Here is a 72089-nt window from a genome sequence, read left to right on the forward strand (position 1 = left end):
TTCTTGGTGTAGCAATTTTAATGGCCAGTAGTGTATTTCTGCTCATGAGACGACGGATGCTGTAAGCAGTTTCATCGGTGTTTAATTTATTGTAAATCTTTGGAGGCAACAAATGCTTCAACAGTTGATGGACATAAGGTACTCTGTCCTGCTGGTGTAAAAGGTGAGAGGGTCCTATCGATGTACATAGATGCCAGCTCCATAGGTGTGAGGGCGGGGAAAGCGCTTAATGTATTTTATCCAAACCTAATGCGTGTTACATGTACGGCTCATACATTGCAATGAGTGGCAGGGACAGACATCATTTCCCAGAAGTAGATGCACTGATATCGCAAGGAGGCAGGTTTTCTTGAAATGTTCTTATCATTTACATCCCTACAAGCAGTAGCTACCTTATGTACCTCTGCCTGTGGAGCCAGTGACACAGTAAGAAGGTGGGCAGCATGGACTGCAGTTGTGATTTTCTACAGTAAGCGCTTCACAGCTGTGAAGACAGTGACGGAGAAATTTTCTTCTGATACTGCAGTGTCTGTCAGTGAATCCTTGCCAATATTGAACTGTTATAAAGAGCTCAGTTCAGTTTCATAGATTGCAAGATCGAAGATGCAGTCTGGAAAGCCAGTGTTGTACCAGCTGAAGTGGGTGGTGTAGTTTCCAGCAAACTGCAACATATGCTGAATAAAACCCCTGATTTTTTTTGCTAGTCAAGTTTCTTTAGTGACGAAGTTGTAGAACCCCCTGAGAATATTATTTCTAGCATAATCGCTCTATATAAATATGCACCCTTGATTTCTTGAGCAACTGAGCGATCTTCCTCCGTATGAAAACATATTGTCAGAGACATTACTATGCATGGCAACAGAACATTTGGAGAAGAATATTATAGAATGAGATTTTCACTCAGCAGCGGAGTGTGCGCTGATGTGAAACTTACTGGCAGTTTTAATCTGCCAGGAAGTTTCAAGAATATTATAATTAATTTTGCATCCCGTTCCAGTGTAACTTAAATGCTTCAAGAGGCGACACTTCAGTATTTTGTAGCAGAAGTGAAATGGGTTAAGAATTAACATACTTATTTGACTAGCCTACCTGCGAACTTGTATTTTGTGGCAAATGAAACAAAATGAAAATTTAGCCTTTACATATAATTTCTTCAATACATGTTTGTTTACATATTTCACAAATTTTCAAAAACACATTTACTACATATTACTTAATTTGATACTTCAAAGGTGGTCTGATGAATCTGGTAAATTCCCATGAAAAAATAGAACATTGTTGTTGCACCTTAATGGTTGATAAGCTTGATATTTCCAAGGATCGTATAAAGAATTTCAACAATGTACAGTGCACAGTTCGTTGTTGGCAGCCATATGAATTGGTCAGTGAGTCGACTGTGACTGAAAATGGAGAAAACCGAGTTTTATGCTGTTTTAAACATTTTCATTTGAAGGGTTGGACTGCTGTACAAATCAAAATAGAACTGGCTAAAGTTCGCACGACCTCTACACCATCATCGAAGACCATTTACTTTTGGATTTATGAACTTAAACGTGGTCGGACGAGCACCAAAGACGAAAGACGCTGTTCAATTGAGGTCACCACAAAGGAAATCACGGACAAAATGCATGATATGGTAATACAAGACCGCCGGATAAAAGTTCGTGAGATTGCTGAGACTGTAGGTATCTCCACTGAGCAACTGCGTAATATCCTGCACGGAGGACTGGCTGTGAAGAAGCTGTGTGCGAGGTGGGTGCAGCGATTGGGCACAGTCCACTAAAAGCGTATCCAGTACATTATTTCAACACAATGTCTGACTATTTTTAATACCAGTAAGTAAGATTTTTTTCGCCGATTGGTCACTGTTATTGAAAGCGGGATCCACCATTTCACACCAGAGTCAAAATGGCAGTCAAAGCAATGGACAAAGGGTGGTGCAAGCGCACTAAAGAAGGCAAAGACAATTTTGTCAGGTGGTGAGGTGATGGGATTCTCAGGAAACAACACTCATAGACCATTTGGAAGAAGGCTGAACCATAACTGGACCCTATTATGCTTCATTGTTGGATCGTTTGAAACTTGCGCTTGCTGAAAAAATATCAAGGTTGGCACCCAAAGCCGGCCGGTGTGGCCGAGCGGTTCTAAGCGCTTCACTCTGGAACCGCGCGACCGCTACGGTCGCAGGTTCGAATCCTGCCTCGGGCATGGATGAGTGTGATGTCCTTAGGTTAGTTAGACTGAAGTAGCTCTAAGTTCTAGGGGACTGATGACCTCAGATGTTAAGTCCCATAGTGCTCAGAGCCATTTGAACGATTTTGGCACGCAAAAAAGTGGTCTTTCACGAGGATAATGCTCCATCCCACACATCAGCGATGACAATGACGAAAGGGCATTAGCTGGGCTTTCAGTTGGTTGCTCATCGACCCTGCTCACCAGACTTAGCTCCAAGCGATTTCCTACTGGCCCCTAACTTGAAACTTTAGCTTGCTGGGAAGAAATTATCGTCAACGAGTATTTTGCAGAGTTTGACAGAAAATGTGGTGTCACCACCAGACACCACACTTGCTAGGTGGTAGCCTTTAAATCGGCCGCGATCCGTTAGTATACGTCGGACCCGCGTGTCGCCACTATCAGTGATTGCAGACCGAGCGCCGCCACACGGCAGGTCTAGTCTAGAGAGACTCCCTAGCACTCGCCCCAGTTGTACAGCTGACTTTGCTGGCGATGGTTCACTGCCTACATACGCTCTAATTTGCAGAGACGACAGTTTAGTATAGCCTTCAGCTACGTCATTTGCTACGACCTAGCAAAGCGCCATATTCAGTTACTTTGAATGTATTCTGAACTGATAATATTGTGAATCATGTACCGTCAAGAGCGACGTTCATCATAATGGATTAAAGTTAAGTATCAAACTAATTACGTCCGCTTTCTGAACTCTCATTCCTTGTCATGTTCCAGACCTCACGTTAGTATAGTTCTTCCCTCCTCACGCCAGCCTGCGTGAGCTAAAACGCATGCATTTCGGCCTCCCTTAGTAACACGGTGTTGGCTCTTCTGCCAACACAACAGAACCTATTTTTCCGATGGGATGAGAAAGCTGGAGGATCGATGGACCAAGTGTAATACCCCTCAAAGGAGAAGGAAGATAAGTCGGTTACGAAGCAAACATTTTTTCTTGCCTTTTTACCAGGCTAATCAAACCACTCTCGAACATAAAATCCGGGCTCTACTTATTACCCACTTCTATCTCCAAGATGTCGAATTTGTGGCAAGAGAACGTAGCAGCAGAGTGAAGCATATTGAGTTGTCTGCTCGTACAGCACAGTGCAGCGGTGCATCGCCACTTTTGTCTGTGGCCAGCACATCACAGCCAGCATCTATGAGAAGCGCCACGCAAGCCAAATTCCTGGCAGACACGGCGTAGTGCAGCGCGGTTTTCCCTTGCTCGTCTCTGGTGCCCGAGTATGCGCGCGATGCCAGCAACAACTTGATACATTCCGCCGCACCGTCAATTGGCCCATCCTTGCTGAGAGAAATCGCCTTGTCTGACATGGCTGCATAGTGGAGTGCCGTTGCGCCCTTCTTGTCTCGTACATCCACACTCGATCCAGCGCGTATGAGGAACAAAATGCATTGTGGGTTAGGTGCACGCGCTGCATAGTGAAGGGCTGTCAGGCCGCCTGCGTCCTGGATGCGAATGTCTGCGCCGGCGCGGACGAGGAGTGAAGCGCAGTCGGTATTACCGGCACGTGCAGCATAGTGCAAAGGTGTTGCGCCATCCTTGTCTGGCGCATTCACGTGTACGATATCTCTGATAAGCAGCCGGGCATCTTTTGCGCTGCCCCGAGACGCAGCATAGTGCAAAGCTGTTACCCCGTGCTCATTGCGGCTGTGCGCACGTGCGCCGGACTGAACCAGTAGCTCGATGACGGCCGTGGCGTTTTCCTCCGCCGCATAGTGCAGAGGGGTGGCGCCAGCTATGTCGCGCACGTTCACATCTGCTCCTGCACTGACCAGCACCGAAGCGCACTCTGCCCCACCATTATGTGCCGCATAGTGTAACGCCGTCTTACCGTGTGTGTCGCGTACCTTCAGAGACGCACCAACATCGATAAGTAACTTGGCGACGCCTGCGGAATTCGCTTTTACCGCGTAATGGAGGGGTGTTTTACCGAAGTTGTCTTGCTCGTTCAAAGCTGCACCGCTACTAACGAGCAACCAAACGCATTTTGCGCTGCCCTTATCCGCAGCATAGTGCAAGGCCGTCATTCCGTCTTCGTCGCGAAGATGCAGTCGCGCCCCGGCCTCGAGCAGTATGTTGACCACATCCGCGACCTTTCCTCCCCCTGCGTAGTGAAGAGGAGTTGCACCGAACCTGTCCTGCCTGTGTACGCTCGCACCTTTGCGAACGAGCAACCGAGCGCATTTGACGCTTCCCTGGAGCGCAGCGTAGTGCAGCGGTGACATTCCATCGTTGTCGCGCGCCTTGAGGTCTGCACCAGCTTGAGTGAGCACTCTGGCGACTTCGTCAGCATCTGCTTCCGCCGCAGTGTGCAGTGGTGTCGCGCCGGTGTGGTCCCGAACGTCCAGCTCTGCACCACCACTTACCAGCAGCCGAGCACATACCCCGCTGCCCTGGCGCGCGGCACAGTGCAGAGCTGTCCGTCCACCGTCATCTCGGGCCTCCAGAGATACGCCAGCCTCAATGAGTAGCTTCACCGTGTTCGAGGCTCCAGCTTTCGCTCCGTAATGCAGAGCACTCTCTCCATTTTCGTCCTGGACTTCGAGATTTATACCAGCACGAATGAGCTTCCTGGCTTTCTCTTCGTCTCCATTCTGTATTGCACTGTGCAGCTCTGTCCTTCTTCTCCAAGGCTTGCTCTTGTGATCTTTGGAATCCTCAGAGGCCTCATCGTCCACATACGCACTTCTTCTTTCTGGGACACTGTAGATATTCCAGAGCATATTCAGCACCTGAAAAACACCATATCTCAAAAGACACATACTACATAAACCACATATCTTTTCCATGTACACAAATTATACACTACTTGACAAACAATGAAGAGTCCGCCAGAAAAATGTATACACTCTGTTGTGTACATAGTTCCGCGTAGTCAGCGCGTACAGAACTTTCCCACTAGAGTGCACCCCGCTAAGCACAACAGCTCAGGCGCAGTGCTCGTCTGTCTCCGCTCTACGAGATGGCACTGCCGTAGAGACGGACCAAATTCTGCTTCCACCAATCCGCGTATTAATATGTAATGCAGCCAATGAGATTGCTGCTAACATAGAACCTTTTCTCCTCGCGGATAACACTCGCACAGTGATACATGAACACGCAAGGTATTATAACGAGTGTACAGACCTCTGATTAGTCAGTCTGCATTTGTCTGCACCAGTCTGTACCAGTCTGCATTAGTTTGTACCAGTCTGTATGAGTTCTACATTTGTCTGTACCAGTCTATAGTCAAGCTTCAGTCTGTGCCTAATAAGATTACCATATTCCTGTACCTAGCCATGAAGATAAACGTATAGACACTTTTGGCAAGTATCAGAGATATATGTGAGAATAAGATAAATGTACCAATACTAACAGAACTTCAGACTGTCAATTGTAAATAGCATCCAGAACCAAGTTAAGTAATTTTTATGTTTGTTATTATTTTTAATAAATGTGTGTGAAAATTAATGAAGTTCTGTTTAAAGTTGGTCACCGTCAATCTGCTACTCTTAGCATGCAAGTGCCATTTCTATCGTCTGACCTAACGGCAGGACATAAACACGCCACGATAAGACCACGAGACATATTGCTGACACTCGCCTATTTCGTCAGAGCGACCAGTCAAATAATCTGATGGTGTGTGTTTGAGGGTCTTACAGTACGCACACCACACACTCTTTGCAGGTTCTATCTAGATGTCGATTTTGTCATTCGATTTGAGTTACAGGTGTGTTGTAGTATGGTCTTTGCCTCAACAGATGTAAGTACCTCAGTATTGAGAAAACAAGGTGGCTGGAGCACACTTGATATTCGAGCAACGAAAATGTACTGTGAAGTGGTTTTTCAAGTTTGATAGCACCGTTGAAGTGCAACGTCAGTGGAGGCGTGAGTTTGAAATGGAACTGCCAACCTGGCTAAGAATTAAACGCGTCATTGACAAGTTTGAATTGCATGGAACGATTTGTGATATTCACAAAGGAAGATCAGGAAGGCAGCGTACAGCTACAAGTTCTGCTTTGTCGGCTCTCCTGTTGGAAACGATCGTTAATTCTCCACAGAAGCCTGCTGTGCAATGTGCACGTGAATAAAGTGGAAAGTTTGCATTCCACGATTACTGCACGCGATTAATGATGATCCTGATCGCTGAATGCAATTTAGCGAATGGTATCAGCAAATGTTAAATGATGACAAACAATTTGTGATGAAGGTAATGTGGAGTGACGAGGCACAATTTAAACTTAATGGAACTGTAAATTGGCATAACAGTGTGGACTGGGCACCAGAAAATCCGCAGGAGCAGGATAATTGTGTATGTTCTGGCTCACTACCTCAATTTTATAAAAAATAACAAATTGCTCATTAGCACTCGCACTTTTTATTTTTCACAAAATTTATCTAATTGTCCAGAACTTACAAACTCATTTTACTATCCCTTTCACCTAATAATAATAGCTATAATAAAAAAATCATTTATTTTACATACATTTCCCATAGGTGAACGTAATAACATAAATAAATGAATTAGTTAACAAAGTACATTATTTTAAAAAATCGCATTGTGAACATAAGTAAATAATTAAAATGTATTAGGTAACAGAAGTAAATTTTTTACATTGTGAACTCTATATTATGAAATTCATTATTTCTATTTTTAAGTTTCTTCATTCCTTTATATTTCAGTTTCATTTGCCCTTTTCTAATTATTTCAAGTTCCCAGGGATCAATTAATTTGTAATATCTATTTGGTAAAATTACTTTAAAATCATTATTAAGCTCCATACAAATTTTTCTCCATGTCTAGTATTTAAATTTTCACAGTCAGTAACAATGTATAAAATATTTATCTCTAGTTCAGTTATTCTTTTAATCTCTTTCCTAACACTAACATAATTGAGTTTATTGATCATAGCCTCCATTTATATAGAAAAAGTTTTTTTAGATTTATATATAATAATTTTTTTATTGAATAATGACTGTATGGTAATTTATCTACTTTACTTTCCAATAGATATATTTTATTATCATGAGGACTTCATGCTTTTTTGTTTACTTGAATCGTATATATTTCATGTTTTTCACTTTTAATTAAATTGATTTTTCTATATTTTTTTTGTTAAACAAACAATTTTTATAATCATCTAAACTTATTTTGTTTTTAACAACACATTTTTAATTACTTTTGATTTCTTTTCTATTTTGTCACCAATTTTATAAGCATACATCTTGGAACTTTACCCATACTAATTTTGCATGTTCATACTCTTCATAACTTATGTCACAATCATTTAATTAACTATAAAATTTATCTTTTGTTGGAAATTGTGTTTCTTCAAATTTTTTTTCCAAGTATCCATGTAATCATATGGATAAACACCTTTTCTAATTACTCAATTATATAATTCTGGAGAAAAATACTATCTAATAATTTTTAATTGATTTTTCTTTAAATTTGATGAAAGTTTATCGAGATAAGAAGCCATAAATCTAAATGTACAACAAATCACATTTTTAATTTTTTGTATATTTACTAAAAGTACGGTATTAATTTTCATTGTTTGGCATGAATTCTATTTCTTTATTATCATAAACAAGTTCATTTAGAAAAAGATGTGAATCATAACCAGATAAATTATATAAATAGATAGATACAAAATTATGTTGTTGTAGTTTTAAATTACAACTATTACATAATGAAGTAATATATTTTACAGTTAAATGATCATGAAGACGAACTTTTCATTCTTTTTTTGTATGATGACATTTACATAGTGTACAAACTGTAGATTTATGATACATTTTATATTCATCAAGTGTAAGTGGTTTCATTTCTTCAATTTCAGAATATATTTTTCCAATTTCTTCAACTTCTTGTTTTATACGTTCTATAAATTTTTTATGACAATTTGGTCCTCTATAAACAACAGAATATTTATATTTTCCATATATATATTTAATATAATAACAAAATCCACTTGGTTCATGTCTTTGATAAACAATTTAAAAGATGGGTTACTCATGAACTTTTACCATCAATTAGAAGACATGGAGAACATAAAATTAAAACTTTTTATAAGGATCGAATAAAACATAATGATAATTGTATAGAACAACCAAAAAAATTAAATAAAATAAACACTGAAATAATTCAATTGAAAGTTGTTCAAATTCAAAATTTGGTAGTAACACTTCATACTTCTTCAGATATAATAGGTGAAAAAATGAAGAAATAAAGAGTTTATTACCATATGCAGTTCCTAAAAAACTAATAAAAAATTAAGACCAACATTCATTCTTTTAAAATTATTTGATGATGAATGTGAATATAACTATTATGTCATTAGAACACAAGGAAAAAATTTATAGAAACAACTACATAAAATCGAAGATAGACATCGAAATTGTGAAGAAATGTTAAGATTGAACCATAATCCTAATTCAATAAATCTGTATCAAAGAATGAAAGAAAATTTTAGGATTGTCTGTCATCTGGAGTATTTTAATATTTTGAATAACTATACACAAGAACAGTTGATTAATAATATAATTAGTCTTCATCAAACTGAACTATTATAAAATTACCTAATCATTATTTACCCAACTATTGTGTGCATTAACAATACCTAACCATTTAACATAAAGTTTATTATCTTTTTTATTTTAAACTTTTCAACTAAGTACACATCTGGATATTTTGTTTTCTGTAGTTTTTGATAGTAAAAATTATCTTTCATATCTTTTAATTTATATGTAATTGGATTAGAATAAATAACACCTTCAATTTCAAGTATTTCTGTTGACCAATTAGCTGTATATCCTTTTTCAAAAAGACTTTTAAGTTTACTAATTCTAACTCTATCACCTTTTTTAAATTTAGCTTGCTCATTAGATACACTGTTACTTATTTTTTAAATTTTTTCATTTACTTCTATTGGATTCATTTTTATTGTAGAATGTTTTGCATTTTTATATTTATCAATTAGATCTTTAACTAAATTTAACCATTTATAATTCCTTGTAAAGCAAATTTCTTCCACATCTTTTCTTTAACTGTTCTGTTAAATCGTTCAACAACAGACGCTTTTAATTCTCAAAAAGTTGAATAATGTTTAACGTTATATTTCTTCATTAAAATCTTTGTTATAGTATTCTTTACCATTATCCATTTTTAATTATTTGGTTTTCTATCTACAAAAATTTTTTCTAATGCATCAACTACATTCTTACTTGTTTTTTCTTTAATAGGAACAGCAAATGCATATTTTGTAAAAAACATCAATAGTGTCAATAAATATTTATAACTTTTATTTATTTTTGAAGTTCCTTTTAAATTACCTAAATCCATTTATACTAGATCAGCTTACATAAATCATCTATATTAAAAGAAACACCATTTATTTGTTTAAAATTCTTTGTAATTGGTTTATGTAGTTCATTAATTATATTTTCACAAATATTATTATTATTATTATTCAAACCCTCACCATTCACAAATTTTTTTAAGTTACTTACTTCTTTTACTTTTACATATTGTACAAAGACCATCAATTCTTTGTCTTCCATTTTTAGTTGTTACTCTGTGTTAATTATGTGTATCAGTAAACTTTTATGCTTCAAACAATAAATACGAGAGTCATATGAAGTATGATTTTCCATTTATATAGACAAAAAAATTATTAAAATTTAAATTATTTCACCAAATACAATTATATTTACATCTACAGGAACAGTTTAAACAGAAACTTACAATTTTACAGTTATAAACTTTGATTTGTGTACCATTATTGATTGATTATTATTATTTGACATAGGTTTTTCAGCTACACTTACTGTTATATCAAAATCATCAAAGTTTAAATCAGTTTTATGTATTTACCAACAGTAATCATCCTTTTAAGTATGAAATCATATCAAAACAGTACATTTTATGTTCACCACCTCTCAGAAAAGTAAATTCCATTATTTGTTTACCATATACATTTTCTTTAAGATTACTTCATTGTTTTAAGTACGGAGTTAAATCTACTATTGAAAAATTATCTGAAAAAGCTTTTTCTACTTCGTTTTTGGTAAAATAATTATTGAATTCTGTTAAAAATGCTTGTGTATTCAGTTTTATAATGTATTCTATTTCTAAGTATTGTTTGTTAACTACATTTTTGTCTTCAATTGGATCATTTACATTAGCAGCTGTTCTATTTTTAAAACCAATATATCCTTTAGTTATTTTAAAAATAACATTAAATTCTTTTTGAAATTGTTTAATTGGATTAGTTACCTTTGGATCTATTGATGATTGTAGTTGTTTAAAAATATTTAAATTCTTCAATTTTTTTAATTCTTTCTAAATTTAATGTAGTTGTATTAAATAATTGTTCATTTTGTTTAAATAAATGGATCTTCCAAAAATGCCCATTTATTAAATCCTAAATATTGTTAAAATTATTATTATCATAAAGCAATTTTAAAACAAATATACATACATGACCACATATTAATTCATCAAAATTTTGAATGCTTTCAGTATTGTAGTATAATTCACTTTTTCCTAAATAGTTAACTCATTGCTTTGGTAAACAGTTTCCACATTGTGGAACTTCCGTCTCGTAATCAAGCTGCTACAATTAGTCACCTTAGTCTCTACGTGTTGGCGTATAATGTCTGTCCACTTGCTCCAGCTGCTGGTTAGGACATCTGGGTCGCTACACTTTTTTTCAACTTTCCATTCCTTCACACTCTTTCGTAGTTCTTCGCAGACTGTTTGGCAGCTTTGGGAAGGCACAAGCAGGCGTTCGAGTTCCACGCAGATGTCCTCACGTATTCTTTTGACGTCCTTTTGCCCACAGAACAAGAAGAAATGCTTCATAAAATCTTGGGCGTTTTCGGCTTCCTGCTGTTCGTCTTTGACTTTCTCCTTAACCCTCTCGTTGTCTGGGTTCAGTTGGTACACCACACCGCCCGTCTGTAGCAGCTCTGCCTCCACGACTGAACTCGCCTCACCGCCCGTCTCTAACAGGTCTGCCTCCCCCACGACTGAGCTCGCCTCTGGCTCCCTAAAAAAACACCTCGCGTTTTCATGCAGGGAGGCGTTAGTTGAGAGCACTAGCGCATATTGGCTGCCGTTCAGACTCCCCTTAATCTCTTTAAAAGATTCATAGTACTTCTCAATGTTGAAGCCCTTTTCTGCGTAAGTAGGTGAAAAGAAATGGGCTTCTTTGAGCTCTTGAAAATCCGGCGACATCTTGTGTTTCAACTGCACGAGTAACGTGTACCTGCCAACAGTTCCATCATTTCTGGCACATTTCCACTCAACGACGACGTCGTCGAATTTGCCTGCAGCGTCGTACTCGGAACGAAGTTCAAAGCTGGGCAGCTCCTTGCTGAGGCAGCGGAGGAAGACAAGAGAAATGGCCATGTGTTCGTAGGAGAAGCCTTCATTGGGATCGCTGTCTCCATCGTTTGGTGTGTTCCTGCAAAGGACAAAGAGAACTCAATCTTTCAGTAATTCTACTACAGTCGGCGACACTAAATGCAATTACCTTACAATTTATCATTCATATACACTGGGGACACAAAAGGGATATGGACATACACAGATGGCGGTAGGACTGCGTACAGAAGCTATAAAAGGGCTGTGCATTGACGGGGTCGTCATCTATATTCAGGTTGTTCATGTGCCTCGCCGCAGTGTATACACCGGTTCCCGTCAAATCACCGAAGTTAAGCGGTGCCGGGCGTGGCCGGCACTTGGATGGGTGACCATCCGGGTCGCCATGCGCTGTTGCCATTTTTCGGGGTGCACTCAGCCTCGTGATGCCAATTGAGGAGCTACTCGACCGAGTAGTAGCGGCTCCGCTCATAGAAAACCATCGTAAGGACCGGGAGAGCGGTGTGCTGACCACATGCCCCTCCTATCCGCATCCTCAGCTGAGGATGACACGGCGGTCGGATGGTCCCGATGGGCCACTCGTGGCCTCAAGACGGAGAGTGCTTCACGTGTAAAAGGTTCCCGCCGTGACTGTGGCCGCATGATGGGAATTAACAGACTTTGAATGTGAAGTGATTGGTTGGTTGGTTTGGGGAAGGAGACGAGACAGCGTGGTCACCGGTCTCATCGGATTAGGGAAGGAAGTCGGCCGTGCCCTTTCAGGGGAACCATCCCGGCATTTGCCTGGAGTGATTTAGGGAAATCACGGAAAACCTAAATCAGGATGGCCGGACGCGGGATTGAACCGTCGTCCTCCCGAATGCGAGTCCAGTGGCTAACCACTGCGCCACCTCGCTCGGTTGTGAAGTGGTCGTTGCAGCTAGACGCATGGGACATTCCATTTCTGAAAGCGTTGGGGAATTCAGCATTCCGAGTTGCACAGTGTCGAAAGTGCGGCGAGGATGCCAAATTTCAGGCATTACGTCCCACCTCGGCCACCTCCCTTGCTGACGGTCTTCAAGTTAACGACCGAGAGCAGCGGTGTTTGCATAGAGCTGTCACTGCTAACAGATAAGCAAAACTGCGTCGAATAACCGCAGGAGTGAACGTGGGACATACGATGAAAGTATCTGCTAGGACACTACGGCGAAACTTGGTGTTAATGGCCTATGGCAGCAGACAACCGAAGCGAGTGCCATTGATAACAGCACGACGTCGCCCGCAATGGCTCTCCTGGGGTCTAGACCATATCGGTTGGACCATAGGCGATTGGAAACTCATGACATGGCCAGATGAGTCCCGATTTCAGTTGGTAAGAGGTGACGACGCAGACCGCATGGAGCTGTGGACCCAAGGCATTGTGGAAGCCAGCTATGGCTCCATAATGGTGTGAACTGTGTGTACTTTGAATGGACTGTGTCCTCTGGTTCAACTGAACCGTTCATTCACTGGACATGGCTATATTCGGCTACTTCGACATCATTTTCAGCCACTCGTGAACTTCATATTCCCAAACAACGACGTAATTTTTAATGAAGACAATGTGCCATGTCCCCGGGCCACAATCGTTTGTGACTGGTTTGAACATTCTGGAACATTCGAGCACATGATTTGGCGACCCAGTTCACCCGACATGACTCCCATCGAACATTTATGGGACATGGTGCTGTGGTGTACTGTGTACTCTCGAAGTAGAGAGACTTTAGGAAGATACAAGACGACTTAGACAAAATTCCAATTGGTGTGATGAATGGCAGCTAGCCCTAAATGTGGAGAAATGTAAATTAATGCGGATGACTAGGAAGAACAAACCTGTAATGTTCGGATACAGTATTACTGGTGCCCAGCTTCACACAGCCAAGTCGTTTAAATATCTGGGACTAACGCTGCAAAGCGATATTAGGTGCAGCTTGTGAATACTGTAGTAGGGAAGACAAATGGTCGACTTCGGTTTATTGGGAGAATTTTAGGAAATGGTGGCTCACGTGTAAATGTAGTGCGCTTGTGCGTACTGCTCGATTGTTTTGAATGTGTATCAGGTCGGATTCAGATGATACAGTTGCTGGAAGGTTCAAAGAAAACTTGAGTTTGATTTCAAACACGTACCCGACTCATACGATTATAGTTGGTGGTGACTTTAATTTACCCTCGATATGCATATAAACGGACTATCGGCACGTGCTGCGCAACTCTACTGTAGACCCTGACGAAAGGGCAGGAACTGTGTCTAGTAAATTAGATTAATAAGCAGAGAGTCAAAAACCTAACTAAGGAATCACTCAGGTGAAACTAAATAATTCGGCCCTGATTAGCATAGCACTCCGCCTTCAGGCCACAAGTGGCCCATCGGGACCATCCGACCGCCGTGTCATCCTCAGAAGAGGATGCAGATAGGAGGGGCGTGTGGTCAGCACACCACTCTCCCGGTCGTTATGATGGTTTTCTGTGACCAGAGCCGCTACTATTCGGACGAGTATCTCCTCAATTGGCATCACGAGGCTGAGTGCACCCCGAAAAATGGCAACAGTGCATGGCGGCCCGCATGGTCACCCATCCAAGTGCCGGCCACGCCCGACAGCGCTTAACTTCGGTGATCTGACGGGCACCGGTGTATCCACTGCGGCAAGGCCATTGCCCCCCTGACTAGGAACTTGGAATATGTCACAAAATCGAAGCTACTCGGAGGACGCCTGCAAGATTTACTACCAGTAGCTCGAAAAAAAAAAGTGTTACAGAGATGCTTCAAGAACTCAAATGGGCAACGCTAGAGGGAAGGCGGCGTTCTATCCAGGAAACACTATTCCGAAATCATTTTAATATTGAATCAACTGCGGGTTCTTGGAGAAAAAACGGAAAGTAGCTAAACAAACACTGTTTTCAGCTTGTTTCACAATTTTATTATTAATGTTATTGCACAACCTAGGTTTCAGGTTATAAGCCCATTTTTAAGTACATTACTGATTGCCCAAAGATGATAATGCTCATATAAACACACTGAAAAGTCAAAGATAATCATCTCAACTTCTTAAAGTATCGATGCATAGCTTAATGTAAAATTACGTCAATGATCATTTTTTAACAGATTACAAACATTATTACACATTCAGCAATTACACTACAATGGCCGGACTAAAGTTATGCGTCAGCCAAGAACTTTTTAACTATGATGGACTGGGGCCCAAAGTTTTGCTTCTACCCTGGAAGTGTGATCTCATCTAAAAGAGGTGAATAATTGAATTGGGTTTGCTCATTTAATAATAGGTGTGGGGATATCCACATCTGTCTTTTAATTTCTAAAATTTGTAAGTGGTTGACTTTCGACCCCTTTTCCTCTGTGTGTAAGACTTGTACATATATTGTGTATTTGTCGTTATTGTTCAAGCAATGTTATGCAAAGGCTGAATGACGCTTCTTCTTGAGAAAATTTAGAGAACCAACATTTAAAGCTGACTGCTGAACCATTCTGTTCCCGCCAACATACATTACGCGTAAGGGCCACGATGATAAGATACGAGAAATTAGGGCACATACGGAGGCATGTAGACAGTAGTTTTTTCCTCGCACTGTTTGCGAATGGAACACGACATGTACACGATTTCCTCCGCCATGCACCTTATGGTGGCTTGCGGAGTATCTATGTAGATGTAGACACGATCGATAGGTCAATTTGTGAACTGAATCGTTTAGCGACACCTCTTCCAGTTTATGGACGGCTACAGAGGCAGTGGAAGTAACCTATTTTGTTATTTTTACGAGTTTCTAACCAGGAGCGATTTTTATATCATCTGTGTGCTTTAATAGTTTAGTTTCTTTAGTTTCTGCGTGTTTATTTAATATCTAATAGCCACAGTTCTCGCGTTTTCGTTTGCGTCGGAAAGTAAAGTGATTTTGCGACATATTACAAGTTCCTAATCAGGGGCGAATTATTTAGTTTCACCTAAGTGGTTCGATAGGTTTTTGAATATCTGCGTATCACTAGACACAGTTCTTGCGTTTTCGTCAGGGTCTACAGTACAGTTGCGCAGCACGTGCCGATAGTCCGTGTATCTGCATACTCTAGTTTTCCACGGAGCTCAGTATGGGCAAGGACTGCGATTGTTGTGTGCGGATGCGAGCCGGATTGGTGACACTTTGCTCTCTGCTTCAGGCTGTAATGGCTTCGGTTGCACAGCTTGAGGCTGCAGTGGATGGGCATCACTGTCGTGGGCTGGCCTTGGGGATCCAATGGACGTGCAGCACATCCGAGTCCTCCGATTGGTCCTCACGGGTAGCCCGGTAGCCATCCCAGTTACCGCTCACACCAAGGCTGACCCTTCACCTGTGGTCGAGTGGGAGATCGCCCCGGGGCAAAGCAGGCGGCAGAAGACTTCCCAAGTGGCTACACGTAAGGTCTCCCCGGTTTGTCTGACAAACAAGTTCCAGGTGCCGTCTGTGGCTGACACTGTCGCTGAGCTGGATGCTCTCGCCTGTCCTGTTTCAGAGGAAACCACCCAGCCTGCAAGATCCGGGCAATCACAGAGGGTGAGACTATTGGTAGTTGGGAGCTCCAACGTTAGGTGCGTTATGGTGCCCCTTAGGGACTTGGCTGACAAGGAGGGTAAGAAAAGCAATGTGCACTCCGTGTGCATACCGGGTGGAGTCATTCCAGATGTGGAAAGGGTCCTCCCAGATGCCATGAAGAGCACAGGGTGCAGCCAACTGCAGGTGGTTGCCCACGTCGGTACCAATGATATGTGTTACTTTGGATCATAAGAAATTCTCTCTGGTTTCGAGCGGCTAACAGAAGTAGTAAAGGCTGCCAGTCTTGCTTGCGAGATGAAAGCAGAGCTGACCATTTCCAGAATAGTGGACAGGAACGACTGCGGACCTCTGGTACAGAGCCGAGTGGAGGGTCTGAATCAGAGGCTCAGACGGTTCTGCGACTGTGTAGGCTGCGGATTCCTCGACTTCCGCCAAAGGGTGGTTGGGTTTCGGGTTCTGCTGTATCCGTCAGTTGTCCATTATAAGCAGGAGGCGGCTACATGGGTAGCAGGGGCTGTGTGGCGTGGACTGAATGATTTTTTAGGTTAGAGGGCCTCGAGAAAACGCAAGAAGGGCTTCAGTCACAAAGGCAGCAGGCCAAACACAGGAAGGACGTAGATACAGGAACCATCGCTATAACAGTTGTGTGTCGTCGTAGCTGTGTTGCGAAAGAAACAGAGCTCCAAGCGCTAATTGAAAGCACTGATGCTCAAATCGTTATAGGCACTGAAAGCTGGTTTAAGCCAGAGATACTCTCAACCGAAATTTTTGCGAAGAACCTAACAATGTTTCGAAAAGATAGGCTAAACACTGTTAGCGGTGGCGTGTTTGTTGCTGTTAGAAGTAGTTCATCTTGTCGCGAAATTGAAGTAGATAGTTGTTATTGCCAACCGGAATAAAATAATAATTCGATCCTTTTACCGACCTCCCAATTCAGATGATATACTTCTGTATTTTTCAGCTGCACTTGATAAGTGCCTAAGGCCGAAATTGTAATCGTGAAATAAAGCAAGTATTAGAGTCACTGGCGTAAATATGATGTCTTTTATAAAGTTCTACATGACTGTGAATGCCAAGTATAAGAAGTTAAGTTGCTGAAAGCTTCAAACAAAACTTGAGTTTGATTTCAAACACGTACCCGACTCATACAATTACAGTTGATGGTGACGTTAATTTACCCTCGGTATGTTGGCAAAAATACATGTTTAATTCAGGAGGTACGCATGAAACATCATACAAATTTGTTCCAAGCGCATTCTGTGAAAATTATTTCGAGCAATTAGTTCCTGAACCCACTCGAATAGTAAAAGGTTGTGAAAACACACTTGACCTCTTAGCAACAAATAATCCTGAGCTAATACCATCATCAAAACGGGCACAGGGATTAGTGAACACAGGGTTGTCTAAGCGAGATTGAATACTATAACCCACAAATTCTCCATAAATAAACGAGTAATATACCTAGTCAAAAAAGCAGATAAAAATTCACTTGACGCCTTCCTGAGGGACAAACTTCACTTCTTCAAAATTAATAATATAAGTGTAGACCAGATGTGGCTTGAATTCAAAGAAATAGTGTGGTGTCACCGCCAGACACCACACTTGCTAGGTGGTAGCCTTTAAATCGGCCGCGGTCCGTTAGTATACGTCGGACCCGCGTGTCGCCACTGTCAGTGACTGCAGACCGAGCGCCACCACACGGCAGGTCTAGAGAGACTTCCTAGCACTCGCCCCAGTTGTACAGCCGACGTTAATAGCAATGGTTCACTGACAAATACGCTCTCATTTGCCGAGACGATAGTTAGCATAGCCTTCAGCTACGTCATTTGCTACGACCTAGCAAGGCGCCATTATCAACAGATATTTAACTTGTGATGCCTGTACTGTCAGACCAATGTTCACCAATTATGGATAAAAGTTAAGTATTACATCAACTACGTACTTTGTTTGCTATTATTAATTCCCTTAACTGTTCCAGACCTCACGCCAATCTGCGTGAGCTTAAAAGCGTGCATTTCGGCCTCCTCTAGCAACACTTCAAATAGTATCCGCAGCAATTGAGAGATTTATACCAAATAAATTAACAAACGACGGAGCTGATCCTCCTTGGTACACAAAACAGGTTAGAACACTGTTGCAGAAACAACGAAACAAACAAGTCTTCTGGTCCAGACTGTATACCAATTAGGTTCCTTTTAGAGTATGCTGATGCATCAGCGCCATACTTAACAATCACATACAACCGTTCGCTAGACGAAAGATCCGTACCCAAAGACTGGAAAGTTGTACAGGTCACACCAATATTCAATAAAGGTAGTAGGAGTAATCCACTTAATTACAGGCCCATACATATGCAGCAGGATTTTAGAACTGTTGTGTACATAGTTCCACATAGTCAGCGCGTACACAACTTCCCCACTGGAGTGCGCCCCGCTAAGCACAACAGCGCAGGCGCAGCGCTCGTCCGTCTCCGCACTACAAGATGGCGCTGCCATAGAGACGGACCAAATTCTGCTTCCGCTGATTTGCATATTAATATGTAACGCAGCCAATGAGATTGCTGCCTACGTAGAACCTTTTCTCCTCGCGGATCATACTCACGCAGTGATACATGAACGCGCGAGGTATTATAATGAGTGTACAGACCTCCGATCAGTCAGTCTGCATTTTTCTGCACCAGTCTGTACAAGTCTGCATTAGTCTGTACCAATCTGTACGAGTTCTACATTTGTCTGTACCAGTCTATAGTCAAGTTTCAGTCTGCGCCGAATAATATTACCAAATTCCTGTACATAGCCATGAAGATAAATGTATAGACACTTTTGTCAAGTATCAGAAATATATGTGAGAATAAGATTAATGTACCAATACCAAAGGAACTTCAGATTGTCAATTGTAAATAGTATCCAGAACCAAGTTAAGTAATTTTTATGCTTGTTATTATTTTAATAAATGTGTGTGAAAATCAATCAAGTTCTGTTTAAAGTTGGTCACTGTCAATCTGCTACTCTAAGCGTGCAAGTGGCATTTCTATCGTCTGACCTAACGGCAGAAGATAAACACGCCACAATAAGACCATGAGACATATTGCTGACTCTGGCCTACTTTGTTAGAGCGACAAGTCAAATAACCTGATGGTGTGTGTACCGAAGATCTTACAGTATGCACACCACAAGAACATATCGTGTTGACCCCAGACCATAAGGCCTGGATTGGGGCCAGTGTGTGCACTCTATGAGACAAAGCTCACCAGGTCTACGTCGTAAGCGCAAACGTCCATCACTCGTGTGTAGGCAGAATCTGGTTTCGTCGCTGAAGACCACGGTGCGGCATTCCAAGCGATCTTCTCACGGCACGTCGATGATGTGATGTGAGTGGAAGACGGGCGGGGGGGGGAGGGGAGGGGGGTGCGTGCCCGCACTCCCACTGCTAATAACCGGTTTGCAACCATTCGTGTCGACACATCTTGGCTCACAGGCCCTCTTACCTGCGCTGTACGATCTGCCACTGCTGCCCTTACAGCACGACGATGCTCGCGGGCACCTGTGCTGCATGGACGCCCAGAACCTCGTCCACGGATGTGAGGATGTTTACGTGACCACTGGTACCAGCATCGCTGCTCAACTGACTCAGCATGTCCAATTTCTACATCTACATCCATACTCCGCAAGCCACCTGACGGTGTGTGGCGGAGGGTACCCTGAGTTCCTCTATCGGTTCTCCCTTCTATTCCAGTCTCGTATTGTTCGTGGAAAGAAGGATTGTCGGTATGCCTCCCTGTTGGCTCTGATTTTATCCTCATGGTCTCTTCGCGAGGAGGAAGCAATATACTGCTTGACTCTTCGGTGAAGGTATGTTCTCGAAACTTTAACAAAAGCCCATACCGAGCTACTGAGCGTCTCTCCTGCAGAGTCTTCCACTGGAGTTTATCTGTCATCTCCGTAACGCTTTCGCGATTACTAAATGATCCTATAACGAAGCTCGCTGCTCTCCGTTGGATCTTCTCTATCTCTTCTATCAACCCTATCTGGTACGGATCCCACACTGCTGAGCAGTATTCAAGCAGTGGGCGAACAAGCGTACTGTAACCTACTTCCTTTGTTTTCGGATTGCATTTCCTGAGGACTCTTCCAATGAATCTCAGTATGGCATCTGCTTTACCGACGATCAACTTTATATGATCATTCCATTTTAAATCACTCCTAATGCGTACTCCCAGATAATTTATGGAATTAACTGCTTTCAGTTGCTGACCTGCTATTTTGTAACTAAATGATAAGGGATCTATCTTTCTATGTATTCGCAGCGCATTACACTTGTCTACATTGAGATTCAATTGCCATTCCCTGCACCATGCGTCAATTCGCTGCAGATCCTCCTGTATTTCAGTACAATTTTCCATTGTTAGGACCTCTCGATTCACCATAGCATCATCTGCAAAAAGCCTCAGTGAACTTCCGATGTCATTCACAAGGTCATTTATGTATATTGTGAATACCAACGGTCCTATGACACTCCCCTGCGGCACACCTGAAATCACTCTCACTTCGGAAGACTTCTCTCCATTGAGAATGACATGCTGCGTTCTGTTATCTAGGAACTCTTCAATCCAATCACACAATTGGTATGATAGTTCATATGCTCTTACTTTGTTCATTAAACGACTGTGGGGAACTGTATCGAACGCCTTGCGGAAGTCAAGAAACACGGCATCTACCTGTGAACCCGTGTCTATGGTCCTCTGAGTCTCGTGGACGAAGAGCGCGAGCTGGGTTTCACACGACCGTCTTTTTCGAAACCCATGCCGATTCCTACAGAGTAGATTTCTTGTCTCCACAAAAGTCATTATGCTCGAACATAATACGTGTTCCAAAATTCTACAACTGATCGACGTTAGAGATATAGGTCTATAGTTCTGCACATTTGTTCGACGTCCCTTCTTGAAAACGGGGATGACCTGTGCCCTTTTCCAATCCTTTGGAACGCTACGCTCTTCTAGAGACGTACGGTACACCGCTGCAAGAAGGGGGGCAAGTTCCTTTGTGCAGAAAATCTCCGAAGGTACCACCCCATTACTCGAAAGTCCGCCCCCATAACTGAATGACCAGCGTGACAGACTGCCATCCTTAGGGGCCCGGGACGGCAAGCTGATTTACCAAAGTCTTTATTAGCAAGTTCAAACATATGGTAGGTACGATAGGCAATTACATCTCTAACTTTCAAGTCCAGGTACACTAGACACTCCACTACCACCTCTCACTATGGCAACAGTGAACCATCCATATCCATGTGAGAATGTGTCGTTAATATCCAAGCTAAAATTAAGAGAACATCCAAGAAATACTGAAGGTCCATCAATGAGGGCCTTGGCTGCAACACTCTTAACTGGGATGCGATTCTTCTTGTCTCCTGATGTTGTAGTTAGTTCAATGTTCTCTATGTTTTTGTAAACTGTCGTTTTTCATAAATAAAGATCTGCAGCGTCAGCCACTAACCGGACAAGGGTACATCTCGAACCGCGGGCTCAAGGATGCCGCCGCCGCCAACGTGCCTTACAGGAGATATCGACGTCGTCGTCGCACAACAGTTTACAAGAATATAGAAAACATTGAACTGACTACAACATCAGGAGACAAGAAAAACCGCATTCCAGTCAAGAGTGTTGCCGCCCACGCCCTTATCGATGGACCTTCTGTATTTCTTGGATGTTCTCTTAATTTTAGCTTGGATATTAACGACACATTCTCGCATGGAAATGGATGGTTCACTGTTGCCATAGTGAGAGGTGGTAGTGGAGTGTCTAGTGTACCTGGACTTGAAAGTTTTAATGATAGAGATGTAATTGCCTATCGTACCTACCATATGTTTGAAATTGCTAATAAAGACTTTGGTAAATCTGCGTATGACTCTACTTCTCCACTTGTATTGTATACACGTAACAAAAGAAAACTCAATGTGGCGTCATTACATTACATTATTACATTATTAAAGATCTGCACCAAGGTGACTGGACCTGCCCCGTAAGGCGCCTCCCAGCCAATAACGCCAAACGCTCATTTCCATTTCCATTACTCGAAAAGCCACATGTTACCCCTTTCAAACTCACTCAATTGGCTGTAAGAAGCACGAGTGCGTCTCCATGGAATGGTCGCCTGCTTGCTTCACACGTTTTCACCACACTGAGTCTTCTGGCTGTGAGCATTCTCTGTTAAAGGTGTAAGTAGGTTTTTATGTTGGTAACGCCACGTAGCGCTCTGTATGAAAACCACTGACTGCGCTCTGTGCAGTCTGTGGATGATTGGACTCTTTGTTGGAATATTCGCTTGTGTAGCGTTGGGCAGCTGGATGTGAACAGCGCGTAGCGTTGTGCAGTTGGAGGTGAGCCATCAGTGGTGGATGTGGGGAGAGAGAGATGTCAGAGTTTTGAGAGGTTACTATAAGCGGACGATCTGGGCGTGTGTCCGCCAGAAAAAGGAAATTTGTAAAGATGGAGGTCATGAATTGACAGATACATATATGATGACTTTTGAACACCATTAAGGTAAATACATTGTTCTCTATCAAAATCTTTCGTTTGCTAACTATGCTTATCAATAGTTAGTGCCTTGAGTAGTTAGAATCTTTTATTAAGCCGGCAGTATTGGCGCTCGCTGTATTGCAGTAGTTCGAGTAACGAAGATTTTTGTGAGGTGAGTGGTTCGTGAAAGGTATATAGGTTACTGTTAGTCAGGGCCATTCTTTTGTAGGGATTATTGAAAGTGAGGCTGCTTTGCTCTAAAAATATTGTGTGTCAGTTTAGTGATGATTAGAATAAGTAAAGAGAAAACTGTTGGAGTGCGTTGAGTTTTGCTCATCTGTTTGAAAATCAAATAACGAGAGAGTTTTACTAGCACAGTCATTCATAATTTTTCTAAGGGGACGTTTCAAAGGGTAGACACAGATGGCTTTGGTAGCTATGGCACTACGCTATCTGGTCCCGGTCCAGCACACAGCTTTAACCTGCCAGGAAGTTTCATATCAGTGCACACTCCGCTGCAGAGTGCAATTCTCCCTCTGGGAACAGAAAAGCAAATTAGTGGGAAGAGTTAGCAGCAAGGCAATTAGCGCCTCCGAGAACAGATCCTTTGATTGAGAGAGTGACGAAATCAAAGAATCACACAAGCGAACATTTAACAAAAAGTGCACAGTCAACACCGGTTGCTGTGTGGGTGCAGCGTAAAAAATCTGATTTTCAGCCGAGAAGTAAACTCGTGAACTAATACATCTGTTAGGGATCTTGTAAATTTGTACGAAAAAAAACGGAAAAGCACGAAAAGTCCCACTTGCGCCAAAATGGGAAATGCAGAGCCGCAGAAGTTTACACATTATTTTGTTGTTGCTCTAAACTGTACTTCATTATGTACAATACAACAAAATTTCACAAAAACAATTCTTTCTTTTGTCAGATATATTATGCATCGTATTATTAATTTTTACTGTTGCTATTATTAATGGCAGTGGCTGTAGTTGTATAAACTTGTTCATAACTATAGCTGTTATCCAGCAGATGCTATTCAAAATGGTTCAAATGGATCTGAGCACTATGGGACTTAACATCTGACGTCATCAGTCCCCTAGAACTTAGAACTACTTAAACCTAAGTAACCTAAGAACATCACACACATCCATGCCCGAGGCAGGATTCGAACCTGCGACCGTAGCGGTCTCGCGGTTCCAGACTGTAGCGCCTATAACCGCTCGGCCACCCCGGCCGGCGCAGATGCTATTAATTTCATATCCTCAGATTTATCTGAATCCAGAAATTTGTGAACTTCCAGAATATATACTTACGAGCCCCCAGTGGTCTCACGTCTTATTGAAAATATCCCAGTGTCGTTTATTTGAAAAGAAAGAAATGTATCAAAATTAATTCAGTGTCAGTACGTTCCTGTACTGCAATAAAATTGCAATAAACTGAACACTCTTAACTGCTTACAAGCGTTGACATACGTCAACGGGGACAGATGATAATGTGTGCCCCAACCGGGACTCGAACCTGGGATCTCCTGTTTACTCGGCAGACGCTCTATCCAACTTTATTTTTTTTTATTTTTTATTTTTTTAATTTGTTTTTAATCTGCGCCACCGAGGACACAGAGGATAGTGTGACTGCAGGGATTTATCTCTGGCACGCCTCTTGCGAAACCCACATCCTCAACGTATTGTCCCGCACTACATTCGTAGTGCCCCCGCCCATTACACTCCCGTAAGAGTTCGGGCTCTGTTTGTGCATTCGCACAGAAGAAGAAGATGGTCAAGTGGCCGGTGAGCCTTAACTATATATATACAAAGATGGTATCTGTTCTTTCGGACAGGCGCAAGTAATGAGTATAAGGGCGGGGACACTACGAATGTAGTGCGGGACAATACGTTGAGAATGTGGGTTTCGCGGGAGGCGTGCCAGAGATAAATCCCTGCAGTCGCGCTATCCTCTGTGTCCTCGGTGGCTCAGATTGATAGAGCGTCTGCCATGTAAGCAGGAGACCCCGGGTTCGGGTCCCGGTCGGGGCACACATTTTCATCTGTCCATGTTGACTTATGTCAACGCCTGTAAGCAGCTAATGGGGTTCATTTCATTGTAACAATAACCTAAATTGGAACGATCACATAGATAATATTGTTGGTAGAGCAAACCGAAGACTGCGATTCATTGGCAGAACACTTAGAATGTGCAACAGATCTACTAAACAGACTGCTTACACTACGCTTGTCCGCCCTATTCTGGAGTATTGCTGAGCGGTGTGGAATCCGCATCAGGTGGGGGACTGACGGATGACATCGAAAAAGTACAAAGAAGGGCAGCTCTGTTTGTATTATCGCAAAACAGGGGAGATAGTGTCGCAGACATGATACGTGAATTGGAGTGGCAATCATTAAATGGTTCAAATGGCTCTGAGCACAATGGGAGGTCATCAGTCCCCTAGAACTTAGAACTACTTAAACCTAACCAACCTAAGGACATCACACACATCCATGCCCGAGGCAGGATTCAAACCTGCGACCGTAGCAGTCGCGCGGTTCCAGACTGTAGCGCCTATAACCGCTCGGTCACCTCGGCCGGCGCAGATGCTATTAATTTCACATTCTCAAATTTATCTGAATCTAAAAATTTGTGAACTTCCAGAATACATACTCACGAGCCCCCACTGGTCTCACGTCTTATTGAAAATATCCCAGTGTCGTTTATTTTAAAGGAAAGAAATGTATCAAAATTAATTTCAGTGTCAGTACGTTCCAGTATTACAATAAAATTACAATAAACTGAACACTCTTAACTGCTTACAGGCGTTGACATACGTCAACGGGGACAGATAATAATGTGTGCCTCGACCGGGACTCGAACCCGGGATCTCCTGCTTACTCGGCAGACGCTCTATCCAACTTTCGTTTTTTTTATTTTTTATTTTTTTTATTTGTTTTTAATCTGAGCCACCGAGGACACCGAGGATAGTGTGACTGCAGGGATTTATCTTTGGCACGCCTCCTGCGAAACCCACATTCTCAATGTATTGTCCCGCACTACATTCGTAGTGCCCCCGCCCATTACATTCATTACTCGCGGCGCGTTGCCGATTCCCGTAAGAGTTCGGGCACTGTTTGGCATCCGCACAGATGAAGAAGGTGGTCAAGTGGCCGGTGAGCCTTCACTGTATATATACTAAGATGGTATCTGTTCTTCCGGAGATGTCCGAAAGAACAGATACCATCTTAGTATATATATATATATATATATATATATATATATATATATATATATATATATATATATATATTTATTGTAAGTAGGCTGTTTAGGTTTTTTTATTGGTAACGCCACCTCTGTATAAAAATCACTGCCTGTGCTGTGTGCAGTCTGTGTCTAGTTTGCATTGTTGTCTGCCATTGTAGTGTTAGGCAGCTGGCTGTGAACAGCGCGTAGCGTTGCGCAGTTGGAGGTGAGCCGCCAGCAGTGGTGGATGTGGGGAGAGAGATGGCGGAGTTTTGTAATTTGTCATGAACTGCTATATATATTATGACTATTAAGGCAAATACATTGTTTGTGCTCTATTAAAATCTTTCATTTGCTAACTATCCCTATCACTAGTTAGTGCCTTCCATAGTTTGAATCTTTTATTTAGCTGGCAGTAGTGGTGCTCGCTGTATTGCAGTAGTTCGAGTTACCAAGATTTTTGTGAGGTAAGCGATTTGTGAAATGCATAAGTTAATGTTAGTCAGGGCCATTCTTTTGTAGGGATTTCTGAAAGTCAGATTGCGTTGCGCTAAAACTATTGTATGCCAGTTTAAGCACAGTCTTGTATAATTGTTCAAAAGGGGACGTTTCATATGCTGACCCTTAGCCTAGGATACCTCACTGGAATCTTCTGATTTTTTTCTTGTAGTTTGCGTAATTAGTGTAGCTTTTGTTTATTGCTAGCGCGTAATTATAGAGATAATTTCCTTTGTAGTTGTAGTTTTTCATTGTTGTACACAGTTGTGGCATGCATTTAGATTTGCACCAAGTATTTCGCAGCTGCGCTTGCAATTAACTAGATATTATTTTCAGTGCTATGTTAATGTGTTCTCTTATTTTTGCTCTTCAAATTGTGTTTTTCTGTGTTGTCGTGTGAAATATTGTGACAATAATGGCGTGTGAAAAACGTTATACTAGGCTCCAAAGTAAACTGAGAAATAACAGTGAAGACGAAGGCAGTGTGTTAACGCCACCATGTAATGAATTATCAAATATTCAAAGTAGTAATTTGGTAACTGTGCATAGGGAAATGGAGCGGGCGTCAAATAATGGTGTAGACAGTGAAACAGGTAGTGAACAGGGAAGCATTATCGATCGATCGGTCAGCAACAGCTCGCCTCAGGAATCGGGAATGACAGAACACAATATTGCAAATACTGTAGACTCAGGTTTTGGGTTCTCACAGTTTTCTCAAATGAGTCAAGACACATTTTCCGCTTGTCAAAATGTGAATGTTTCCGGTGCAAATTCACTGCCGAAAAGCACTGAGGAACATGTTTCAGACACCAATGCATTGTTATTACAATTAATACAACAAATGGGACAAACACAGCAAAAGCTTCAAAAGTTAGACACGATGGAACAAAATCAGAGACAAACACAGCAACAGCTTCAAAAGTTAGACACCACGCATGAACAAACACGTGAAGATTTAACTACTGAGTTACATAACATCGAATCGAAATGTCAAAAAGTCCGTAATGACGTAAAAACACAAATTTGTGAGCATTTCCAACCTATTTTTTCGCGGCATGAAAATGCATTACAGAATCACGAAGCAGCCATAAAAGAACTGCAAACTATTGTTCATCAAAATCATGAGACCCTGCAAGCTAAAATTGACTCAGTTGCATCTACCGATTCGGTTACGCAACTTGCAAAAACTCAGGAAAACTTAAAGGACACAGTAGAAAGACACATGGAGGAAATTAGTACATTATCAGAGAAAGTAGTTGAACTTTCGGATCAGGTCACTAACTTATCTACAAAGGTAGATGATGATCTGAATGACACAAAACCTGTAGCCTTCACTGACACAGAAGAGTATGAACAAATTAAGAAATTCAAACAAAATCAGAATCAAATTAATACGCAATACAAAAGAGAAATCCGGGAAGTACAAGATCAGTTGGCACAAGTAATACAAAAATTTCATATTTCAGAGGACACTCGCGCTCCAACACGGGAAGAGGAACTTAGAAATATGGAAAAGCCACAAAATAATAACACAGGGCATTTCGGAAGTTATGAAAGAAATTGGCAATGTGCACCGAATTTTGAGATGGAACCGCCGACACGGCCTAACAATGACCGATATGCGACTCGCCGACATGATGATTTTGACCATAAGCTGTTCATTACTACACGTAAATTCAAAACATTTAAGAATTCTGGCAACGACATTCATCCACAAGCATGGCTCCATCAATTCTCTCATTGGTTTCCTCCCAACTGGTCATTGGAGCACAGGTTAGAATTTATGTGTGGCTACTTGGAGAATGAACCAGCTGTAAGAATGCGATCGGTCATTCACGATTGCCACAGTGAAGGAGATTTTTATCATGCCTTCCTCTCAGCATATTGGTCTCAAGCTACACAAGACCGAGTAAAACATAGCATCATAATGATGAAACATTTCGAACAATCTGAATTTTCCAGTCTTGTGAAATATTTTGAAGACATGTTGCACAAGAATCAGTACCTGTCAAACCCATACAGCCCCTCAGAACTCATCCGCATTTGCTTAATCAAATTACCTGAACATTTACGACATATTATTTTAGCAGGACGTTGCAAAGAAGACATTGAGGCTTTTCAGGGACTGTTACAAGAACTGGAAATTGACACTGACAATCGGGGAATGCGGAAACAGGAGCACAACAATTACAGATCACATCCGTCACAATTCCGCGATGACAGAAATAATATACGACAAGGCTATTCTTTCAACGTAAATCGTGACCGAAACAGACACCACCCGTATGACAACCGTTGGCAGAGTAGTAATAATTACAGGGAAAGATCACCTCTCCGCGGTAGTGACTATCACAGAGACAATCAGAGCAACAGACAATTTGGGAACCAAAATAATTATTATCAAGGGAGACAGAATAACTTTAGACGCAACGGTCCAGCGCGCAGTTACGATTCAGGGAGAAATTCTCCACCACGTGACCGACAAGAAAGAAACTATGGCATCTACCGACGTGACGACAGACGATATGATCATAACGACAGACCTGAATTGCATCAGAACTGGCGGGATTCAAACAGAGCAGGGCCCTCACGAGGAGGTGAATTTGTAGAAGTTAGGTCTCCAAATCCCAATAACGATGCGCGCCAACAAAGAGACAATAGGCAATGACTCACACCGCTGGCAGCCACAAAACGTACGTATGACACTAACGATGCAGCTGCCATAGCTAGTAATTACGTAAAAATGGAAGACATTAGGGACATCTTACTCCAGGAACACGACGTAAAAAATAACAACATTGCATATCCTGTGATTTACATTACTGTAAATGACGTAAAATTTACGGCAATACTTGACTCTGGCAGTCCCATTTCAGTAATTAGTCAAACAGCTTTTAGCAAATGCAACATATTGAACGATTGCCCCACACTTCCGTTACATAAGATTAAATTACAAGGTGCAATCCTTGGAAAAAGTGTAGATGTACGCCAACAAACCAATTTAGAATTCTTTTGTCAAAGCCACAGCTTCTCTATGAACTTTCTTATTGTTCCATTATTGTCGATGGAAATTATATTGGGAGTAGACTTTTTGAATGAATACAAAGCAATCTTAAACTTTCACGATGCTGAAATAAGTTTAGAGAAGGAAGGTAAGTCAATAGCTTTGAAATTTGAAGATTGGCTCTCAAACCATGACGAGGAAATTAATCGGCTTTACCTTCTGTTAGACAACAGTTCGGAATTTTCTACGCAACTAGACACTAACAATCGCTCTGCAAGTACTGACAGGGATGATATAGATGGCATATTTGAAATTAATGAGTTAATTCAGAATAAAATTCAAACAATTGAGAATTGTAATGACACTGATAGGCAGAACCTTTTTGAGATTTTACAAGCACATTCCACAGTTTTTACTCACAAAACAGGAACAATCAAGGGATTTCAATACCAATTTCGTGTTCATGAGCATACTAAATTTTGTGTTAGACCATACGTAATTCCGGCACATTATAGGGACCGTGTTAGAACAGAAATACAATCTATGCTTGACGAGGGCATTATTGAAGCTGCAGTAAGCTCATACAACAATCCATTACATGTTGTTGAGAAGAAAAATGGATCGATCAGACTTGTCTTAGATTCGAGACAAATCAATACTATCATTATTCCTGAAACAGACAGGCCGCAAACGTTGGAAGAACTTCTTCAAAATTTTAATGGCGTAAAAGTGTTGTCTTCCATTGATCTCAGATCCAGCTTTTATCAGATCGAACTTCATCCAGAATGTAGAAAATACACAGCTTTCCTTTGTTTCGGCGTTTGTTATCAGTTTCGGAAACTTCCTTTTGGTTTGAACATTTCTTCGGCAGCATTCATTCGCGGGCTAAATTCCATATTACCTGAGTTCTTAAAACGTCACATCACCTTATATGTGGACGATATTCTAATAGCAGAAGCTTCATGGGAACAGCATAATCGTATCCTCAATAGTTTGTTACGTATTTTTGCAGAATCTGGAATTACAGTTAACTTGGAAAAGTCTGAATTCGGTAGGACAAAGGTGAAGTTTTTGGGACATATTATTTCTTCTGAAGGCATTCAGCCGGATCCTGAAAAGTTAGAAGCAATCAGAGCCATTCCAGTTCCATCCACAAAAAGACAAGTCCGCAGTTTTCTAGGTCTCGTAAATTTTTACCGTCGTTTTTCAGAAGTTCTTGTTACACCAAAACTTTGTTCTCTCACTGGAAAAAAATACTATTTGGAACTGGGACGAACAATCACAGTTGGAATTCAATTCTTTGAAAGAAGCGTTACTTAACGCGCCAATACTAGCTCATCCAGATCTGTCACAAGATTTCTGCCTTAGCACGGATTCTTCTAAAGTCGGTCTTGGTGCCCATTTATTTAAGGAGCCATAGAAAATGACACTACTGTTCAGAAAACCATTGCTTTTGCTAGCCGAGTGCTAACAAAATCTGAAAAAAATTATTCCGTTACTGAATTATAAGCTTTAGCTATCGTTTGGGCATTTAACAAATTCCGTTTCTTTCTTTCTGGTAAGCACGTAAAAGTATACAGTGATCATCGTGCATTACAATTTCTTATGTCTTCAAAATTAAATCGTGACAGGTTAATACGTTGGGCATTGTTTCTGCAAGAATTCCGCTTCACAATAGTCTACATTCCCGGCAAGGAGAACATTGTTGCGGACGCGTTGTCACGCGCACCGGCTGGGCTTGAGAAAAGTAACACAGAAGGCAACATTGAGAAAAATTTCAGTATTCTTTACATTCAGAAAGTCGCCTTTGAAAACTTCATCACCACATCTTTAAAGGACATTGCTCATGAACAAGATAAAGATCCGATGTGGAAAAACATCAAAAGTAAATGGCATGAAAAGACACACATTAAGATTCGGCATTATTACCTGGTTAGAAACAACATACTCTTCAAACGCTGCACTGTTGATGACAAGCTATGGGTACTTTGCATTCCAGACGATTTTGTTAATAAGCTCATTTGGTACATTCATTTCAGCTACGCACATTTTGGTCCACGAAAATGTTATCATATTCTTCGAACGACTTGTTATTTTAACAATATGGAAAAAAGAATTCGAAGAGTCTTGTCTATTTGTAAACTTTGTCAAAAGGCGAAACCATCTACTGTCTCACATCGTGCTCTATTGTTTCCTATTATTCCTTCTAAATTAAAAGAATTTGCTGCTCAACAGCAAACCTGTTTTTATTTCATTGTACTCACCACATTGTAACCCATCTGAACGGATTATGAAAGAAATCAATAAGCTTTGCAGACTTTATTGTCACAGAAAGCATCAGCATTGGGACAGATATTTACACTTATTTCAAAACGTGCTGAATGAAATGCCTCACGACTCCACTGCTTTACCACCTACTCTTGTACTAAAGAATGAAGAACCACCGAACAGAATCAGAGAGCTTGTACCTTTCCCAAATACACGTAAACTTCGACACAAAGACATAATTGATTTGGCTCTTAAAAATATAAAAGCTGCAGCAGGCAAAAGGAGAAAACTACACGGTAAAGCAAAGGCAAAGAAATTGTATATTGGTCAGAAAGTTCTCATTAAAGCTCATTCATTGTCACTTAAGAAGAAACACTTAAGTCACAAATTCTTTCTAGTTTACAATGGACCTTACAGAATCCGACCTATACCACATGATAATTGCGTTGAAGTTGAAACTCTGCGTACTAGGAAGAGTAAAGGTTTACACCACATTTCACATGTAAAACCATTTATTGAAAGATAATCAGCTTTTTAACTTTGTCTTTGGCATAAAACTTTTCACTTCACATTTCTAGTACGCATTATCAGACTTAGAAACTGTTACCATGCAACAATGTTTGAAGTTAAATATCCAGTCAAGAACCAAGAGAACTTATTTAAACAGAAATTACGAATGCATTGTTATAGTGAACAGACGACACAGTATTGTTATTTGTACATTCTTCCTTGTTAGTTGCACGATTACGTAACGACTATAAGGCTCACATACTTAGAACATTTATCAGTACTGCTAATGAGATTTTAATGCAACATTTTGGTTTACTTGAAAAGACATTCTTTATTTGAAGTACTTTCTGTGGGATTGAAGATGACTTAGCACTTGGTTTCTTTGACAGCTACACAATTATATCACGACGCTACTAATGTGTGACACAATTTACATTGTTGCTTTTGTGCTGTATCTGTTTTATATCTGCACAGTTTTTCTGAATTCTTCTGGAAAGCAAAACATGTTTTAGTAGTAAGCTACAATGTGAGAGCCTTTTTCGTAGCACAACAATACTTTACAGTTTAGTACTTTCTTGATCACAGTAATGTACGTAATAACTACGATATCTATACACAAAGCATTTCACTTTCGTTTATGATGAGGTAAGTATATTGACTTCAGCAGAACTTTGCTTACAGAGGACGATAACTACGACACTTCCACAGAATTATCTTACAGCAAGACGCACATTTAGCGCTACAGGACACGCATTTGAGAAATTAATTTTGTACTTAAGCCATTTATTTTCCAAGATTTTTGAATTACAAAGAAAGTTTTCCATGATACATTTCATTCCATTGCTGTAATCTGTAACACCTGAGGGTATAATTACATTGATCCTCAGGGGGGTACACGCTTACTTTGTGTATCATGTGTTTGGCAAGCACAAGGAGCCCTAGCTAATATGGTATTTGCTTATACAACTTTACACATCGGTACCATATTTCTCTAACACAGAATTACACAGCTATCTGATCATTTAACTGAGAGATAAACTTTTTTTACTACATCAGTGACAGATGTTTACGTAATTACACAGTTGGATAACTTCACACTTACGAAATTGTATTTTGTCTGTACTTTGAGAAATGCTCATATTTTTTGGAACCACTGTGATACTACGAGAGCTTTGAATGATGTATTTGGTATGAGATCATGATTTTTAAAGTACGTTTGAGGTAGATGACACTATTGAAATGAGCAGAGAATACTTTTTAGGGTTTGAAATTATTGCAGAAAGCTTTAACGTTTTTGAGATTTGACTGAGGTGTTATGATATTATTACGACAACGATGTGTATTATGTTGTTGAGGAATGTTTATTATGCTACATATTTCTCATGATGAAATATTGAAGAAGTGTCAATGAATATGTATATGTATAATGAGGTAAGGAATAATGAGTAGTGGTTAGGGACTCTGATTTGTGGAAAAGGATGTTGGAAACCAAGAATCGTACTTTAAGAGATATGAAATGTGTGTAAATGCGTGAATCTACCACAATGCCGACGAAAATTTTTTGGACACTGTTATATTTACAGAATTTTGTTTCTACACATTTGCAACGTAAATTTTCGACCTGTGAAATTTTCATATGAGACTGCCACTGTAGCGGAAACTGCTGTCATAAATATTTCGGTAAGGAAGTTAAGTGACCACCTGCAACTAATGCGTCGTGGGCACCCAGCTGGGCGACAGTCGCCTTGAAAAAAAGCCATTAGCGTGTGCCTTCCAGAGGCACAGGTGGACAAAAAAAAAAGGGAGGCCATTATCCTCGCTATTGACGTTCCTTTGTAGAAAGCATCGTAAATACGACACCCTCAAGCTTGAAAACATGATTACACTGTAGAGTTCTTAATTTATGACATTTACTGAAATGAAATGATGAGAAACATATTATGTATATTGTCTTGCTAGTTGAAAGATTGTTTACTGCATTATGAAATGCCATATGGCTAGTGAGTGACGTTTGACGCCTTGCTTTGCCTATATTTTTAATATCTAGTTTCTAGCTGCACTGCAGCATTGGTTAAAATAGAATTTTATAGATGTACTAATATAAATATTTTCTGTCTACAGATCCAGTAAATACTAATTTTGCAATACATTTCCCAAAAATGGGGGGGCACAAAGACATTTCCCTTCACAGGAATTGCATACGGAATTTTCTTTTCAACTACTTGGTAATTTTTTTTGTAGAATAACTTCTTGTGGTGCACCACTATAATTACTCAGACATTAAGATGTGATTATACATTTCCCTTATCTGCATTGTTATCCTTAGTGTACTATTTTTTCTGCTTGAGCTATGTCATGTTTAGGTATTTCATTTTCTGCTGCTGTTTGCCAGGCATAGTGTTACTGAATTTGACTTTGTGTTACTCTTCTAAGCCAGTTAACTACTGATTTATTTTTCTTGTTTGCTGCTCATTGCCTTATATTAGTTGTAATTTATGCTGCTTGCTTTGCCTTTTGTATTTTTTATCATTGCTGTTTGTGTTAATTGTTTTGTGCTGCTGCATTGCCTCGTTCCTTAGTTTAGCATCTGAGCTTAGTAGATTTAAGTTAGCTTAAGAGGGGGTAGACTATATAAGAGAATGAGTTGTGATGAATTAGAAGAAATGCATTGAGAAGCTATAAGAATATGGTTTGGCCAAAAAAAAAGTATTTTGAAAGAGGAGATGAACAAAAAAGTAGGGTTTAGAGACAATAAGTTTAGGTAGGATTTTCTTGGAAATAAATGATGAGGTAAGATAATGGAAATAAATAATGAGGTAAGAACTATGAGAACATATAAATACAGAAAGCATGCTTGAATAGGATTTTTTTGGTGGAAACAAATGTTGAAATAAGACGAAAGATCTATGGAATGAAGTTTTGGGTTGGACTGCAGTACCAAATGTCACACTGAAAACGAAGCCTGTCCTTTCCTTTTGTATTATTCCGCTATGTGTTTGTGTACTCTTGCATATTTCTGTTTTCCTGTCTTTATGTGTTTAGCTAATAAGAGTTATGTTGTAGAATTTTTCTAATAATATGTTATTTACTTTGTAAAGATGTTTAGACATTATTTATTCTGTTTTGTTTTAATGCTCATGTGTGAAGTTGATGTTTCGAAAGTTATTCAGACCTTTTATGTATGTACTCATGTCATAATTCCTGTAACACTGATGTATATGTTATTTCGATTCTTTTGTAAAGTCCATATTGCTACAAATGTTATCTGTACTATTATGTTCTTTAATGATGTATTTTGTACCTTTGTAATTGTATTTTCATGTTGTAAATTTATAATTGTATAGACACCAGTTCTTCAAATTAAGTTACATTTCACTGCACACATTTCTGTTGGTCATAGTATATGGACAATATGTGAGAAGTAGGGACTGTTAGTGTTTGCATGTGTGTTAATAATTCAGCAAGGGACTGGATAACAGCATTGCTGGTTCTAAGGACAATTCCAAAAACTTCGTGAGAGTACAAGTGGTGGTTTATGGACTTGCTATATTGTCTGCAAGACTTATAAGGACAATTCCAAAAACTTTGTGCGTGCACAAGTGGTGGTTTATGGACTTGCTATCTTCTCTGCAAGACTCTTCAATGGTGATTGTGCACCTGCACAGTCACAACAGATGGCTGCTGGCCATCTCTACAAGGACTACAGTGGGTCTACACCTTTGATGACTCACCAACACCATTATTTCTACAAGGACTGCAGTGGATCTGCACCTCTGGTGGCCCACCAATACCGTAATCTCTACTAGGACTACAGTGGGTTTACTCTGTGATGACCTGCCTACCAGTATTCTTCAAAATTTCGACTGACTCCGCTGTGGGTTTGCTCTGTTGTGGCCCATTACCTGTCTGCATGTCAAGAGTCAGCACTGTCTTTCCGTTGGAAGGTCAACACTACTTCTTCAAGACTGCATGGAAATCCACTACTTCTGTGTGCATTTTCTTTTACTGCTCAGACTTTGAGAAAAACACTGCAATTTTACTGTGACGAATGATGAGGACTGTCTTTATGGACTGTGAGAAAATTTTAGCTTTTGACCAACATTGTATCAATAAGTGTGTGCATTTGATATCTTTGTCATTGTAATTATGAAAAATTTTATCAAATCATTATTGGCCACTGCCCAAAACAATTTGTAAAATTTTTTGTGGGGAGCATGGGGGCTATGTAAGTAGGCTGTTTAGGTTTTTTTATTGGTAACGCCACCTCTGTATAAAAATCACTGGCTGTGCTGTGTGCAGTCTGTGTCTAGTTTGCATTGTTGTCTGCCATTGTAGTGTTAGGCAGCTGGCTGTGAACAGCGCGTAGCGTTGCGCAGTTGGAGGTGAGCCGCCAGCAGTGGTGGATGTGGGGAGAGAGATGGCGGAGTTTTGTAATTTGTCATGAACTGCTATATATATTATGACTATTAAGGCAAATACATTGTTTGTGCTCTATTAAAATCTTTCATTTGCTAACTATCCCTATCACTAGTTAGTGCCTTCCATAGTTTGAATCTTTTATTTAGCTGGCAGTAGTGGTGCTCGCTGTATTGCAGTAGTTCGAGTAACCAAGATTTTTGTGAGGTAAGCGATTTGTGAAATGCATAGGTTAATGTTAGTCAGGGCCGTTCTTTTGTAGGGATTTCTGAAAGTCAGATTGCGTTGCGCTAAAAATATTGTATGCCAGTTTAAGCACAGTCTTGTATAATTGTTCAAAAGGGGACGTTTCAATATATATATATATATATATATATATCGTTCCTATATCTTTTAATAATTTTGAAAGCAGAAGTAAAAGTGATTTTTCAATGTTCCTCAGTAACTCCACTGTTGAGCTAAATGTTGCTTTAGAGGTTAAGTTATTCCTGTAGATCAAAAGTGAATTCAGTTATCCGAAATTAAATTAACTCCCGGCACTTCAAACTAACAATTTTATTTAAAAGAAATCAATTTTTCATACTTGCTATTTTTACATAAATTTGTGATTCGTATTTCGGCGTTCCAGTTGTGGAGATATTCAGTGATAGTTCTTTAATTCAAATAATTCTAGAGCTGCGCGGGGTAGCCGCACGGTCTATGGCGCCTTGTCACGGCTGTCCTCGTCGGAGGTTCGAGTGCTCCCTCCGGCATGTGTGCGTGTGTGTGTGTGTGTGTGTGTGTGTGTGTGTGTGTGTGTGTGTGTTGTCCTTAGCGTAAGAATGGTTAAGTTCGATTAATTAGTGTGTAAGCCTAGGGACCAAAGATCTCAACAGTTTAGTCCCATCGTCCTTACCACAAATTTCCAATTTTAAATAATTCTACAGCAACTGAAGTTTTCTTTCGTGTATCTTTGCCAATTCGCAAGATAGCGAAAGTGAGTAAACGCTACTGTGTGGTTACGCAACTGTTTAGCATAACTGTAGGCAGCATCCAGTTTGTCAGTGTGAGTTTTATTTATTCCACATTCATTTCATTGTGCTTAATAAAGAGTGCAGTAATAACTGAAATTCTTTCTCATTATTATTTCGTGACATATTTTGTTACTGCAAACGTATGGGTAGCCTTCTGTTACCGCAAGTTTTCAAAGTATTCCTTACTCATTGCTGTTCTCAATTTTTCTGACTTAGTGAACAGACAGTGCCCAATTGGGCTGGCGACCGTTTTTTTTCATTTATTCCAAAAGTATTAGTATCCCTTTTCGTTGGAACAATAAGTGAATAAGTACACAATTTTCGTTAAATGAATTAAAGTAGAATAGGGCGAATAAATCGTCCTCAGAGAGAGCTTTCAGCAGATGTCTCCCTCACTAAGCAGTGTTACATTTTCCTTCAGAAACGATAATCTGTCCAAATTTTACTTTCTGTTTGGCACACGTGGGCACGGCCAAACTTACTTTCGCAAATGCCGGTTCTGTGATGGGGGACGTTATAGCACCATACACAGCTACAGAAAGAGTGCAAGAAAACATTATTAGAGAATTTCACCAGCTGCGACATAGTCGCGTATACAAACAGTAATCCAATGCCGTGAAATGTTTTTTATTCCAGCCTCTGATCACAATATCAATTCTTTAGACGATGACCTTCCTCAGATCTTTAGGACATAGTGTAAAAAAGATCTGAGGATGGTCATTACGGACTGAGACCGGTCATCGTCTAAAGAATTGATATTGTGATCAGATACTGGAATAAAAAACATTATTAGAGAATGTTGAACTCGCAGTCACGATCCTGCCTCGTGGGCAGAACACTTCGTCATCGCCGGCTGGTTACGCGGCTTTGTCCGATTGCTTATCTTTATGCCAGGCCATCCCATTGCTGACCTGCCAGTAGAGGTGGAATCCGTTACTTTTCGAGCTGATAAACCAGAGGTCGCACAGGGTTTCAGGGAGAGCATAGGGGAACAATTTGACAGGAATGGGGGAAAGAAGTACAGTAGAAGAAGAATGGGTAGCTCTGAGGGATGAAGTAGTGAAGGCAGCAGAGGATGAAGAAAGTAAAAAGATGAGGGCTAGTGGAAATCCTTGGGTAACAGAAGAAATATTGAATTTAACTGAGGAAAGGAGAAAATATAAAAATGCAGTAAATGAAGTAGACAAAAAGGAATACAGGCATCTCAAAAATGAGATCGACAGGAAGTGCAAAATGGCTAAGCACGGGTGGCTAGAGGACAAATGTAAGGATGTAGAGGCTTATCTCACTAGGGGTAAGATAAATACTGCCTACAGGAAAATTAAAGAGACCTTTGGAGAAAAGAGAACCACTTGTACGAATATCAAGAGCTCAGATGAAAACCCAGTTCTGAGCAAAGAAGGGAAAGCAGAAAGTTGGAAGGGGTATATAGAGGCTGTTGATATACTTTCCGGGATATGAGGTCGTGGTCCAAGAACTTTTCTGCTAGGAGCAGAAAAGTTCTTGGACCACGACCTCACATGCCGGAAAGTATATCAACAGCCATGTCACCCGGTCGTGAAAGCCTTCATTCTACAATCAGAAGACTCTACGGGGAGGATTTCTCAAAATCAGGTATATAGAGGGTCTATACAAGGGCGAAGTAGTTGAGGACAATATTATGGCAATGGAAGAGGATGTAGATGAAGATGAAATGGGAGGTACAATACTGCGTGAAGAGTTTGACAGAGAACTGAAAGACCTGACTCGAAACAAGGCCCCGGGAGTAGACAACATTCCATTAGAACTACTGACGGGCTTGGGAGAGCCAGTCATGACAAAACTCTACCATCTGGTGAGCAAGATGTATGAGATAGGCGAAATACCCTCAGACTTCAAGAAGAATATAATAATTCCAATCCCAAAGAAAGCACGCGTTGACAGATGTGAAAATTACCGAACTATCAGTTTAATAAAAGTTTAAAAAGTGACCTTACGACTTATATTAGAAGAAAGATTAAGGAAAGACTAGCATTTGTAGACTTACAGATAGCTTTTGACAATGTTGACTGGAATACTCTCTTACAAATTCTGAAGGTAGCAGGGGTAAAATACAGGGAGCGAAAGGCTATTTACAATTTGTACAGAAACCAGACGGCAGTTATAAGAATCGAGGGACATGATAGGGAAGCAGTGGCTGGGAAGGGAGTGAGACAGGGTTGTAGCCTCTCCCCGATGTTATTCAATCTTTATATTGAGCAAGCAGTAAAGGAAACAAAAGAAAAATTCGGAGTAGGTATTAAAATCGATGGAGAAGAAATAAAAACTTTGAGGTTCGACGATGACATTGTAATTCTGTCAGAGACAGCAAAGGACTTGGAAGAGCAGTTGAACGGAATGGACAGTGTCTTGAAAGGAGGATAATGGAATGTAGTCGGGTTAAATCGGGTGATGCTGAAGGAATTAGATTAGGTAATGAGACACTTAAAGTAGTAAAGGAGTTTTGCTATTTGGGGTAGAAAGTAACTGATGATGGTCGATGTAGAGTGGATATAAAATGTAGACTGGCAATGGCAAGGAAAGCGTTTCTGAAGAAGGGAAATTTGTTAACATCGAGTATAGATTTAAGTGTCATGAAGTCGCTTCTGAACGTGTTTGTATGGATTGTAGCCATGTATGGAAGTGAAACATGGACGATAAATAGTTTGGACAAGAAGAGAATAGAAGCTTTCGAAATGTGGTGTACAGAAGAATGCTGAAGATTAGATGGGTAGATCACATAACTAACGAGGAGGTATTGAATAGAATTGGGGAGAAGAGGAGTTTGTGGCACAACTTGACAAGAAGAAGGGACCGGTTGGTAGGACATGTTATGAGGCATCAAGGGATCACAAATTTAGCATTTGAGGGCAGCGTGGAGGGTAAAAATCATAGAGCGAGACCAAGAGATGAATACACTACGCAGATTCAGAAGGATGTAGGTTGCAGTAAGTACTGGGAGATGAAGAAGCCTGCACAGGATAGAGTAGCATGGAGAGCTGCATCAAACCAGTCTCAGGACGGAAGACCACAACAAGAACAACGAGCTTTTGGCTCGGTTGCCGCAGGGCGATCTGAATGTGACTGGAGCGATGTAGGCTGGCATGAAATGTTGGTTGGGGCAGCCACCGAATACGTTCGGACTGCAGTCATCCGCGCGGAGATGGACAGAGCGCTGGGCGCAGATATAGGGGAGACAGTCGAGAGCTCTTCCTGTGGCATTTCGCCTATACGCCTCCCATGACTTCTACCTGGCAGCAGGACTCTTTTCTTTCTGATTGACTTTTCTACCGACCTAGCCCTAAAGTTGTTTCCCTGAGTCTGGTGAAGTGAAATAAAGTAAGACAATAACAATTGTACGGGGTGTTCAAAAAGTCTCTCCGCAGTGCCGTATGATTGTTAGCCGCGCGTGCCGTATGCCGCAGTGAATATACCGAAATGAAACTCAGTGAAATACAAGTTACTAATTTATTGAATACATCTACATCTACATTTATACTCTGCAAGCCACCGAACGGTGTGTGGCGGAGTGCACTTTACGTGCCACTGTCATTACCTCCCTTTCCTGTTCCAGTCGCGTACGTTTCGCGGGAAGAACGACTGTCTGAAAGCCTCCGTACGCGCTCGAATCTCTCTAATTTTACATTCGTGATCTCCTCGGGGGGTATAAGTAGGGGGAAGCAATATATTCGATACCTCACCCAGAAACGCACCCTCTCGAAACCTTGCGAGCAAGCTACACCGCGATGCAGAGCGCCTCTCTTGCAGAGTCCGCCACTTGAGTTTGCTGAACATCTCTGTAACGCTATCACGGTTACCAAATAACCCTGAGACGAAACGCGCCGCTCTTCTTTGGATCTTCTCTATCTCCTCTGTCATCCCGACCTGGTACGGATCCCACACTGATGAGCAATACTCGAGTATAGGTCGAACGAGTGTTTTGTAAGCCACCTCCTTTGTTGATGGACTACATTTTCTAAGGACTCTCCCAATGAATCTCAACCTGGTACCCGCCTAACTAACAATTAATTTTATATGATCATTCCACTTCACATCGTTCCGCACGCATTCTCCCAGATATTTTACAGAAGTAACTGCTATCAGTGTATGTTCCACTAGCATATGATAGTACAATAAAGGATCCTTTTTTCTATGTATTCGCAATACATTACATTTGTCTATGTTAAGCGTCAGTTGCCACACCCTGCACCAAGTGCCTATCCGCTGCAGATTTCCTGTACTTCGCTGCAATTTTCTAATGCTGCAACTTCTCTGTATACTACAACATCATCCGCGAAAAGCCGCATGGAACTTCCGACACTATATACTAGGTCATTTATATATATTGTGAAAAGCAATGGTCCCACAACACTCCCCTGTGGCACTCCAGAGGTTACTTTAACGTCTGTAGACGTCTCTCCATTGAGAACAACAAGCTATGTTCTGTTTGCTACAAACTCTTCAATCCAGCCACACAGCTGCTCTGATATTCCGTTGGCTCTTACTTTGTTTATCAGGCGACAGTGCGGAACTATATCGAACGCCTTCCGGAAGTCAAGGAAAAATGGCATCTACCTGGGAGCCTGTATCTAATATTTTCTGGGTCTCATGAACAAATAAATATTGGTTTTTACTTTAAATTTTCACATTAAATGTTGAAAGTGTCCCGCCCGTTGTTGAATACACTATTCAATTCATCTAATCATGTTTCCAAACACAAGCTGTAACATTTCTTCTGTGACAGAAGCAGTGAAAGTGGATATTGCAGTTTTCAATTCATCGATGGATTTTGGGCGATTTTTATAGACAGTTGCTTTCACTGCACCCCAGAAGAAAAGATCAGGTTGTTTTAGGTCAGGCGAGCGTGAAATTATGCGATCACAAAAAACATCAGCAAGCAGTGACATTGAAACGTGTGCTGTATGCGCGGTTGCGCCATTCTGTTGAAAATAATCGTTCAGCATTTCACTTACGCAAGTACTCCTGTGAATGGGTACAGAATATCATTGCAGTATCGTTGTGCGTTTATTGTTTCGTTGAAAAACCCAGGCAGGCGAACAATCATACGGCACACGTGGCTAACAATCATACGGCACTGCGGAGAGACTTTTTGAACACACAACTCATGCTGCATGCTGGTGAAGTTTCGATATCAGAGTGTAAATGTTTACACAGATTGTGTAAAACTGTGTAAAGTGCTGTACCAGCTGGCCATCAAAATGGAAGTAGACACGTGGACACTAACAGAGAAAAGCCGCCCATACTGTCGCAAACCAGCGCCCAGCATTTTGCAAGAAACAGATATGTAACTTTCGGAAAACCACCTGAAGATGAACCTGAAAAGGTTCGAAAACCGGTTCAAGGAATAATAAATAACTATTTAAAAAAGTGACCGGTTGCAATTTTATGTATTTACATTGTCTTTAATAGGTTCTAAATTATAAGCAGATAAGACATGATAGTGTTTTTATGCAGATCAGTGAAGCAGGTGTTTTATTAATAAAGGAGATACTCTCTTGATGCACTAGTTTAAAATCTTTGATCCAACAAAATTTCACTGCAGCACATATTTATCTTTGTACCCGATGATGAAATAACAGCCGAAAACCGATTTGTGAAATAAATAATAAATATTATAGAATATTACAAAAGTGAGTATTTACATTCACAACTTATAAAATATTCTACCAAAAAGCGATGGAACAGTTAATAATCATCATCAATTTCTTAAGGCCTTTGTCCCACTTCAATGTGGGGTCGGCCTTGTTACTATGGAGTTGGCGATGTTAGGGTCGTAGGGTACCTTGATGCCCATCCTGTCGCCATCCCGTACCCACTGGGACGGAATCAGTGCACCCCAGCTGTCTGCGTCTACTGTAAGCCATGAAATAGGGCAAACGTTTTCAAATGTCTGCGAGTCGTGTAACTGAGGCGGAACATGGGAACCAGCCTGGTATTAAGGTAGTGGGATGTGGAAAACCGCCTAAAAACCATATCCGATCGGCCGGCACACCGGCCGTCGTCGTTAATCCGGCTGGCGGATGCGAACCGGGGCCGGCGCGCCTACCTGAGTCCAGGAAGCAGCGCATTTGCTCCCTCAACTAACATGACGGGGAGATGCAACACTTAATCAATACAAGAAAAGAAACTCTTGGCACAATTTGACTAAAAGTAGGCACGGATTGACAGGATTCGTTGTTGTTGTTGTGGTCTTCAGTCCTAAGACTGGTTTGATGCAGCTCTCCATGCTACTCTATCCTGTGCAAGCTTCTTCATCTCCCAGTACCTACTGAACCTACATCCTTCTGAATCTGCTTAGTGTATTCATCTCTTGGTGTCCCTCTACGATTTTTATCGTCCACCCTGCCGTCCAGTACTAAATTGGTGATCCCTTGATGCCTCAGAACATGTCCTACCAACCGATCCCTTATTCTAGTGAAGTTTTGCCACAAACTTCTCTTCACCCCAATCCTATTCAATACCTCCTCATTAGTTATATGATCTACCCATCTAATCTTCAGCATTCTTCTGTAGCACCACATTTCGAAAGCTTCTATCCGCTTCTTGACCAAACTAATTATCGTCCATGTTTCACTTCCATACATGGCTACGCTCCATACAAATACTTTCAGAAATGACTTCCTGACACTTAAATCTATACTTGATGTTAACAAATTTCTCTTCTTCAGAAACGCTTTCCTTGTCATTGCCAGTCTACATTTTATATCCTCTCTACTTCGTCCATCATCAGTTATTTTGCTCGCCAAGTAGCAAAACTGCTTTACTACTTTAAGTGTCTCATTTCCTAATCTAATTCCCTCAGTATCACCCGACTTAATTTGACTACATTCCATTATCCTCGTTTTGCTTTTATTGATGTTCATCTTATACCCTCCTTTCAAAACACTGTCCATTCCGTTCAACTGCTCTTCCAAGTCCTTTGCTGTCTCTGACAGAATTACAATGTCATCGGCGAACCTCAAAGTTTTTATTTCTTCGCCATGGATTTTAATACCTACTCCGAACTTTTCTTTTGTTTCCTTTACTGCTTGCTCAATATACAGATTGAATAACATCGGGGAGAGGCTACAACCCTGTCCCACTCCCTTCCCAACCACTGCTTCCCTTTCATGCCCCTCGACTCTTATAACTGCCATCTGGTTTCTGTACAAATTGTAAATAGCCTTTCGCTCCCTGTATTTTACCCCTGCTCTCCCAAGGCCGTCAGTAGTTCTAATGGAATGTTGTCTACTCCCGGGGCCTTATTTCCACTCAGGTCTTTCAGTGCTCTGGCAAATTATTCACGCAGTATCGTATCTCCCATTTCATCTTCATCTACATCGTCTTCCATTTCCATAATATTGTCCTCAAGTACATCGCCCTTGTATAGGCCCTCATTTCACCTTTCTGCTTTCCCTTCTTTGCTTAGAACTGGGTTTCCATCTGAGCTCTTGATATTCATACAAGTGGTTCACTTTTCTCCAAAGGTCTTTAATTTTCCTGCAGGCAGTATCTATCTTACCCCTAGTGAGATAAGTCTCTACATCCTTACATTTGTCCTCTAGCCATCCCTCCTTAGCCATTTTGCACTTCCTTTCGATCTCATTTTTGAGACGCCTATATTCCTTTATGCCTGCTTCATTTACTGAAATTTTTATATTTTCTCCTTTCGTCTATTAAATTCAATATTTCTTCTGTTACCCAAGGATTTCTACTAGCCCTTGTCTTTTTACCTACTTGATCCTCTGCTGCCTTCACTTCTTCATCTCTCAAAGCTACCCATTCTTCTTCTACTGTATTTATTTCCCCCATTCCTGTCAATTGTTCCCTTATGCTCTCCCTGAAGCTCTGTAGAATCTCTGGTTCTTTCAGTTTATCCAGGTCCCATCTCCTTAAATTCCCACCTATTTGCAGTTTCTTCAGTTTTAATCTACAGTTCATAACCAATACATTGTGGTCAGAGTCCACATCTGCCCCTGGAAATGTCTTACAATTTAAAACCTGGTTCCTAAATCTCTGTCTTACCATTATATAATGTATCTGAAACCTATCAGTATCTCCCGGCTTCTTCCATGTATACAACCTTCTTTTATGATTCTTGAACCAAGTGTTAGCTATGATTAAATTGTGCTCTGTGCAAAATTCTACCAGGCGGCTTCCTCTTTCATTTCTTAGCCCCAATCCATATTCACCTACTACGTTTCCTTCTCTTCCTTTTCCTACTACCGTATTCCAGTCACCAATGACTATTAAATTTTCGTCTCCCTCCACTATCTGAATAATTTCTTTTATTTCGTCATACATTTCTTCAATTTCTTCGTCACTGCAGAAGTAGTTGGCATATAAACTTGTACTATTGTAGTAGGCGTGGGCTTCGTGTCTATCTTGGCCACAATAATGCGTTCACTATGCTGTTTGTAGTAGCTAACCCACACTCCTATATTTTTATTCATTATTAAACCTACTCCTGCATTACCCCTATTTGATTTTGTATTTATAACCCTGTAATCACCCGACCAAAAGTCTTGTTCCTCCTGCCACCGAACTTCACTAATCCCACTATATCTAACTTTAACCTATCAATTTCCCTTCTTAAATTTTCTAACCTACCTACTCGATTAAGGGATCTGACATTCAACACTCTGACCTGTAGAACGCAAGTAGTGTTTCTCCTGATAACAACGTCCTCCTGAGTAGTCACCGACCGAAGATGCGAATGGGGGACAATTTTACCTACGGAATATTTTACCCAAGAGAACGCCATCATCATTTAACCATTAAATAAAGCTGCATGCCCTCGGGAAATATTACGGCTGTAGTTTCCCCTTGCTTTCAGCCGTTCGCAGTAGCAGCACAGCAAGGCCGTTTTGGTTAGTGTTACGAGGCCAGATCAGTCAATCATCCAGACTGTTGCCCCTGCAACTACTGAAAAGGCTGCTGCCTCTCTTCAAGAACCACACGTTTGTCTGGCCTCTCAACAGATACCCCTCCATTGTGGTTGCACCTACGGTACGGTTATCTGTATCGCTGAGGCACGCAAGCCTCCGCACCAACGGCAAGGCTCAGCATTCATCCTGAGGTAAAAGGTTATAGTTGATTTGGTAGTGGACGAAAGTGTGAGCTGTATATATTGTAGACAGATGTAAAGGCTTGAATGTAACAAACAGGTTGAACTAATTGTAGGTTGGAAGTTTCCACAAGAAGCGGACGTTACTATGAAATAAGACAATATACTTATCTCAAGAAGTCGTCCAAGTAACGATACTTACCCATTATCAAATCCCTTCTTAGACTGCAAAGGTGTTAAGACTACAGGTAAATTCTGTATATCCGGCATCCTGAAAATAAAAAAGTCAGCGTAAATCACAGCATTGTAGTTTTCGAATGGACATTCCCTTCTTAGAGCAAACGTCCACCTAATGCCTTTGAGCGACAGCTTCTCCGCTTTACAACAAAACGAAATGATAGATCGAATGTATGATTAGGACCAAGCCATAAGATAATCCGTACCACCGCTCACAAAATACTAGTTTTACTTTTAGATTCATATTCCTGTTCATGTTTTCAATGGAGGTCTCCACACAACGAAGAGCCATGAACTGAGACAGTGTTTTGTTTTGTTTTCTTCTACTACACAGCGCCACAAATTTCTCGTAAACCCAGACGCACATGTCGTGTTAGTTCACAAAAATGCGTCGGATGACGGAGGTTTAAACGTCTGAAACGTGTAATGGAAATAAGTAAATAGTGACTGATAGCCGCAAACTTGTTGTTTCGTTCGATATCAGTAAGTCACTCTAAAGTCTAACAAAAAATGTTTCCGTTTTAAATACGGGTGGAAAGTTTGGAAAAGTATATAATGAAGTCTTATGCTGTAGTTTATAGTTATGAACTTTTAGAACTTGTAGGATGGAGTGAGTACTTAATATTTTGAGTAGGAACCCACGTCCGGAAACGTACCGTTTGCGTTCCACGGCGGGTTCAGTTCAGCTGTTTAACTCGTCCACATCTGCTTGAGGAACTGAATTAGGCTGGCAGGGTACAATTATTAAGTAATAATTCGAAAGGAAACGTTATGAAACATCCATTTGTCACTTAAGCACATATGTCTGTATCACTTGTTTACATTATGCCAAAACAAAAAAGAACCCATCATACAGTATGTGCAGAACAGCACCGATGCATTACAACAGTGGCTCGATGTCGCGACCAGCAACGTTGTTACAGACATTGTAATTACGAAGCATGTTCTGGTACCCATTCTCCATCCCATCTGGTGTCTCTTCAGTTTCTGGTGCAGCTGCCGGGACTCGTGCCTGCAGATCTCCCTCTGTCTCTACAGGAGCCTCGAAAATTAAACTTTGTTTACGATCCCAGAAGAAGTAGTCCATACGATTTAAATCCGGCGATTGCGGCGGCCGCGCGGTTGGACCACCTCGGTCTATCCGTATTTCACCATACAATCTGTTGAGATGTCTCCAAAACCCCACGTGAGAAGTGAGATGGTGCACCATCATGCTGAAAGCGCATTTCCCGACGGGCATTCAGTGGCACAGCTTTCGAGGATGGGTCCAACACGTTTCATACGAAGATCAGTTATATCAGGATCAGTTATCTTGAGTCGAAGCAGACGTTGACGCATTACACATCTGAACTGAAACCGTCGTAGAACGGAAACTGTATGTTTCCGGACATCGGTTCCTATTCAAAATAATATGTGCTCCTTCCCTTCTACAAGTCCTGGAAGGACATATACACTAATTAAATTTGAAGTGCAGCAGAGTCCCGCTAATCCGAACGTTCGGTTAATGCGAACATGAAAAATGTTATGTTCCATCATCTTTCGGACGTGCACTCGGGACAGCGACAATTCTTTTTGCGATATTTCGGCTGGAAACCTCCCAGTTATCTTCAAGGCAAGTCGGAGACTGAGTTCATAGCGTTTGCGCGTGCCTATTTGTACGGAGAGTCACGTGATACAAAGCTGCTCAGCATTGAAAGCGCATGCGTCAAAGATATCAAAGTCGCCACTACTGCGCTAGTCATAGACAAGATGTATATAGCAAAGATAAACATATAAGCGCAGAGTGCAAACAAAATAGTGCTGCTGCGAATCCACCGTGCTTGTAAATAAATAATTAATCTTTAAAAGTGTTAACATCTGTCGAAAGTGAAGATGCAGAAATTCTTTCCGAACGAAGGTGTGAAATACGCGGTTTCCAAGCATTGTCAAGATGAAATCCTTCGTCACGGTTTAGTAGGTTGTCGGCTAGTTGTATTTCTACAGCTTCCTTAACAACTGAATCCCAGAAAGACGAAGCAGTAGTTAAAATCTTAACATCTTTATAATCCAAGGCATGGCCAGTAGAAATGCTATGATCGGCAACTGCTGATTTGTTGGACTGAAGAAGACGTGTGTACCGCTGGTGTTCGACGCATCGTTCCTGTACAGTGCGCGTGGTTTGCCCTATGTACGTTTGCCACACTCACAAGGGATTTCATAAACTCCCGCCTTTCGCAAGACCAGATCACCCTTGGAGGTTTCCAGCCGAAATATCGCAAGAAGAATTGTCGCTGTCCCGAGTGCACGCCCGAAAGATGATGGAACATTATGTTCGCCGGGAAAACTTCAAGAATCACATGAAAAATGTTAATCTAAGTATGGAAAACTGTGCGGTAAACTGCTGTACATACACACTATTTTAATTTTCACGGTACAGTAAACACGTATTAGAAAAATTGGCAAGAAAACATTAGGTTTAAACAATGCATAACAATGAAAGAAAAGTTGTCAAACTTACTAAAATACAGCGGACATTTCATCACTACTTTTTAGATGACAAAAACTCAGTCATTGTTCTTTGGAGTAACGAAGACAGTCTGTTATATGACGCACGGTTACACCATCGTATCATAAACACCAAATCAGCAGGCGTAGCAGTGGGCTGTTGCTCCAAATAACGTAGCGCGAGGTCAAGGGCTTCTGCTGCGCCACTGTACGGCGCCAGCTCTCCTTTGTCGCTTTCAGGCCCATTGTCACTTCCGCCACAGCAGTCCACTTCTTCCTGGTCTCGAGTCACAGCAGAAACTAAATCAGCGTCAGTAAGGTTCTCCAGACATGCCCCATCCGCAGCCATCCACTCAACTACGTCTCCTTCACTAGCTAATGAAGTCACACAATCTTTGCACATTTTAAAACCAGGAGCACGGTTTTCCGCTTTTGATGCCAGGCTTTTCGTTGGCAACGCCCTAAAATTAAGGCCACTCTCGTCAGCGTTATAAATTTGTTACGGAGAATACTTTCCCTCTCTTATCATTTTTTTCAGACTCCCCCAAGTATTCCTTCGCTGCATCACGGCCAGAAGAAAGCTTCTCTCCAGTAATTGTTAGCTGACGGATTCCATGACAATTTTTGAATCTGTCCAACCAACCCCTGCCCGCACTAAAAGACTCATCACCATTCTTTAACTTGTTCAGGTAAACAGACTTCTCCTGAACCAGTGCTCCACTCAGAGGAGTTCCCCTTTCTCTTTCCTGCGTAAACCAAAGGAAGAGAGCTTCATCCACTTTACCGTACTGGGACTGTTCCAAAGCCTGCCGAATTTCGAGTGTTTTTCCCGAAGACGTTGCACAGGACTGTTCAAGCTTCACTCGGTTCTTCTCCCAATCACAAATGGTTGCTTCACCAACACCCAGTTCCGTTGCCCGTTTAGAGACATATTCACCATTTTCTATCCGCTTCAAAGTATTCAGTTTTCCTTTGAGACTTAACGTTGTATGTTTCCGTTTACTCATGACGAAAATACGTACACCACTACACCTGAACGAAGACAATACAACTGTTAACGCATGCCAGCGATCGATAACTAACATAACCAAGCGCTTTGCGAGCCAACTGGCAGTGCAATGACCTCAGACACCACAAACGTCTCAACAATGCACAACAACAAGGGCAGGGAGTGAGAGTGAGCCATTGTTCTCACACTTGTTTCAATTTGTTGCTATGGTGTACCTACTTTACTGCTTGGTATATTTCATTCTAGAAAAAAAAAATGTTCAGATGTGTGTGAAATCTTATGGGACTTAACTGCTAAGGTCATCAGTCCCTAAGCATACACACTACTTAACCTAAATTATCCAAACACACACACCCATGCCCGAGGGAGAACTCGAACCTCCGCCGGGACCAGCCGCGCAGTCCATGACTGCAGCGCCTAAGACCGCTCGGCTAATCCCGCGCGGCTTATTCTAGAAACTCGTCACCGTAATTCCGGCTAATCCGAACAAACAGGTAATCCGAACAAGGATTCGCCGGCCTTGGTGGACGAGCGGTTCTAGGCGCTACAGTCTGGAACCGCGTGACCGCTACGGTCGCAGGTTCGAATCCTGCCTCGGGCATGGATGTGTGTGATGTCCTCAGGTTAGTTAGGTTTAAGTAGTTCTAAGTTCTGGGGACTGATGACCTCAGATGTTAAGTCCCATAGTGCTCAAAGCCATTTGAACCATTTTTGAACCCAATTAGTTCGAATTAACGGGGACTCTACTGTACCTTAGGAGTACACACTTACGAAACTTAAGTCACGATCTGGACAGGAAAGCTTTCAGCCATTTTTCCACAGAAAACGGGGCAGAGAATACCGGCGTTTAGAGACCACAGTGGCATCGGTTTTTACATATCCCACAAATAAAGAAATTACAATTGCTTTTATTTATCTTGCGACCAATAACATTAATGAAACGTAGGATTGGTGGGTGGTGGACGCATATATCATTTAGCTACAATATAGCAGGTCAGCATCAGGAAGCAGTTAATTTCATAAATTATCTGGGAGTACGCATTAGGAGTGATTTAAAACGGAATGATCATATAAAGTTGATCGTCGGTAAGGCAGATGCCAGACTGAGATTCATTGGAAGAATTCTAAGGAAATGCGATCCGAAAACAAAAGAAGTAGGTTACAGTACGCTTGTTCGCCCACTGCTCGAATACTGCTCACCAGTGTGGGATCCGTACCAGATAGGGTTGATAGAAGAGATAGAGAAGATCCAACGGAGAGCAGCGCGCTTCGTTACAGGATCATTTAGGAATCACGAAAGCGTTACGGAGATGATAGATAAACTCCAGTGGAAGACTCTGCAGGAGAGACGCTCAGTAGCTCGGTACGGGCTTTTGTTGAAGTTTCGAGAACATACCTTCACCGAGGAGTCAAGCAGTATATTGCTTGCTCCTACGTATATCTCGCGAAGAGACCATGAGGGTAAAATCAGAGAGATTAGAGCCCACACAGAGGCATACCGACAATCCTTCTTTCCACGAACAATAGGAGACTGGAATAGAAGGGAGAACCGATAGAGGTACTCAAGGTACCCTCCACCACTCACCGTCAGGTGGCTTGCGGAGTATGGATGTAGATGTAGATGTAGAACTATAGTTGCATAACGAAATTCATCTTAATATCTAAGCCTCCTCCAAGGTACACACCAACTCCCTTGGTCTTCATGATGACCAGTCTGGCCACCCGCTGGATGCGCGCCGTGCTTGATGACGTGATAACTAAAAGCATCTGACTCTGTGACTTATTCTATGCCCGATTGTAAAAAGGCATTGTAGCTACAGATGACGATACAAGGCTCGTACTATGAAGGCTGTCTAGAGAGTGTGTTTCAGGAGCAACAGGAAATATTTTAGGATGAGTAACTCGAATAAAACATTGCGTGTAACATGCATCCAATTCTTGAAGACCAGAGGGATACAGCTGGTTACAGATAAATATTTTTATGTTGGTGCTATAGTTGATATGAGTTTATTTATCGATTGTCATTTTGAAGTTCATGTTCTGAGGTTGTTTTAGCTGAATTTTTCAGACTTCTTTGTGACTTGTTTGCCGTTTAAGCATTCCCGCACACGTTAATGAGTTGGTACATAAGTACATAGCGTTTTTCCATAAGTTTAGTAAACACAAGAAATACACATAAGTGAGACTTGAGTCATCAATAATATATTCTCATTCACTATTTGCAACAGCCTGACAACACTGGGGTGATTTTTCAATTCAGCGGCTGTAGAAATCACGTGGTTTCGAGGCGAAGGGCTTTTAGAGGCATGTTCGGAGCGCGTTTTCATCGTGAAAGCAAATTCCTTGAAGGTTATTCAATAGAGAGCGGAAAAGGTGAATAAAACCTGGTAGTCAAGGGAACACTGCCGTTACACACACTAACACCCAGGGCAGGTAACTGGGGCGTTAGCGGCCACCAGGCAAGAAAAATTACCGCTGGTTGCACTTAACAAATCGTAACAAGTTGAACGCAGTAAACTGTAATAAGAAGTCGAGGAAAGCTGATCAGATCCGCCTTCCCCGAGCACTCCACTTGCTGCTCTTCGCCTCGGCGACACTACGAGCAGCAACACGAACTCAAGTCACTGGAGAATCGCGAGATCTCACAATGGTGGAGGTTTCCCTACTGGGATTGAAATTCACTCTGTGGTGTCACCGCCAGACACCACACTTGCTAGGTGGTAGCCTTTAAATCGGCCGCGGTCCGTTAGTATACGTCGGACCCGCGTGTCGCCACTATCAGTGATTGCAGACCGAGCGCCGCCACACGGCAGGTCTAGACACTTCCTAGCACTCGACCCCAGTTGTACAGCCGACTTTGCTAGCGATGGTTCACTGACAAATTACGCTCTCATTTGCCGAGACGATAGTTAGCATAGCCTTCAGCTACGTCATTTGCTACGACCTAGCAAGGCTCCATCATGATTTGCTATTTATCTTGTGATGCATGTACCGTCAGACCGATGTTCACCAATTATGGATTAAAGTTAAGTATTCCAGCAGCTACGTACGTTATTGGCTATATTAATTGTCTTGTCCTGTTCCAGACCTCACGCCAGCCTGCGTGAGATTAAACGCGTGTCTTTCGGCTTCCTCCAAACTCCGTGAATTGGCTCCTGCCAATTCACAACACACTCATCTTAAAGCTTGCTGGATCCGGTTTACGACGAGGTCGTGCACCCTCGTGACCACAGCCCTTCCATGCAGCAGTCCACGCGTGCCGCCAGCGGTCCCGGCGTGTTCTCGCACTGCGCCGACCTGGCTCCTCCTGAGTCCCCAACCGAACTGGCCCTCACGCGACCCGGAACAACAACGACATAGCCCCAAAGATAGGGCAACAGTTACTACATATCGATAACCTCCGCTGCTGCCACTAGCGGACAGGCAACGCTTGCGAAACGGAGTGGCGCCAGTCAACACGAGAAGAGGACAAACAAAATCAACCATGTCAACTAAACGATACCATCTGGCCTCCAACAAAGCCGCAGCACGGCTCACCAGGGTAAGTACTTGGGCTCGAACAAATACAAATACACCAAAATCGTGTGAGAAATAATGTAAAGGTCTCTTATTGCACTAGTGATACTCCCGCATCTGCAAAACTCTGCAGTCGTCCGTTAGAGGCCTCTGCCGCACTGCACACTGACCTGCCGGTACGCCAGTCGGGACCAGTAGGGACGGTGCAGTGTGCCTCTGAAGTTGCGTTTTGTGACATTATTTGTGTATTGAAGCGTCAGATGGCTCGGCGATTGGTAATCAATCCTGCTAATGTATTGCGATTGGTTGAGATGAAGTTACGAAGAACCCTTCGTGAGGATGGTATTGGTGTAGAAGACGAATCATTCGCATGTTTTCTGGTATCTATTATAGTGCAGAAATATGAGCATAAGTTAGAAACAGATACTGTTGTAACACTAACACATAATGATGATGGTAGGGATGACAATGACGAACAACTCATTGCAAACGGTAGTGCTACGGTAAGTGCGGGAAGAGGCGATGGAAGCAGTGACGGTGAATACCAACCGTCTCCCAACAAGAAGGTTAAAGTTGCAAGTATCATCACGGCGTTTGATGACAACGCACTGGAGAGCATGTACGATGATTATTACGTAAGAGGTTTCGACACATACGACAAGCTTCTGAAAAGATACCCTAAACTGAAGTCTAAAAGCAATATTAAAAACGTACTGGATTACGTGGCAAAGAAAAGAGAAGGAAATACAGTTTTCAAAGGAAATCGTACACTGCTGTTCAAGACCATCAAGGAGCGTGTAATGGCGAAATTCGATGAAGCGCGAGAATGTGGTTCCGCCGTTCATTATTGGCATTTACAACATTGGGCATTGGACGTAGCCAGAAATGTCGGGTGTACGAACTTTACAGCTTCAGTAGGATTTATTACTAATATGAAAAAGGAGTTTACGATAACATCACGCCGTATCACTATGCTCCCAGCACGAAAAGATAAGGATGACGAAGAAGAGCTGATTGAAAGATCTCAAATGTTTGTTGCTGACGTCAATGAGCATATCACGAGAGAAAACATCGGTATTAGTTCTGTATGGAACTGTGAACAGAGTCAGTTAAACTATGAACTTTCTTGTGACAAAACACTATCCGTGAAAGGGGAGAGAAACACTGTCGCGAAGTTGCAATCAGTTAACTGTGCAACACATAGTTACACGATCGATGTTGCTACATCAATGGGCGGACGATTGGCAGACAAGCTCTATATTTGCTGCCAAGAATTCAGTGGAAAGTTTGGACCCCGCGTGTCAAGGTAAATAGAAACGCGGTGCCCTCCAAATGTCGTCGTCGATGCAAGTGTGAGTGGGAAGATGACGAAACAACATCTGAAGACGTTTTTTCTGTCAGTTTTGAATCCACATTTGTCGAGAAAGTCATTGGTACTTTGTGACTCCTGGTCTGGACATAAGGATGAACGAGTACTACTGGAAACATGCAGATTTAAAAATCATTCCGCCTAAAACTACAAAATATGCACAACCTCTGGATGTGTATTTCTTCAGGCAATATAAAATATATGCCAAGAGAATAACAGACTTCATTAAACTAGTTCCAGTAATATCCAGCCGAAATTGCAGGACAGAGTCTTTATCATGAATATGCATTCTGTCATTAACAGTCAGTTATCTGCGGGAGTATACAGACCAATGCTTCGTTACACGTGGCAGAACGCTGGCTGCGATATTGGTGAACCGGTGAACAACTTCAAAAGTGTCATTGACGTGGCGTTCAACACTGATATTATAGAATGCGCAAATACGCCATGCGATCAACTTGCATTTCTTCACTGTGCATTTTGCAGTCATTCGTATTGCTCGGAGCATTTTATTGACATTCCGCATTTAGATTTATAGTTAAGATTGCTGCATTGCGTATGGCGTCTACAATTACATCTACAGTGATAGCTAAACCATGACTGCAGAGTTTTGCAGAAAAACGACACCCACCAGCACATTCAGAGGTACATGATGGTCCTGCAACCAAACGTTCATACAGATCTGTTTGTTCGAGCCCAAGCACTTTCCTGGTCAGTGAAAAATCTGAGGACGCAAGATCAGGTGAAAGGTGGGTACGCAATGAATTCGCAACTCAACTGCTGTAGTGTTTTCTGTCAGTTTAGCAGAATGAGGGTGGGCGTCCTCGTGGAGTGGCATCACCGCACGCATCCTTCCTGGTCGTTTTATTGGACTGCGTCTACAAGACGCCTCAGTTGTTGACAATAAATGACAGCAGTGATGGTTACACCTCGGGGAAACAACTCATAACACAATATGTATAAATGGCCTTTTCGCTGATGATGCTGTAGCATACAGAGAAGTTGCAGCATTAGAAAATTGCAGCGAAATGCACGAAGCTCTGCAGCGGATAGGCACTTGGTGCAGGGTGTGGCAACTGACCCTTAACTCAGACAAATGTAATGTATTGCGAATACATAGAAAGAAGGATCCTTTATTGTATAATTATATGATAGCGGAACAAACACTGATAGCAGTTACTCCTGTAAAATATCTGGGAATATGCGTGCGGAACGATTTGAAGTGGAATGATCATATAAAATTAATTATTGGTAAGGCGGGTACCAGGTTGAGATTCATTGGGAGAGTCCTTAGAAAATGTAGTCCATCAACAAAGGAGGTGGCTTACAAAACGTTCGACCTATACTTGAGTATTGCTCATCAGTCTGGGGTCCGTACCAGATCGGGTTGACGGAGGAGATAGAGAAGATCCAAAGAAGAGCGGCGCGTTTCGACACAGGGTTATTTGGTAAGCGTGATAGCGTTACGGAGATGTATAGCAAACTCAAGTGGCAGACTCTGCAAGAGAGGCGCTCTGCATCGCGGTGTAGCTTGCTCGCCAGGTTTCGAGAGGGTGCGTTTCTGGATGAGGTATCGAATATATTGATTCCCCTTACTTATACCTCCCGAGGAGATCTCGAATGTAAAATTAGAGAGATTCGAGCGCGCACGGAGGCTTTCAGACAGTCGTTCTTCCCGCGAACCATACGCGACTGGAACAGAAAACGGAGGTAATGACAGTGGCACGTAAAGTGCCCTCCGCCATACACCGTTGGGTGGCTTGCGGAGTATAAATGTAGATGTAGATGTAGACGTCCGGTGTCGGCGGATAAGTACGATACTGCAGTGCCTATGTTACTGAGAAGTACGGTGCCTATAACTGATGGCTGCCCATATTCGCAAGAGCGAATACATTTCATACACTCTGATGAGCCAAAGGCAACGGCCTTGCCACAGTGGATACACCGGTTCCCGTGAGATCACCGAAGTTAAGCGCTGTCGGGCGCGGTCGGCACTTGGATGGGTGACTATCCAGGCCGCCATGCGCTGTTGCCATTTTTCGGGGTATACTCAGCCTCGTGATAGCCACTGAGGATCTACTCCACCGAATAGTAGCGGCTTCGGTCAAGAATACCATCATAACGCCCTTCCTGTCCGCATCCTCCACTGAGGATGACACGGCGGTCGGACGGTCCCGGTAGGCCACTGGTGGACTGAGGACGGAGTGTTGATTAGCCAAAACATTATAACTGCCTGCTTAATAGCTTGTGTGCTGTCTTTGGAACGAAATACATCAACTGATTCTGCGTATCCGACAGTTTGCTGGTAGGTTTGTCGAGGTATGTGGCATTAGATGTCTACGCACACGTCATATAATCCGCGTAAATAACGGACCACTGATTTGCTTAAGCGGTGATACCGCCCTAAGCGACTCAGATGGGTCCCATAGGATTTACATCACTGTAATTGTCCCCAAATCACTGAAGCTCTGACAGTTATACTGCAGAAAGATGACGCGGCACGCAACGGCACCAGGCAGCATCCAACATGGCGGTGAGCAGTGGTCATGATGTTTTGGCTCATCAGTGTACTTAACGGCTGAAGATGCCACGTCGCGTGTTCCTTAGGCCCTGCATGCATGTCCGAAGGAACATTGCTTCGTTTTTCTTAACAACAAAGACACTGCAATATCGTAAGTAATTCACATCAGTGGTCCTATGGAAACCCACATACCTATTTTTGGAATAGATCTATATCCGACAAAACTTCTCTCTAAATATGCTGGTATCACGGACAGCCAGTTGGTTGCGTCGTTTTTGTTAGTACATCGTTTTAAAATCTAAAATGGTAACGCACAGGGACCTTGATGAACAAGAAACGTGACCATTACTACCGATTCATCTGTCGGGAAATATTACGTTTGCCGAAATAATTTCTTCAAGTAATGGTGGAGGATCGTTTTCCCTAGTGGCCATTAAAATTCCTACACCAAGAAGAAATGCAGATGATAAACGGGTATTCATTGGAGAATATATTATTATACAAGAACTGACATGTGATTACATTTTCACGCAATTTGGGTGCAGAGATCCTGAGAAATCAGTACCCAGAACAACCACCTCTGGCCGTAATAACGGCCTTGATACACCTGGGCATTGAGTCAAACAGAGCTTGGATGGCGTGTACAGGTACAGCTGCCCATGCAGCTTCAACGAGATACCACAGTTCATCAAGAGTAGTGACTGCCGTATTGTGACGAGCCAGTTGCTCGGCCACCATTGACCAGACGTTTTCAATTGGTGAGAGATCTGGAGAATGTGCTGGCCAGGACAGCAATCGAACATTTTCTGTATCCAGAAAGGCCCGTACAGGACCTGCAACATGCGGTCGTGCATTATCCTGCTGAAATGTAGGGTGTCGCAGGGATCGAATGAAGGGTAGAGCCACGGGTTGTAACACATTTGAATTGTAACGTCCACTGTTCAAAGTGCCGTCAATGCGAACAAGAAGTGACTGAGACGTGTAACCAATGGCACCCCATACCATCACGCCGTGTCGTACGCCAGTATGGCGATGACGAATACACGCTTCCAATGTGCATTCACCGCGATGTCGCCAAACACGGATGCGACCATCATGATGCTGTAAACATAACCTGGATTCATCCGAAAAAATGACGCTTTGCCATCCGCGCACCCAGGTTCGTCGTCGAGTATACCATCGCAGGCGCTCCTGTCTGTGATGCAGCGTCAAGGGTAACCGCAGCCATGGTCTCCGAGCTGATAGTCCGTGCTGCTGCAAACGTCGTCGAACTATTCGTGCAGATGGTTGTTGTCTTGCAAACGTCCGCATCTGTTGACTCATGGATCGAGACGTGGCTGCACGATGCGTTACAGCCGTGCGGATAAGTTGCCTGTCATCTCGACTGCTAGTGATACGAGGCCGTTGGGATCCAGCACGGCGTTCCGTATTACCCTCCTGAACCCACCGATTCCGTATTCTGCTAACAGTCATTGGATCTCGACCAACGCGAGCAGGGATGTGGCGATACGATAAACCGCAATCGCGATAGGCTACAATCCGACCTTTAACAAAGTCGGAAACGTGATAGTACGCATTTCTCCTCCTTACACGAGGCATCACAACAACGTTTCACCAGGCAACGCCGGTCAACTGCTGTTTGTGTATGAGAAATCGGTTGGAAACTTTCCTCATGTCAACACGTTGCAGGTGTCGCCACCGACGCCAACCTTGTATGAATGCTCTGAAAAGCTATTAATTTGCATATCACAGCATCTTCTTCCTGTCGGTTAAATTTCACGTCTGCAGCACGTCATCTTCGTGGTGTATCAATATGTACATATATATATATATATATATATATATATATATATATATATATATATATATATAATCTAAAATGGTAACGCACAGCAAACGTAATATTTCCGGCAAGATGAATCGGTAGAAATGGTCACGTTTCTTTCCCATCAAGGTCCCTGTGCGTTACCATTTTAGCTTTTCGCCCGTGCATATGGTTGAAATGCGAAGTGTGCAGAGGAAAGTAAAGACAAGAGACGAAATGATCGTTCAGATTATGAATGGTGCAGCTTTCATAAAAGGCTGCAAAGACGGTCTCAGAACTGCGAGTGGTGTTGTCTAGAGATTCGGTAATGCAATGAAGTGGAGGTGGAATTTACGAGAACTAGCTTTGACCTAAATCATCTGCGTTTGTTTAATACCTGCGCATATTTGTTTGACTTATATTATAAGAGCTGTAGCTATGTAACCCGTACAAATTGGTCATTCACGTGGTGGACAAAAATAAGGAAACCGGCGAGAACATAAATGCAAATATTAGCCCGGCCTCCAGGATGCGCAGTTTTATTTCACCACCAACGGCAGCTGTGCCATGTCCTCAGTGTTGGTCGTGGTCTGTGTAGTTGTGAATGCACTGCGTCTGCTCTAAGAATTCTAATATGGTCAAATGGTTCGTGCTTGTACGGCGGGCGCTTGAGTGAACAAGATAGTCGAAGCATTTGGTGTCTCTAGAGGCACCGTATCGAAGATTTACACCGCAGAAAGGGAAAGTAGAAACACATAACCCACTAATTCCATTGGGAACCGTGTGAACCACGACCGTATTATTGCCAGTATATTTTGGGCAAAAGTCAGCATCGGCAGTAAACATTGAAATCCTTCATTTTACAGATCGATTTCGGCCACCGTGTGACCATCTGCAATGCAGACTATTCGAACCCTGCAGGCCCTTATCATAATAACGAATTTTATACAAGGTGTAACATGTACTGCGACAATTACTTCCAACAGGTATCTTCACTTTAACTCCATACAATAGTTCTGAAATTACAGAAGAATCTATCTTGTGATCTGTACTTAGATGGATATGGTGTCTCTTCTTTCGGACATGTCCGAACAGAACAGACACCATATAGCTATATATACTATATAAGTATATAGTTCTGCCAATACCGGCCATGACTTCTTCTTTTGTGTGGATGCACACATATTCCCCGAACTCTTACGGGACTTGGTAAGAACGTCTTCCACGAGTAATGAGTGTGTTGGGGTGGGACACAACGAATGTAGTGGGTGGACATACGAGGTGAGAATGTGGGTCTCGTGGGAGGCGTGCGCGAGATAGTCCCTGCAGTCGCGCTATCCTCTGTGTCCTCGATGGCTCAGATTTATTGAGCGTCTGCCATGTAAGCAGGAGATCCCAGGTTCGAGTGCCGATCGGGGCACACATTTTCACCTATCCCCGTTGATATACAGGGTGAGTCACCTAACATTACCGCTGGATATATGTCGTAAACCACATCAAATACTGACGAATCGATTCCACAGACCGAACGTGAGGAGAGGAGCTAGTGTAATTGTTTAATACAAACCATAAAAAAATGCACGGAAGTATGTTTTTTAACACAAACCTACGTTTTTTTTAATCGAACCCCGTTAGTTTTGTTAGCACATCTGAACATATAAACAAATACGTAATAAGTGCCGTTAGTTTCATTGTAAAATGTTAATTACATCCGGAGATATTGTAACCTAAAGTTGACGCTTGAGTACCACTTCTCCGCTGCTCGATCGTGTGTATCGGAGAGCGCCGAATTACTTAGGGATCCAAAGGGAACGCTGACGGACCTTAGGTACAGAAGAGACTGGAACAGCACATTACGTCCACATGCTAACACCTTTTTATTGGTGTTTTTCACTGACGCACATGTACATTACCATGAGGGGTGAGGTACACGTACACACGTGGTTTCCGTTTTCAATTACGGAGTGGAATAGAGTGTGTCCCGACATGTCAGGCCAATAGATGTTCAATGTGGTGGCCATCATTTGCTGCACACAATTGCAATCTCTGGCGTAATGAATGTCGTACACGCCGCAGTACATCTGGTGTAATGTCGCCGCAGGCTGCCACAATACGTTTTTTTCATATCCTCTGGGGTTGTAGGCACATCACGGTACACATTCTCCTTTAACGTACCCCGCAGAAAGAAGTCCAGAGGTGTAAGATCAGGAGAACGGGCTGGCCAATTTATGCGTCCTCCACGTCCTATGAAACGCCAGTCGAACATCCTGTCAAGGGTCAGCCTAGTGTTAATTGCGGAATGTGCAGGTGCACCATCATGCTGATACCACATACGTCGACGCGTTTCCAGCGGGACATTTTCGAGCAACGTTGGCACATCATTCTGTAGAATCGCGATGTATGTTGCAACTGTTTGGGCCCCTGCAATGAAGTGAGGACCAATGAGGTGGTCGCCAATGATACCGCACCTTACATTTACAGTCCACGGTCGCTGTCGCTCTACCTGTCTGAGCCAGCGAGGATTGTCCACGGACCAGTAATGCATGTTCCGTAGATTCACTGCCCCGTGGTTTGTGAAACCCGCTTCATCGGTAAACAGGTAGAACTGCAACGCATTCTCTGTTAATGCCCATTGACAGAATTGCACTCGATGATTAAAGTCATCACCATGTAATTGCTGATGTAGCGACACATGAAACGGGTGAAAGCGGTGACGATGCAATATGCGCATGACACTACTTTGACTCAGTCCACCGGCTCTCGCAATGTCCCGTGAACTCATGTGTTGGTTCATGGCAACAGCAGCTAACACACCAACTGCACCCGCTTCTCCTGTGACGGGCCTGTTACGGACCCGTTTGCGTGCTACGACCATACCTGTTGCATACAGTTGGCGGTAGATGTTTTGCAATGTGCGGCACGTTGGATGCTCTCTGTCCGGGTACCGTTCTGCATACACCCTGCAGGCTTCAGCTGCATTTCGTCGACACTCGCAATAGATGAGTATCATCTCCGCCTTTTCAGAGTTCGAATACACCATGGTCACAGTTCCTACAACACTACACTATCACAGACGTCTGGTAACACGGTGTACTACAGTTGGTCTGCGTGCGGAGACGAATGCAGAATAACAATAGCAGCAAGCGCTTCATGCGGACACTGCGACAGCTAGACCAAACCACAACAGTGCACTACAGCCACACTCGTAAACACGGTCGTCATCGTAAACATGTCCCTGCAGATGCTGCTCGCCGACCGTGGCCCGTGTTTGTTACAACACGCAACTGAACGTCGGAGGTTTCAAGCGTCAACTATAGGTTACAATAACTCCGGATGTAATCAGCATTTTACAATGCAACAAACGGCACTGATTACGTATTTGTTTATATGTTCAGATGTGCTAACAAAACTATCGTGGTTCCATTTAAAAAAACGTAGGTTTGTATTAAAAAACATACTTCCGTGCATTTTTTTATGGTTTGTAGTAACCAATTACACTAGCCCCTCTCCTCACTTTCGATCTGTGGAATCGGTTCGTCAGTATTTGATGTGGTTTCCGAAATATATCCAGCGGTAATGTTAGCTGACTCACCCTGTATATCAACACCCGTCAGCAGCCGAAGGTATTAATGCAATTCTAATTTCATATAGTCATGTATGTTGGATCGGTAGCCACGAAGATCACAAGATAGGTTCTTCTGTAATTTCAAAACTATTGTATGAAGACGAAGTGAAGATACCTGTTGGAAGTAATTACAGCAGCACATGTTACACCTTACAGAAAATGCGTTATTGTGAGGTGGGCCTACAGTCTGCACTGCAGATGGCCACACGGTCACCAAAATCAATCTGTAAAATAAAGGATTTCACTCTTTACGATCGGTGCTGCCATTTATCGAAAATATAGCCCAATAAGTCACAGCGCGGACGAAAGTGTGTGTTGAGTGATCATTGCAGACTGTCATTAAAGAGGACTGTAAACGAAAAATAAGGGGACTACAGCTGCAAACGTCTCTACAGAAATGCTTTGTGGACCAACGGAAGAAAGCCATTTGGTCGGATGAACCTTGTTTCATATTACATCCAACCTCTGGCCGAGTTTGCATTCCAACAGTGAAACATGGCGGAGGTTCGGTGATGTTTTAGGCTGCCATGTCATGCCACTGGAAAGGAAAATATAAGCACCATGAATGCGAAGAAACAAACCATGGGTAACAGAAGAAACACTTCACTTGATCGATGAGAGAAGGAGGTACAAAAATGTTCAGACAGAGTCAGGAATACAGAAATAAAAGTCGCTGGGGAATAAAATACACAGATAAAAAAAAGTTTTGCATCACATCGGTTCCGAGAGTTCCGGAACCTGTACAGAAAACTGGAATAGAGATCAACATAAACATCATTTCCGCCCTTTTTACTGCTCATGAAAACCACACATTGCATGTTGTACCACCATACAGCGAGACCTTCAGAGGTGGTGGTCCACATTGATGTACACACCGGTACCTCTAATACCCAGTACCACGTCTTCTTTCCACTGATGCATGCCTGTATTCGTCGTGGCATACTATCCACAAGTTCATCAAGGCACTGTTGGTTCAGATTTTCCCACTACTCAATGGCGATTCGGCGTAGAGCCCTCAAAGTTGTTGGTGGGTCACGTCGTCCATAAACAGCCCTTTGCAATCTATCTCAGGCATGTTCGATAGGTTTCATGTCTGGAGAACATGCTGGCCACTCTAGTCGGGCGATGTCGTTATCCTGGAGGAAGTCATCCACAAGACGTGCACAATGGTGGCCCGAATTTTCGTTCATGAAGACGAATGCCTCGCCAATATGCTGCCGATATGGTTGCACTTTTGGTTGGAGGATGGCATTCACGTATCGTTCAGCCCTTACGGCGCCTTTCATGGCCACCAGCGGCGTAATTCGGCACCACATGATGCCACCCTAAAACATCAGGAAACTTCCACCTTGCTGCACTCGTTGGACAGTGTGTCTAAGGCGTTCAGCCTGACCGGGTTGCCTCCAAACATGTCTCCGACGATTGTCTGGTTGAAGGCATATACGACACTCATCGCTGAAGAGAACGTGATGCCAATCCTGAGCGGTCCATTCGGCATCTTGTTCGGCCCCTCTGTACCGCGCTGCATGATGTGGTTGAAAAGATGGACCCCGCCATGGACGTTGGGAGTGAAGCTGCGCATCATGCAGCCTATTGAGCACAGTTTGGGTCACAACACGACGTCCTGTGGCTGTACAAAAAGCGTTATTCAACGTGGTGGCGTTGCTGTCAGGGTTCCTCAAAGCCATCATCCGTAGGTAGCGGTCGTCCACTGCAGTAGTAGCCCGTGGGCGGCCTGAGCGAGGCATGTCATCGACAGTTCCTGTCTCTCTGTATCTCCTCCACGTCCGAAGAACATTACTTTGGTTCACTCCGAGACGCTTGTACACTTCCCTTGCTGAGAGCCCTTCCTGGCTCAAAGTAACAATGCGGATGCGATCGAACCGCGGTATTGACCGTCTAGACATGGTTGAACTACAGACAATAGGAGCAGTCGTTATCCTGGAAAAAGTCATTCACAAAATGTGCACAATGGTGGCGCGAATTGTCGTCCATGAAGCGAATGCCTCGCCAATATGCTGCCGATATGCCTCCTAACACGTCTCCGTCTTCCTGGTGGAATGACTGGAACTGATCGGCTGTCGGACCCCCTTCGTCTCATACGCGCTGCTCGTGCGTGGTTGTTTACATCTTTGGGCGGGTTTAGTGACATCTCTGAAAAGACTGTGTCTGGGATACTATATCCTCAGTGAACATCTATCTTCAGATGTTCTGTGAATCGGTTTGATGTAAAACTTTTTTTGATGTGTATAAATAGGAATCCCAGGATAGCTAAGACGAAATGGCTGCACGAAAATTGTGAAGAAACAGAAAAAGAAATGATTGTCGGAAGGACTGACTCGGCATGTAGAAACGTCAAAACAACATTCGATGAAAGTAAAAGCAATGGCAGTGACATTAAGAGTGCCACGCGAATTCCACTGTTAAATGCAGAGCAGAGAGCGGGTAGATGGAAAGAATACATCGAGGCCTCTAAGAGGGGGAAAATTCATCTGAGTAAGGAGAGATATGGGATGTAGTATTAGAATCAGAATTTGAAAGAGCTTTGGAGGACTTAAGCTCAAATTAGGCAAAAGGTATAGATAACAGTTGTATACATGGAAGAATCCTGGAGATACTATAAAGTATCAGATAGATTATATAATGGTAACACAGAGATTTAGGAACCAGGTTTTAAATTGTAAGACATTTACAAGGGCAGATGTGGACTCTGACCACAATCTATTGGGTATGAACTGTAAATTAAAACTGAAGAAACTGCAAAAAGGTGGGAATTTAAGGAGATGGGACCTGGATAAACTGTCTAAACCAGAGGTTGTACAGTTTCAGGGAGAGCATAAGGGAACAATTGACAGGAATTGGGGAAAGAAATACAGTAGAAGAAGAATGGGTAGCTCTGAGGGATGAAGTAATGAAGGCAGCAGAGGATCAAGTAGGTAAAAAGACGAGGGGTAGTAGAAATCCTTGGGTAACAGAAGAAATATTGAATTTAATTGATGAAAGGAGAAAATATAAAATGAAGTAAGCAAAAAGGAATACAAACGTCTCAAAAATGAGATCCACAGGAAGTGCAAAATTGCTAAGCAGGGATGGCTAGAGGACAAATATAAGGATGTAGAGGCTTATATCACTAGGGGTAAGATAGATACTGCCTACAGGAAAATTAAAGAGACCTTTGGAGAAAAGAGAACCACTTGCATGAATATCAAGAGCTCAGAGGGAAACCCAGTTTTAAGCAAAGAAGGGAAAGAAGAAAGGTGGAAGGAGTATATAGAGGTGTGTGGCGGAGGGTACCTTGAGTACCTCTATCGGTTCTCCCTTCTATTCCAGTGTCGAATTGTTCGTGGAAAGAAGGATTGTCGGTATGCCTCTGTGTGGGCTCTAATCTCTCTGATTTTATCCTCATTGTCTCTTCACGAGATATACGTATGAGGGAGCGATATACTGCTTGACTCTTCGGTGAATGTATGTTCTCGAAACTTTAACAAAAGCCCGTACCGAGCTACTGAGCGTCTCTCCTGCAGAGTCTTCCACTGGAGTGTATCTATCATCTCTGTAACGCTTTCGCGATTACTAAATGATCCTGTAACGAAGCGCGCTGCTCTCCGTTGGATCTTCTCTATCTCTTCTATCAACCCTATCTGGTACGGACCCCACACTGGTGAGCAGTATTCGAGCAGTGGGCGAACAAGCGTACTGTAACCTACTTCCTTTGTTTTCGGATTGCATTTCCTTAGGATTCTTCCAATGAATCTCAGTCTGGCATCTGCTTTACAGACGATCAACTTGATATGATCATTCCATTTTAAATCTCTCCTAATGCGTATTCCCAGATAATTTATGGAATTAACTGCTTCCAGTTGCTGACCTGCTATTTTGTAGCTAAATGATAAGGGATCTTTCTTTCTATGTATTCGCAGCACATTACACCCGTCTAGATTGAGATTCAATTGCCACTCTCTACACCACGCGTCAATTCGCTGCAGATCCTCCTGCATGTAGTATAAGGTAAACGCAGCCTCGCGCATATGTACTATTGTTACATCAAGTCCCATGTAAATGTTTTTAAAAAATTCTCTTGATAATAATCTTTCTTATAAAAAGTAACTTTTGACAATCCGTCATTTTAATTTAAAGAATTTACTAATTTTTCCAATCCATGGTCATCCCGATTATTGGAAAGAAAAATCAGTTGTTTCTTTTTATACATGACAAATCTATCGGCCAGTATTGCACTGGGCTGTGCCAGAAAAATGTCTTATAGGAGCAGATATATACGCGTTATCCAGCGACTTCATTGAGGTAAGAATTTTCAATTTATGCAGTATGATCTTTCAGGGCCATGGCGCAGCACTGCTGACGTCCAAATTTACCTGTTTAGATTCACAGTCAGTTAATTATTGAAGGGTTATATATGAGTCACATTTTTAATTAGGAGGTTAGTCACATTTTATTATTGGTAGGTTACGGAATTTATCTGTTGGTAGGTTACGCTAAATGTGAATGCTATAATATATATTTTTTTTATCTGTGGAGAGGTTACAAAATATGAGATACAATGTGAAAACAAAATGTGTACTAAATCCTGTACCACTTACGTTTTGTCTGTCTGTATGTGTAGACGCTCGTTATTACAGTTCATTGCAATTTATAATTTAAAATATGTAATGTGAATAGTTTCCCTGTGAAACATCTCAATATATCAAGAAGTATGACATAAAATAAAGCAATGGATATTTGCCTATTTCTGAGGAATTGTAATTATTAGCACAAAGGCTGGTTTATGTGGCATTGTCAGCCACGAAAATGTGTGCAAAAATGTTTAAAGTAAGTTTCTCTTTAGCTTATTAAAAATTAATTACAAACTGAATGCAGTTATTTGAAGATTTTAAACATGGCTGAAACAGCAACTGTTGAAATTCTTCGCGGTAAATGATGACAGCCAAAACAGTTGCAGGATAAAGATTTATTAAAATTCTTGACCACGGTTTCAGTATATCTAAATTTACCTCCATCAGAAGTAAAATACACTAAAATCATATCCTGCAATGGAGATTCATAAAACAATTGTGCCAACGGCGTCGTCAGTAGTTAAAACTTCATCTCCATTTACACAACATGATTATGGACAGAGGGTCGATGTGAACACAGCATAGCACCAGTACTTCGCCTATGAACTGAGTTTTATGAATCTCCATTGCAGGATGTGATTTTAGTGTATTTTACTTCTGATGAAGGTATATTTAGATATACCGAAACCGGGGTCAAGAATTTTAATAAATCTTTATCCTGCAACTGTTTTGGCTGTCATCATTTACTGTGAAGCAGTTATTTGGCTTGTTATTTATCAATCACCAGTCAATTTCCCATGTCCTATGTTCATAAATATTTAATTGTAATTTTAGTACAAATGTTCACAGAAATCATATACGGTTACACAGCACGAAGGAACTTGAAAGAAGCTGTCGTAATCAGCAAACTACTATTCGTCGCAGAATCGTAATTCGCTGCACTTTATTTCCAAACGTGGGTCCCTTCGGCAATCTTGTTGAAATCCAAGCTCAGAAGCTATCCGGCGAAAGTTTGACTTCAATCCCCGTTTTTGTTTCCCAGAAAAGTGTATCAAAATTATTGATCGCTTCTTTCAAGTATCCGACAGGGTCCCAGGTAGATGCCATTTTCCTTGACTTCCGGAAGGCATTCGATACAGTTCCGCGATGTCGCCTGATGAAGAAAGTAAGAGCCTACGGAATATCAGACCAGCTGTGTGGCTGGATTGAAGAGTTTTTAGGAAACAGAACATAGCATGTTGTTCTCAATGGAGAGACGTCTATAGACATTAAAGTAACCTCTGGCGTGCCACAGGGGAGTGTTATGGGACCATTGCTTTTCACAATATATATAAACGACCTAGTAGATAGTGTCGGAAGTTCCAAGCGGCTTTTCGCGGATGATGCTGTAGTATACAGAGAAGTTGCAGCATTAGAAAATTGCAGCGAAATGCAGGAAGATCTGCAGCGGATAGGCACTTGGTGCAGGGAGTGGCAACTGACCCTTAACACAGACAAATGTAATGTATTGCGAATACATAGAAAGAAGAATCCTTTATTGTGTGATTATATGATAGCGGAACAAACACTGATAGCAGTTACTTCTGTAAAATATCTGGGAGTATGCGTGCGGAACAATTTGAAGTGGAATGATCATATGAAATTAATTGTTGGCAAGGCGGGTACCAGGTTGAGATTCATTGGGAGAGTCCTTAGAAAATGTAGTCCACCAACAAAGGAGGTGGCTTACAAAACACTCGTTCTACCTATACTTGAGTATTGCTCATCAGTGTGGGATCCGCGCCAGGTCGGGTTGACAGAGGAGGTAGAGAAGATCCAAAGAAGAGCTGCGCGTTTCGTCACAGGGTTATTTGGTAAGCGTGATAGCGTTACGGAGATGTTTAGCAAACTCAAGTGGCAGACTCTGCAAGAAAGGCGCTCTGCATCGCGGTGTAGCTTGCTGTCCAGGTTTCGAGAGGGTGCGTTTCTGGATGAAGTATCGAATATATAGCTTCCCCGTACTTATATCTCCCGAGGAGATCACGAATGTAAAATTAGAGAAATTCGAGCGCGCACGGAGGCTTTCCGGCAGTCGTTCTTCCCGCGAACCATACGCGACTGGAACAGGAAACGGAGGTAATGACAGTGGCACATAAAGTGCCCTCCGCCACACACTGTTGGGTGGCTTCCGGAGTATTAATGTAGATGTAGGTGTAGATGTCATTGCACGGAACAAGGCGCGCTTATGTCAAAATCCGGCGTATTCGCACGAGGCTAAAAAAACGACATCCCCTTAAACATCAAGTACCATAGTTAACAGCAAAATACTCTCTCCATTTTCCCCCCATTCAAAATATTTACAATAATATAATCTGTTAGTTTCGAGATGTGCGGTTCTAGGCGCGTCAGTCTGGAACCGCGCGACCGCTACGTTCGCAGGTTCTAGTCCAGCCTCGGGCATGGATGTGTGTGATGTCCTTAGGTTGGTTAGGTTTAAGTAATTCTAAGTTCTAGGGGACTGATGACCTCAGCAGTTTAAGTCCCATAGTGCTCAGAGCCATTTGAGTCATTTGGCAGGCTAGACGTAATTTCTGAATAGTGGAACCATTTTTATGTGCACTGTAGGCTGTCACAGTTGTTTTGTGCACATAAACTTAATTACACTGCGTAATAAGCCGCTGGCCACTTGTGCTCATGTTCATAGGCTTGCAGTATCAAATATCAACGAGCTAGTACAAGGTAAAAGATAAAACACTTTTCGTGGCATCGTTATACCGTCAATTACGATGCTGTTCCATTACGTTCCGTTACGTCGCTGAAATGCGTGTCCTTATATTTGGAAACTACTGTTCGTACTTAACACTAAATGGTTTTCAAATACAGAACAACGGTATTCCTTTAATTGGCGTTGCTGTAAGTAATGCAACAGCAGCTGTGACTCGCAGAGTGTAACGGTGTTAAAAAGTGTGTTTTTATCCTGTATTAGCCCGTAGATTTTTAATATTGCAGTCATTTAAAAAAGGACAGCTACGTAGTACACGAAGTAACAAAGTCAATTTGTACACAATAAAATTATAACAGACTACAGTCGACGTAAAAATGGTTCTAGCATTCAGTACTAAGTACTGATTATCTGGAGAATAGGGGGAATGTGAAACGAGTTGCAATCCTATTTCCAATAATTTTGCGATAACAACTGCTGAGGTGTGTGCTGGTGCATTGTCGTGATGGAAAAGGATTTTTTTGCGGTCCAATCGCCGGCGTTTATCTTGCAGCTGGGATTTCAAACGATCCAATAACGATGAATAATATGCATCCGTAACAGTTCTACCCTTTTCGAGATAGTCGATAAGAATTATCCCTTGCGAATCACAAAAGACAGCCGCCATAACTTTCTGGGCGAAGCAATGCTCTTCGCCTATTTTGGTGCAGATTCTCCCTTGGTAACCCATTGTTTAGATTGTTCATTCGTCTCAGGGGTATAGTAATGTATCATCCACAATGACGAAACAACGCTTAAAGTCCTGTGGATTCTTCCTGAACAGCTGCAAACCAACCTTGCAACACTTCATACGATTCCGTTTTTGGTCAAGCGTGAGCAATCGCGGAATCCATCTTGCGGATAGCTTTCTCATGTCCAAATGTTTGTGCAAAATACGAGTATTATGTACCCGTTCGTTCGAGATGCCCACAGCACTAGAAATCTCACGCACCTTAACTCTTCTGTCGTCCATCATCATATCATGGATTTTATCGATGATTTCTGGAGTCGTAACCTCCACAGGGCGTCCAGAACGTTCAACATCACTTGTACCCATATAGCCACTCCGAAAATTTTGAAACCACTTATAAACTGTCCTAATCGAAGGTGCAGAGTCACCATAATGTTTATCAAGTTTCTCTTTAGTCTCCTGAGGCGATGCCTTTCATAAAGCAATGTTTAATCACCACACGAAATTCTTTTTCGTCCATTTTTTGTCAATCACTAGTCTTCCTTGATTCCTACGAATGCCAAACGCAAAGAAATAGACCAGTATGGCTGAAACTTGGTGTGCGTTCTTTCCAAAGATGCTACTAACTAAACATGACCTCGATACGCGCCAGTGGTGCAATCTCTCGGACTTTGCACGGACTTTTCAAACGCCCCTCGTAGAAGCACACAAATGGCTCGACGTCCACGGCTCTTCACAGAACGTGGGATTCGGAGGCTCGTCTGCTCCGTAAAGTAGGATAGATGCTAATGTGTGGCATCTCTGC

The 72089-nt window shown here is 42.1% G+C and overlaps 1 protein-coding gene and 2 pseudogenes across 1 annotated transcript; 1 reads left to right on the forward strand and 2 right to left on the reverse strand.

Moving 5' to 3' along the window:
* Nucleotides 1-3249: 3249 nt before the first annotated feature.
* On the reverse strand, nucleotides 3250-46987 carry LOC124550703 (serine/threonine-protein phosphatase 6 regulatory ankyrin repeat subunit C-like). Its single transcript, XM_047125426.1, has 3 exons — nucleotides 46920-46987; nucleotides 11148-11697; nucleotides 3250-4980 (listed from the first exon to the last, which is right to left on the reverse strand). Exons 1-3 carry the CDS (start codon nucleotides 46985-46987, stop codon nucleotides 3250-3252), a joined length of 2349 nt encoding a protein of 782 aa, XP_046981382.1.
* Nucleotides 14173-14290, reverse strand: LOC124551491 (annotated as a pseudogene).
* A 10262-nt stretch (nucleotides 46988-57249) lies between the features above and the next one.
* Nucleotides 57250-57367, forward strand: LOC124551417 (annotated as a pseudogene).
* The last annotated feature ends 14722 nt before the right edge of the window (nucleotides 57368-72089 follow it).

This window comes from Schistocerca americana, chromosome 9 (genome assembly GCF_021461395.2).
Source record: "Schistocerca americana isolate TAMUIC-IGC-003095 chromosome 9, iqSchAmer2.1, whole genome shotgun sequence".
Taxonomy (NCBI): Eukaryota; Metazoa; Arthropoda; class Insecta; order Orthoptera; family Acrididae; genus Schistocerca; species Schistocerca americana.

Bases quoted from the DNA above. Each gene is read 5' to 3' on its own strand.
- LOC124550703 (XM_047125426.1), bottom strand. From the start codon at position 46,987: ATGCCGGATATACAGAATTTACCTGTAGTCTTAACACCTTTGCAGTCT. The intron at 11,698-46,919 runs GTAAGTATCGTT...TGTCCTTTGCAG, and splicing joins AAGAAGGGATTTGATAATGG to GAACACACCAAACGATGGAG. The intron at 4,981-11,147 runs GTTAAGGAGAAA...GGTGTTTTTCAG, and splicing joins TGAACCCAGACAACGAGAGG to GTGCTGAATATGCTCTGGAA.